This window comes from Rhododendron vialii, chromosome 8a, assembly GCF_030253575.1.
Source record: "Rhododendron vialii isolate Sample 1 chromosome 8a, ASM3025357v1".
Classification (NCBI taxonomy): Eukaryota; Viridiplantae; Streptophyta; class Magnoliopsida; order Ericales; family Ericaceae; genus Rhododendron; species Rhododendron vialii.
In genome coordinates, this window is record NC_080564.1 from 8,830,241 (window position 1) to 8,900,291 (window position 70,051).

General features: G+C 38.1%; 5 protein-coding genes and 1 long non-coding RNA gene across 13 annotated transcripts; 4 read left to right on the plus strand and 2 right to left on the minus strand.

Annotated features, from left to right (window-relative positions):
- Nucleotides 1-13,368: 13,368 nt before the first annotated feature.
- Nucleotides 13,369-20,771, plus strand: LOC131335636 (serine hydroxymethyltransferase, mitochondrial). Of its 2 annotated transcripts, none has more exons than XM_058371089.1 (16): nt 13,369-13,569; nt 13,687-13,737; nt 13,858-13,944; nt 14,785-14,906; nt 15,037-15,113; nt 15,568-15,692; nt 16,105-16,197; nt 16,301-16,393; nt 16,506-16,703; nt 16,851-16,955; nt 18,049-18,114; nt 18,262-18,339; nt 18,507-18,618; nt 18,703-18,813; nt 19,042-19,209; nt 20,565-20,771. In XM_058371089.1, the coding sequence occupies exons 1-15, from the start codon at nt 13,480-13,482 to the stop codon at nt 19,185-19,187; spliced, it is 1,554 nt and encodes a 517-aa protein (XP_058227072.1). In that variant the 5' UTR covers nt 13,369-13,479; the 3' UTR covers nt 19,188-19,209; nt 20,565-20,771. The 2 variants fall into 2 exon arrangements, with proteins under 2 accessions (XP_058227072.1, XP_058227071.1); XM_058371088.1 differs by having other exon boundaries at nt 13,374-13,569; nt 20,560-20,771.
- Nucleotides 20,772-22,879: 2,108 nt separating this feature from the next.
- LOC131335637 (organellar oligopeptidase A, chloroplastic/mitochondrial-like) lies at nt 22,880-36,624 on the plus strand. Its single transcript, XM_058371090.1, has 17 exons — nt 22,880-23,141; nt 23,223-23,390; nt 25,219-25,342; nt 25,938-26,014; nt 26,790-26,933; nt 27,038-27,268; nt 27,330-27,420; nt 27,595-27,716; nt 30,137-30,244; nt 30,338-30,583; nt 31,517-31,662; nt 32,536-32,653; nt 35,041-35,200; nt 35,342-35,373; nt 35,599-35,664; nt 35,975-36,046; nt 36,251-36,624. The coding sequence occupies exons 1-17, from the start codon at nt 23,028-23,030 to the stop codon at nt 36,335-36,337; spliced, it is 2,106 nt and encodes a 701-aa protein (XP_058227073.1). The 5' UTR covers nt 22,880-23,027; the 3' UTR covers nt 36,338-36,624.
- Nucleotides 32,937-33,679, minus strand: LOC131335641 (uncharacterized). The gene is made up of 2 exons (XR_009202571.1): nt 33,326-33,679; nt 32,937-33,279 (listed from the first exon to the last, which is right to left on the minus strand). It is a non-coding gene; the product is annotated as an uncharacterized LOC131335641 (long non-coding RNA).
- Nucleotides 36,625-39,139: 2,515 nt separating the features above from the next.
- LOC131335638 (dihydrolipoyllysine-residue acetyltransferase component 3 of pyruvate dehydrogenase complex, mitochondrial-like) lies at nt 39,140-49,931 on the plus strand. Its single transcript, XM_058371091.1, has 17 exons — nt 39,140-39,394; nt 41,030-41,118; nt 41,236-41,276; nt 43,351-43,406; nt 43,627-43,701; nt 43,808-43,900; nt 44,549-44,791; nt 44,899-44,971; nt 45,167-45,255; nt 45,398-45,483; nt 45,563-45,638; nt 46,100-46,167; nt 46,256-46,322; nt 47,748-47,843; nt 47,924-48,026; nt 49,375-49,470; nt 49,562-49,931. The coding sequence occupies exons 1-17, from the start codon at nt 39,194-39,196 to the stop codon at nt 49,630-49,632; spliced, it is 1,623 nt and encodes a 540-aa protein (XP_058227074.1). The 5' UTR covers nt 39,140-39,193; the 3' UTR covers nt 49,633-49,931.
- Nucleotides 49,932-51,914: 1,983 nt separating this feature from the next.
- Nucleotides 51,915-57,095, plus strand: LOC131335640 (protein BRICK 1). 7 transcript variants are annotated; one of them, XR_009202569.1, is made up of 4 exons: nt 51,926-52,133; nt 53,388-53,555; nt 56,621-56,752; nt 56,853-57,095. XR_009202569.1 is itself a non-coding variant. In XM_058371094.1 (3 exons), exons 1-2 carry the CDS (start codon nt 52,001-52,003, stop codon nt 53,510-53,512), a joined length of 258 nt encoding a protein of 85 aa, XP_058227077.1. In that variant the 5' UTR covers nt 51,926-52,000; the 3' UTR covers nt 53,513-53,555; nt 56,621-57,095. The 7 variants fall into 7 exon arrangements, 5 of the variants coding, with proteins under 5 accessions (XP_058227078.1, XP_058227077.1, XP_058227080.1 ...); XR_009202570.1 differs by having other exon boundaries at nt 56,659-56,752; XM_058371094.1 differs by having other exon boundaries at nt 56,621-57,095.
- Nucleotides 57,096-58,693: 1,598 nt separating this feature from the next.
- Nucleotides 58,694-61,134, minus strand: LOC131335639 (transcription factor GTE2-like). The gene is made up of 3 exons (XM_058371092.1): nt 59,598-61,134; nt 59,312-59,501; nt 58,694-59,210 (listed from the first exon to the last, which is right to left on the minus strand). Exons 1-3 carry the CDS (start codon nt 60,909-60,911, stop codon nt 59,116-59,118), a joined length of 1,599 nt encoding a protein of 532 aa, XP_058227075.1. The 5' UTR covers nt 60,912-61,134; the 3' UTR covers nt 58,694-59,115.
- Nucleotides 61,135-70,051: the final 8,917 nt, after the last annotated feature.

Below are 70,051 nucleotides of genomic sequence, written 5' to 3' on the forward strand. Positions count from 1 at the left end.
AAGCTGATATTTGGTACACTTGTTCTACTCGACGAGCTTTACGAAGTGAACATTTTCGATCATCAAACCGAGACCGGAGCGGCGGCGATTCACCCCGCACAGCACGCTGCGCAGCACGGTTCTCCGTCCCATAAAAATACAGGAGTGTAAGTGCAAATTCTCCTTCTTTCACTTCAAAGTATAGATTGTGTAATGCTTAAATTTGAAGTACAAAATGTGTATCTTCAAATCGGTGATAGTACGGGAGTGTAAATATAAAGTACCCCTTTTTAACTTTGATGTCTAATAAATGCAACTTTTGGCATTTGTAGTGGCAACAAGTTGTATTTTGACATCTATTTGAAACAAAAAAGTATAGTTTGAACTCACCAAGGATCTCCAATTTTCAGAAATGCTAAATGCCAGGGATACTGATTAAGTGTATAGAAATGCTACGTGTTCTATGGAACAGTGAAATTGAGCTTCCAAATTAATTTGTTCTAAGTACGAATAATTAGATCAACACACAATGTGCGAGAGTTATATTCGCTTTTTTATCTCTCAAACCACCCCGAATGTATTTATGTCGTCCTTAAAACTTTCAAACCAACCTACTTCATCCCTAGCGATTGATAAAATTGAAATCAAGTACGACAATCCAAATAGACGTTTCCACCACATGCGGATTTGTACTGTCAAAATGGAAAATGGTATGGCACAAGAAATGAGAAAGAAGAAGAACATAAGAAAAAAACAAACGAGAAAAAAGAAGAGAAACAGAGCAAAAGGCAAAATGGCTAGGAAAAAAAAGAAACACACCTACTAAACTATCGAAGAGAAGTCTTCAAATTGCTAAAAACCAATGCATTGTTCAGCTCATTAAGGCAATCCTTGCCGTTTCAAAAAAAGGTAAGGACTAAGTCCATAATGCACGCGCAGGTGCACGAGCGCGAGTGAAAAGCGCAATTCGAAAACATGTCAAATCACTGAAATTCACAATAGTGAGAATTGAAGGCGGTAGCACAGAACGAAGATTGAGAACAGGAATGAAGGGTTCTAGTAGAGGATTATGTGACGTAAAATAAGCATTTCATCCACGAGGAGTTTATTTTACCTCCAGACTAGATTTCAGAGCCAGATCTCGTCGTCTTGATTGCAACCTTTTCAATAGTTTAGCATTTAATTCTTTCAGATCCAAATTGAATTTAGGTGCAGAGCATAACAAGGCAAAATTCATAGCAGTATACATTGTTCCTGCAATCCCCAATCAACGCATTTTATAAAGTTGAAAATTAAAACAACGATCGATCTAAACTTTGGAAATTTTGAAATCAGTAGAGTACACATTTCTTAATCTGACTTCTCTCACTCTAATCACCTGGGGATTACACCGGCTGGTCAGTTCTTCCCTGTGGCACCCCTCATCGAAATTCTGGGAGTAGCTAACTGCATCGTACCGAAACGTCGGAGGAGGAGGCTTCGTAGATCCGTAGATGCTTTTACTCTCTCTCACTAGCTTCTTGATGATCTTCTGCCATCTCCGTCTCCGGGTGTCATGAGTACTGCCAATAGGCATAGGAGGAAGCTGATCGTGGATCCGGGTGTAGCACTCTTCCTGCACCGGAACACACGACGGCGACATGCAACCGGAGAAGTACGACGAGCGGCGGTGGCCGACGGCCGGATCGGTTCCGGCCATGTCACGGGAGATGTAGATGTGTTGACTTCAGTCCTCCACCTTTGTGAAGGAAATGATGCTGTTCACACTTCTGTTGCGCGGCCATTGGTTGGTTTATAACAAAGCGTGGAGGAATATGTTATCATTTTCTTTTGTGATAGCTCATATGTCCAGATTATTTTACGCGCACCTCCGTTATTATTTTGAGACTAATTTTATTGTTCACTATCAAGAGCTAGGGTCGTAAACGAGTCAAGCTCAAGAGCAAATGAGTTAAAAACTTGAGCTTGAGTTTGGCTCGAGCCTTAACGAGTCGAGCTTAGTAATTTACTAAACAAAACTTCAAAATGGGGCCGAGCCTTCCTAAACGAACCGAGATTTTTTCGAATGACTCGTTTACTAAACAAGTTAAAAATTCAAGCTCAGTTCATTTACTAAATGAGCCGAACCAAAAATTTTTCGAATGACACAATTTTTTCTCTAATAATACATCACTCTTTAAATTAGCCGAACGAGATCCTTAAAAGGGGACTATGGGAGTATTTTCTTATTAGTGCGGCGGGCCTGTGGCGCGGACTTGTGGGCCTGTATTTCATTGTATCATGATTGTTAAGGTTGCTGTCTTTTAGGTGAGGTCTTTGCACCTAAAAAGGAGTTATGTGCTTGATTAGTGTAATATGTTATAATTAATCCTCACAAGTCAAAAGTAAACCTGGTTTCAGAATAAAGTAGTACCTAATGTGGTTGGTTATATTCATGTATTATCTCCCAATCCTAGGAGGAATGTTTGAAAATAAGCTGTTTGGGTCGGTGGCTGAGTTGCTCAACTTATATACTAATAAGATAACTATCAAGCACTAACTAATTAAATAAGCAATCAAACTGCAAATGATTTTAGTTTATTTGATTTGGCTGTTTTATGTTTTGGCATTTTTCCCGAATGGATCCCAAGTACGTACCTGTGACGCGGTTGTAGAAGTCTTTTGTTGCTCCGCATGTGACAAGTTTAGAGACTAGAGTCATCTCTTTGTGTTTAGAGAGTGATTTTCGCATTTCCAACCCTTTTTTATAACTGCGTTTTCATTTTTGTCTTTATTCATGTGAGGTTACAACACTGTTCTTTAATAATTTTATTTTTTGGCACATTTATGGACAATATTATATTTTTACATAGTTAAAAGACAGAGAGGGAGTGCGAAAATCACTCTTTTGGCTCCGTTCAGTTGCCTGGAATATTGTACGGGAAAGTTATTCTCAGGAAAAGTCAAGTAAAGTGAAGTAAAGGAAAAAGAAAATTATTTTCCTGTGAGTGTTCATTTGACAAAAGAATTTTGCAAGAATAATTAAGGTTTAGTTGTTCATTTGTCAGGAAAAAGAAACTTTCGGGAAAATTTTGTGAGTGTTCACTCATTTTCCTTTTCCCGCGACGCAAAATCCTGTGTTTTTTGCAGTATCACTTTTGCAGGAAAGTAATTCCTGCAGGAAAACTTAAAATTATGTTTCCCACTACTTTCCTGCCAACTGAACACTACAAAAATCATGGGAAAGTTGATTTTTCCATCCTTTTTTGTACTTTCCTGGCAACTGAACGGAGCCCGGGACTATTTTGATAATCTTTTAAGATGTGAAATCAAGGGCAGCTGGAAAATCCTGCAATCTATGATGAAGAAAAACCTCGTCCAACTATATGTGTTTATGCATCCATGGTTTAATAAAAGAATAATTATGTAATATATATATATATATATATATATATATATATATATAAATCTTCAGGTAAGAACCTTAAAATGAGGACCTTATATGCGAACCTCCCTATTTCTCGCTTTTCCCAATCAGATTTTGATGATCCGAGCCGCTCAATGTGTTCAGAACGTAATTTTAAGGGTACCCACGAGAAATCGGCAAAAAAAATAACCGGGAAGGGCTTGATTTGAGCAGTTTTTATTTGAGCCGTTCGATAAAAAAACAAACAAAAACTGCTCGGATGAAGCCCTTCCCGGTCTTTTTTTTTTGCTGATTTCTTGCGGATACCTTTAAAATCACGTTCTGAACACATTGATCGGCTCGGATCATCGAAATTCGATCGGGAAAGGGAGGTCCGCATTTTATTAAAATAAGGAGGTCCTTATAAGAAGGGGACTCATATATATATATATATATATATATATATATATATATATATATATATATATATATATAAATCTTCAGGTAAGGACCTTAAAATGAGGACCTTATATGCGGACCTCTCATTTCTCGCCTTTTCCGATCGGATTTCGATGATCCGAGCCGCTCAATGTGTTCAGAACGTAATTTTAATGGAAATTGGGAGAAATCGACAAAAAAAAATGACCGGGAAGGGCTTGATTTGAGCAGTTGTTATTTGAACCGTTAGATAAAAAAACAAACAAAAACTGCTCAGATGAAGCCCTTTCCGGTCTTTTTTTTTGTTAATTTCTTTCAAGTATCCTTAAAATCACGTTCTGAACAAATTGAGCGGCTCGGATCATCGAAATTCGATCGGGAAAGGGAGGTCCGTATTTTATTAAAATAAGGTAGTCCTTATAAGAAGGGGATTTTATATATATATATATATATATATATATATATATATATATATATATATTGTTCTGAACATTTCGTAAATTTGTTATTTATTTATACTTAGCCTTTTATTTTTTCAAGCAATTAAAGCTATCACCATTGGAGCTTAAATTCACCATTTTCTCTCACTTTCTAATTGCACCGCCTACTCTCTCTCACTTTCTAATTGCACCACCTTCTCTTTCTCTCTCTCTCTCTCTCTCTCTCTCTCTCCACGGCATAAACTGGGTTTGGATACAGTGCTCCACCATTTCCTTTCGTCGATTCAAAATGGCATTGCAAACTGAGAAAAATAATCCAATGCCCTTAATACACCACCGCCCCAAACATCTCTCCATACATTTACGACCACCACGTAATCTCTAGCTTATTCTGCATGAAAAATTGATTCCGATTAAGTTGATTTTTCGCAAGGTCATTTAGTAAATTAAATCAAACACTTAAATTATTTTCGATTGAGCTGATTTTTCGCGCAAAGCTATTCAAAAAATTATTTTAAGATTAATGAATGGCAAAGATCATTCGTGTGGGATCCGTAAGTAGGTCCCGGGTCAATTTGTGTGCCATCGGTGCATTATTAGGGATGGCAATTTCGGTCGATCTGACCCAACCCGATCCGTTCCCCGCCCCAAATGGATAGGAGATTCGGGAATTATTTGGAGATCAGGTAGGGTATGGGGATAATTTTTTTAAAAAAAGTCGGAAACGAATATATCGGGGGTGGATATGAGTTAGTCCCCGCCCCGCCCCAATCCCTGATTCTCTATATAAATATACATAAGAATTAAGAAGTTAGGGTTTTATTTATTTACGGCGCTGCCACTGTCAAACCCTCATGTTTATTCCTTTTCTGTTTTTATTTTCCCTGTTGAAAAAGAGGAGTCAAAAAGCGTCTTGCCTAATCCTCCCGATTTGTTAACTCATTTTCTGAACTCATTTGCAGTTGAATTTTTAGAACTTTATCTTGTTCATACGTTTGTATATTTAAGAACTGGAATACGTTTGTATAATCTTGCCTAATCCTATTTTTTTATACTTAGTTTTTTTAAATGTTGGATAGATCTAGTCAGAATTGGAATAATGCATTTTGTTTCACCTTTTTTGTTTCCTTTTCTGTGTATTTTTGTTTCACCTTTTCTTAATGCGTTTTTTCATTTTGAACACAGTCTAGATCTAGTTAGCAACTGTGGTTATTTTCCTTGGCATTTGGTTTGTAATGGCAGTCTTGATTGTTTTTTTTTAATTTGGTTTCATGGTTTGTATTTTGTAATGGCAGCGACTTCTTTTTTTTTTTTTTTAAAGTTTTGGAATCTTTGGATCCCCGATCCCCCGTGGGGATCCCCGTTCCCCATTTGGGGCGGGGATGGAGGGTAAAAATAAATCACCGGTGGGGATTGGGGCGGGTATGGGGAGGGATTTGGGTTCGGGAATCGGGGACGGGGATAGTGGTATCCACCCCGACCCTCCCCATTGCCATCCCTATGCATTATACATCGGTACCCATAGAATTACGTGGAATTCATGGATCGGTTTGGGGTTTTGCGAGAGATTTTAACGTGTAATGAGTGGAGAGAGATAGAGAAAATTTATTAAGGATTGTGCGCAGGGGTTTTGAGTACCCCAAACGAATAAGCCCATGATGTCTGGTAGGATCAACACACCCAAACAGCCACAAGAAGCAGAACAATGCTTGATACTGTTGATTGTGTGCAATTTTGGCTTCAAATTTGAGGAATGTTGAAGGAATCAGAAAGAGAGGGAGAGCATGGTGCAATTAGAAAAGTGAAAGAGAGAGGGAGAGGGGAATTATAAATACGGTTTTCGAGCATCAAACACCAGAAGAGGTATATGTATAAAATTAGTTAAAGTAGAGAAGTAAAACCCAAAAACACTACTGCAGTAGATTAGCAAAACAGAAAATGTAAAATACATTTCCATGGATGGGTAGCTAAAAATAGCTACGCACTATTCACCAGGATCTGCTTTTTTATTATTTTCCGAACAACTTTGTCTCACCCTCTCTCTTCCCATTTTGTACTTTTAACTGTAATAAAGAAGAAGAAAAGAAAAATGGGAAATAAAAGTAATAATATTTTAATAAAGAATAGATAAAATAGATAGTATTTGTGTGGTGTTGAAAGAAATATGAGTAGATAAAATGAAAAAATTGCACTGTTCATTAACATTTTTACATGACAACTGGTAAACTTGCTCTTAGATTTGGATGAGCTAGCCATTAGAGGTAACTTGCCGATTATTCGTTGGTTGTACGCACAATCCATTCTATGCGGCCCCCCAAATTAGTGGAGTAAAATTTAAACTCTCATAATTGATATAGTTTGTTGCAAAGCTCAAAAGGTCATGGACTTTTGATGGATATTCTGTACCTCCTGAAATGATTACTAGGTTGTTGTATGAAATTAATTGATGGTAGCTGCTGAATAAAAAAGTGCGTGGCATGTATCTTTATTTTTGGTGCAAACCAATGATTCTTCTTTGCGATTGAGCAATTCAATAATGACATCTTTGCTAGGGGTGTTATTCGGTCGGTTCGGTTCAGTTCGGGGTGGATTTGCCGCACTCCGATCGGGTTCGGGATATATAATCCGGAGACCGATCCCGATCTGTATTAATTTCGATTCGGTTCGGTTCGGGGTGAGTTCGGTTCGGTCGGGGATTTCGGGGCGTTCGGTCCGCCCGAAATGGGCCTTAGTTGGGCCATTTGGGCCGTTTTTAAAAACTAACAATAGACTACGGGCTATGTTTGAACCATTTTTTCACCCGTATTTGGGTCATTTTCACATGTTTCTCACCCATATTTGGGCAATTTTCAACCTTAAGTCAATCACCCATGTTAGGGCGATTTTTTCACATTTGGGCCATCGTAATTTGTACCTTTTTTTTTTTTTCAAACACCAATTGAAAAAAAAAAAAAACATACAACAAGTATGCTCAAACAATTACAACTTTTACAAGTACTCTTCCACCAACTTTTACAAGTATGCTCAAAGATTCTTTGCGATTGAGTAATTCAAGTTGGTGCATTGAATACGATCATGATTGTAAGATAGAGTCGGTCTCGTTTGATTCGCGGATTAACTGTCTGGAACATGACTAACTATACCTAATTTTGATTTATCCCACATTTGGTTCCCCGTTCCTGAAATGATTGTCGGGATTATTTATCTCAGTATTAGTTTTATCCGTATATGAGGGATACTATATTATTCCAATTCCAGGGTGAGGTGGGATTACGTAGGATTAACAAAAAAGAGATTCTTTTCCAAAATATTTCGATGATATTGGGATTGATTTCAAAAAGTATTTTCAAAATTATTTTCTTTAATAATAATTTCAGAAAATGTGTTACAAAAAAATTTTAAAAAATATTATTTTCAAAACTTTCTTATTTTTCAAAAATGTTTTCGAAAAATATTTTTGTTAAAAAAATACAAAAATATGTTTTTTTAAACTTTCTTTTCTCAAAAAATAATTTCAAAAACTATTTTTTTTGAAAATTGTTTAAAAAAAATTCAACAACTAGTTTTTTTCCCCCAAATATCTGTTTTCAATTTTTTTTTAAGAAAATTGTTTTTCAAAAATTAGTTCTAAATTTTTTTCCCAAATTGTTTTCTAATAAGACTGTTTCCCACAATTTTTTTTAAAAAAACTGTTTCTTTTTCAAAACTTTCTTTTTTCAGAAACTTTTTCTAAAAATACAATTCCTTATCCCCATAAGTAATCCCACGCGAATCAAACATGGGATTGGATGAAATTAGAGATGAAATTAATCCTATCTTTTTCGGTCCGCCAACTCAAACGAATGAAAAAAATCCAGCCTTTCGAATTAGTGAAAGTTTTAGACCTTGGGGTTAGCTAGGTAGCCCCCAAACAAATTCTAGCACTGTCTTGCATTGCATGCATATATGCAACTACGTAATTAACCAAGTAAATATTTGTTTCTTCAAAATCAATTGCATTGCGCCACATCATCATGTTTTATTAATTGGGACCACTATTTTGACACGTGTCTTAATGCAATTGATTTGAAAAAAATAAATATTTACACCAATGATGTAAAAAATTTATTCTCATTAACAAGTTACCCAAATACACTCATTGCCGGAAAACTAGTACACTACTAAAAAAAGGGTGAAAATACACATACATGGATTTGCGTGAAATGTGCGGTGGGTTGCATTGGGGGATGGAAAATTCGAAGATAAGGAAAAAAAACTATTGATGAAAAAACAAGAGAAACAAAACAATAGAAAGAGAATCTGTACGAGCATAACATGCATGTGATTTTGGTACAACCAAAAACAAACCCCATTTGCCAGTCTTAACCCCACCAAAACTTGTGGGGAATGGGTTCTTGGCGCGGTCTGTAATAGCATGGCACACCTTTTTCTTGTTTTTACAAGAAGGCAAATTCTATTTCGACATTAGTCTCTGGGGGCGAGTCCCTGCAATAAGCAGATCTCGCTGCAACTTGCAGCCCCTAAAAAACGACATCGTTTGGGAATGCTGTCTCACTCTTCCCTTCTCTCTCTTTCTCTACAATATCTCTTTGGCGTTTTCTTTGTTTTCTTCTTCAACTTTTTTTCCTCCACCTCAGTCCTCGACCTTCAACTCCAAGAAGTACATTTTTTTTTCTATCTCCAAGAAGCGCATGAGCAGCGACATTACCCAAAGAGGAACCAGAACAATATAGTAAACCGGTGATAAAATATGAAAGAAGATATGAGCTTTGAAGAATTCTTAGCATGGGGCAATTCGCCCCAAAACAGAAAGGGTTTGATCTCTGTGCTGGACTCGATATTTGATTTGATTTTTATGGGTTCTTGTGATTCATTCTAGTTTGCTAATTGATTGAACAAATTAAAGGAGATTTGTCTGAATTCGATCAAGTATCCTGAAAAGGACCCATCGTTTTTTTATTCAGGTTCCTAATTCCTAAACTAGTTGATTTAAAAAGTTATTAAAGAGCAGGAGACATAGTATTGGTTCTCTCTCTTCTTTTAGATTTACAAGAATCGAATTGAGTACTCCATATCAGGAGATAAATTCTAGAATCGAACACAAGACTAAGAACTGATTTAAAAATGAATTTCCATGGTAAAATCCTTTTGCATGATGACAAACATAGATTAGAGATCATGGGAATGAATTTTGTTTTAATAATAAACTACTCCATCAGCGTTAGAAAACAAGAAAGATGAGAGAGAGTGTGTGTGTGAGAGTGGGGCTGGGTGCAATAGATACAGAGAAAAGGGAGAAGAAAACAAAGAAAACGCCAAAGGTGTTGGAGAGGGAGAGAGAGAGAGAGAGAGAAGGGAGGTGTGAGACAACATTTCCAATTTACCCCAAACGATATTGTTTTTTAGGGGTTGCAAGTTGCAACGAGATCTACTCATTGCACGGACTCGGCCTCCGGTCTATGGAGATATAGAACGGGGCTTATGAAATTTGAACCCTTACCTGGTGCAAAGATTTGGAAGTACCATAGGGTGCTTGTTAATTGGTTGTCACTCCATTTGCATGGTACACCTCACATGCATAAAAACAATTCGGGCACTAGGGTCCGGCCATCTTTGAGAAATTATTGAAGCTAGGCTTATATATATTTAATAATATATTCATGTGGCATTCTACGTTAATGACATCCTTGCTAAATGTTATGTAAAATGGGTCATATAATGATTTATATTTGTTAGGTTGTTGGAATACAATCGGTTAATTGCCTGTAGATGATGCGTTGTAATATTTTATTTATCAAGAGTAGTACGTAGACAAAGTTATATGGTCCTCCAGGATTGATGACCTGATAATCTTTCAGGATTCAGTGTCCCTATTCGATCTCTCTGTGGTTCATGCATTGAGGTATGCACCTCATTTTTTGTGTTGCATAGATGTCATCATTTTTGTTGCTAAGAACCAACTACGTACTCCATCTGTCTCAAAAGTTTGGCCTATCTTTTCTTTCTTGAATGTCTCATAGTCCTTGTCCATTTTGATTAATTAGTCACACAGAAAAAAAATAGAGCCATTGTCATTTTTACCCTTAAAATAATTCAAAAACTAAAGGGCAGGAAAAAAGACACTACTCTAAACGTAATCATTGTTTTTCAAAAAGGATGGTAATTTTGAAAATTAAGATGTTTCAAAGAGTAATGTTCGCGGTCCCTAAAAAAGTTGAAGTTTCAAAAAGTGAATAAGATTTTGGGATGAAGGTGGTAAAAAATAGGAAACTACAAGAAAAATAATAGAAAAATTAAAGATAGAGACACCTAATTCGTTTTTGAGTAAGCCAATGTAGGTGGAGTCCTAGTTGCTTAAAAGTTGGGCTAGTAGTCAGTCACTCAGTTGCCTCTAGATATAACTCCCTCCATCCAATTTGTTTGTTTCTCTATCTATTTTACTTTGTCTACGATAGAATTTCTTTCTTGACCGTTATCTTTGGACTTAAAACTCAACAGTAACAATTTCTAAAAGTTGGAAGGGGAAACTTTTGAAAAGTTCAAGGATTACAATTGTAATGGATTGTGTTGTAACTCCTATTAAAAAAACGCATTCTCAAAATTGGACGAATAAATTGAGAAATACTATAGAGTAGTTAATCAATGTCATGAAGTCTTGTAAGCGCGTGATTACTATGATTGATTGTGTTAATCTACTTTATTAACCAAATCCGATCTGTTTAGTTTCTTGTAAATCTTCATAATACACCTTAGCAACACGAGCCCATATCCAAACGAGCCCATTTTGTATCCAGACTAACCCAGTTGAAAGCTGAAAAGCTAGGCCCAGGCTCTAAGCCCACCGTTTCACAAATAGAAGCTGGAACCCGGAACTAGCTGGAGCAATTAACGAAAATTCGGCTTACTTTTGTCTTTAATTTAATTTTGAGTTTGGATCAAAATTTTATACTATTTTTCCGATTCATTCCGTCGAGATGAATCAATAATCCAAAAAAAAAAAGACTCGAAACTGACAAATGCAAAAAGTTTGAATAAAGGCCAAAAAAAATTAGCCAAATGGCTTATTAAGCCAAACTACCCCTAAAAGTACTACTTGCGTCTCAAAATATAAATATTTGTCCAATACGCAAAATAAAAACTAAAAAATAATATAAAATTTCATAGAAATTTTACAATTTACTAGATATCAGTGAGTTTTTTTTTTAAAAAATTTATGGAAAATTTCAATTTCAACAATTTAGAGATTAATGAGTTCTTTTAATTCATGAAAAAGTTTGAATTTTTACTCAAAAAATGAATTATTTTTAAGTCCTCGTTTTCGCTGATCTGACAAAATTTTTGAAACGGAGGGAATAGTTTGAAATGTAAAGCATAAAGAGTAGTGTTGAAAACTTGAAGTCTATATTAAATATCTATTTGAATTCTATGCACCGGACAAATAATACGAGACGGAGGAAGTGCATGCTACAAATATGTTACGAGGTGGAGAACTTGTACTAATATCAGCCACAAGTCACGGTCCTATGAAGCGTGCATCGTGGATAGACAAACAAGTCACTTTGTGGCTAAGAAATGTGGGAGTTTGGATAGGGCTTTCGTGGTTGGTAATGGGTCTGTGGATAATGAAATGCAAGTGATGTCAAACGCTAATTTGTTACGAGAAAATAAAACTTCAAATAGTGGGTTTTGAAAATCGAGCTAGATGGGTTGATGGCAATCAAGGGGTCGGTGTTGTGCTCTAACTTACATAATGCGTATGCGCTAGCAGTCAAGATATGTATTGTGCTCTAATAAGTCACACAAAAACATCTTTTAAAAGCATTTTAAATTATTAAAGTGAGAGCAATGACCAAAAGATCATGAGCAAGTGCAAACGAAGATTCTACTGAAAGATTATGAGACTAAGGTTGTGCTTTAGGGTATCCATACTGTGATATTATTATTGGCTCATGTGCGGTCTAGTTATTTGATCAATGGAAAATTCTAAAACCACAAAGTGGTTCAAACTTCAAACAAATGCACAACAGACTCACACATATGTGTAGGTTCCACACACTGCACAATTAGTGTGTGCGGAGCTCACACACCTATGAAAGTATTTGTGTAATATGTTTGTGGCTGTAGAATAATTCTTTGATCAATATCGTCAATGGTGGTATATGCTCATCAAGTAATGTATTTGTAAAAATGAGACTTATCGACATTAATAACCATATGATCTGTACACATTTATCCTACAATCTATTTTTAAAATCATTCTAGTTGCTTTTTATTTAAAGATAATTATATTCTCATAATTTAATCATCAACGCTTGATCAACCTGAATTTTTGTTACAAATGATCCGCTCGACTAGTTTTACAAAATAAACGATTTAGATTGCATCCCAATATGCGTGATGCGGCCAACACATTAATGTCTGAACATGATGTGCCTAAGACAAGCTTGTTTTTAAGGTTTTCTTTCTCGTGAATTTCCCAATTCAGTCGTGGATAGTTTGCCTATAACCGGATTAGAGAGGTACCTGTAAGCTAACCCGAATACTATGACTGTCATACAAAGAAATTTAAAAATAAAACTAAATATTCAAACAGTAATGCTACACACACAGCAAAAATCACAAGTTTTGTGCACAGATTTGTTGTAGGGCCTATTACGGGTTCTACACAAACAATTCAAGCCGTTTATTAAATATAAAATATTTTTCAAGGGCTCCCGCGAAAAATTAGTTCAATCCGATGCTTATAGGTGCTCGATTTAATCATCTAACATTTCATTCGGATTTCAGGATAATGAAAAATTAGATGATTGAATTGAGTACCTATAATTTTTTGTGTGGGTCCTTGAAAGAATATTTTACATTTAATGAATAATTTGAATTATTTTTGTGGGGCCCATTATAGAATAGAATGGATTCCATACACGGATCTATGCCCGATCTATGTGGGAAAAGGTTGTGTGAACAGACTTTCTGATATTCAAATCAAATGGTGTACTATTTTAGACGCTCTTGAGATTGGTAGATGATGTTTACAGCTGATTGCCGCTCCCCCTATCTCCAACGATTGTGGTGGGCCATGGTGGATTGGGACTTCATTTTAACGACAAAACCAGAAAATACAGAACAAACTAGTAAAATGAAAATAAATCTCCAGCCAACCAAAGCTCAGCCAAAACGAACGAAACGGAGCGCAAAAGAGAGACAGTCATAGGAAGATAACAGAGAGAGAGAGAGAAGATGGCAATGGCAATGGCACTTCGTCGACTCTCCTCTTCGGTTGACAAGCCACTCCAGCGCCTCGTCAATGGCGGATCCGTCTATTACATGGTCTTCTTCTTTTCCTTCACTTTTTTTCGTATTTTGAAACTTCAGTTTCTACCTGTTTTTATTTGTGAACGATTTGTGTTTATGTAGCTTTGGTTTTGGTTTTGTTTTGTTGTGTAGGCGTCATTGCCGAATGAAGCTGTGTACGAGAAGGAGAAAACTCGTGTCTCAGTTAAGCCCATTAACTGTTCGATTTTAATGTTTCGCCTCCTTTTGATGTAATTTTTATTCGTTTTGATTGGTTGTTAATATCTGTTTGTTCGCCCTTTGAATTGAAACTCGTGTATACAGTGGCCAAAGCAATTGAATGATCCACTTGAAGTTGTCGATCCTGAGATTGCCAACATCATCGAGCTCGAAAAAGCAAGACAATGGAAGGTATAACTTAAAAGGCGGTTTTATGTATATAAAACGTCAGGCACGGAAACAGGATTTCACATTTGAATAACAACATTTTCAAGTTCAACAGTCAAGATTCTATTCACTCTTATCAAAACATAAGCAATAGAAGATACAAAAGTGTTTCTTGAGACATCAATTGAGCAGTGCATCACTTTGAAATTCGACATACTTCTTAATCTCAAAAATTATGTTTGATAGGGTTTGTATTAAATTTCCCAGTAAGTCCTTGAGCAAAGAGTCGTCCGTGGCAAAAAAATTTCACATGGAATTGTCAAACAATTTTTTTTTGAAACGGCAAAAGGTTTATTAAGAAACTTGACAAGGAATTGTCAAACCCATAGTAACTCAATATGTGTATATGAATTCTTTTTTGCGAAGTAAAAATATATGAATTTGCTAATTGATATGTGGTGTAGGGGCCATGGCCACTCATTGACAACTTTCAAGTCCATTCTCATATAGAGTATCTATTGTTTTCGGTTTTTTATACCATAGATCAGAGAATATTCTGCTGTGTTTATTTCTTTTTAATGAGTTTGATAGGTAGGAAAACTGAGAATGTAGAAAATTTTCAATCCTACTGTTTCATGTTGTCTTGATTAATTCCGTAAAAGATGAAGAAGTCATCCCAACTAAGTGAAATGACTTTGCTACGCTTCGTTGAATTGAGTTTTTGTTTTCTTGGTACCAAGTGAAAGAAGAAAAGTTCAGGGTTCAATTCTTTTGTTACATTTAGGATATCCTTGAATGGAGTTGTAAGATGCAGTATTGGTTTGAATTTGATCGCTCAATGAAGTTCAACTTATGTTTGTGAAGGGACTGGAACTTATACCCTCAGAGAATTTCACCTCTGCATCTGTGATGCAAGCAGTGGGGTCTGTAATGACCAACAAATACAGTGAAGGATATCCGGGCGCTAGATACTATGGTGGAAATGAGTATGAGGATCACTCCCTTTTATTTTTTTCCTTCTTTTGGTACTTGTGAATATGCATACGTGATACGATCATTGCTTAGTTGTGAACTGCATGGTTAAGAATTCTGAAAGTGTGAGATTTTGGTCCACAGGTACATTGATATGGCCGAGTCCTTGTGCCAGAAGCGTGCCCTGGAAGCATTTCGGTTAGATCCGGCTAAGTGGGGAGGTAGCGTAATCATTTGCTTTTTATTTACTTTGAAATTTTACAAACTCACTGTAATTGCATTTCTGTTTGCAAATAGAACATAAAGAACGAAAAATATGCATTTCAATAATGGTAGAGCTTGCCCAACATTGGTTAAGTCTCACCTCCGAAACTTGTGTATGAGCCTGGATGGCCTCTCCACTCATTGTCGAGTGGTTTTGATTGGACGCTTTAATAAATATAAATAACTCCATAGTGTATTTGAGGAAGAAAATGTCATGAACCAATGAATGGATGCAAGAGCATTACGCAATAAGCAGTTATTACTTTTAAGATTCTTGGTGGTCCAAGCCTGGTTGTCTTATTTTTTTGGAAAAAAAGCAGCAATAGAATGCTAAGCCCCTCTCCACACATAAAGAGGGAAAAATTTGAAGCATGAACTAAAGTTAGTTCCAAATAACCTGTTTTGATGCAGTGAATGTGCAATCTCTGTCTGGATCTCCATCTAATTTTCAAGTTTACACTGCCTTATTGAAACCTCATGAAAGAATCATGGCTCTTGATCTTCCTCATGGTGGGCATCTTTCACATGGCTATCAGGTGATTATGCATTATGTTTCCTTTTTCCTGTTACATAACAGGTTATCGAAGTTAATGTTATGAATTTGAACACAAGTCTGCATTAACCTTTTTCCCTTGGAAGATTGCAGTTGGGTGCTTCTCTCTTTTGTTTTGTGGAATTACATGGTTATTGGTGCATGAAGTTATTGATTCATCTACACTTCGTGAAAAGTGTTTTGTCCATCATCTTCTTTGAAGTGAATAATGGAAATTATACTCATTCTTGAGCACTGAATTTATTCAGAACCCTTACAGATATGAATGACCATGATTGGGTGCTATGCAAATAGTGGAAAATTGAAGGAGAAGAAATATCTTGCGCAATTTTTTTCGAACGAGAAGAAATATTTTCACTGCTAATTCATCTGTTTTGATTCATCCTAATGAGCAGACTGACACAAAGAAGATATCTGCCGTTTCTATATTTTTTGAGACAATGCCATATAGATTGAATGAGAGCACGGGCTATATCGACTACGATCAGGTAGCCTTCTGTTTTCTTGTCGCCGGTTCTTTCCTTGTTCTATTTTAACCCCTTACATTTCATAGGATCTGACATAACCCACTTTGGAATTGTTGAATGGCAGCTGGAAAGAAGTGCCACACTCTTCAGGCCAAAGCTAATAGTTGCTGGTGCTAGTGCTTATGCACGCCTCTATGATTATGCACGCATTCGCAAGGTGAAGCCACTTAGTTCATTTAGGTTTAGTTTACAATATACAACACCAGAGTACTTATTTCTTTTCAATGCTTTAAACACTTCAATTTTACATTTGCATTTGTATTCAACAGGTCTGTGACAAGCAGAAAGCTATCTTGTTGGCAGATATGGCACACATCAGTGGGTTGGTTGCAGCTGGAGTCATCCCATCACCATTTGATTATGCTGATGTGGTGACGACGACAACCCACAAGTCCCTTCGTGGGCCACGCGGTGCCATGATTTTTTTCAGGAAGGGAGTGAAGGAGATTAATAAACAAGGACAAGAGGCAAGTTATTTAAAGCCAAATATTTTATCCATTTTCGATTGTGTGGTGTCGCCCTTAGTTGTAATTGTTCAACTACTTAATGAAATTGCGTTAGTTAAGTTTGAAGTTATATGTATGTCCTATTTATGCTGTGATCTCTTCTTGAAGGTGTTGTATGACTATGAAGACAAAATCAATCAGGCTGTCTTCCCAGGACTTCAAGGGGGTCCACACAACCACACAATCACTGGCTTAGCAGTTGCTCTGAAACAGGTTGGAAAACTGACAGTAAAAACCTGTGACACGTTCTCGATCTTATATCCAGTCTGGTGTGCTTATAACATGTTGCTTGCAGGCTTGAAGCTCATTAATTGTAATTTAAAACGAGAAAGTACAATTTGATAGTTATTAAATGTGATAAGCACACCTAGGTGCCAAAGGGTCGAAAAAACTTCACCCAAAAGTGCCTTTACTTTACTAGGGCTGGTCACCGTTGGCTAAGTTGGGTCCTAGGTGCGAGGCGTAAGGAAAGGTGTGCCCCTTATTGAAGCGAGGTGCACCAAATAGAGAAAAGATACTAAAAAACATAACCAAAGTTTGATATAAGCAAGAACAAGGCAAATTGACACAAATATTTCTCACAATCATTGACAAAAAAAAAAAATAGGAAGCAAGTATGTCATGTAAGGTCACTTAGGACTTTTGATGAGGACCTGGTGCATAATTTCAACTACATGAGCAAAAAAACACAACCCATCACCAATACAAATAAAAACCACATGAATAAAACACGAAACAGGTTCATCCAATAATTAAAATTAAAAATAAATGAGGAGGAGGGGTACGAGACTAAGCTTGACCAACAAGAATACTCAGCTTAGATTGGCAATCAGTTGTGAGTACCTGAGACTGCGATCGGGTTTGTCGTGTGTGGAGTGGAGTCCGTGGACAAAGACTTTGATTGATTGTGGAAGAAGGGTTTGTTCCTCTTGTGCTTTCAGGGTTATATTGTAACTTCTTTCCTATGTTTCAAGGCGACCTCCGCTTGCTTGACCTTAATGAGAGGCATGCGCCTCAGCAACCTGAGAGCCTGAGAGCCTGAGACTAGTTGGGCCTCAAGCCTAGGCACACGCCTAGGTGCACGTTTAACTACTGTGTATAAATATTATGTTCTGACTGAGCATTTGCAAAATCTTCAATACTTATTGGCTGCCAAATAAATTTGTTATTGGTCCATAAGGATTACTTTTGGAAAGTTTCCAATTATCAAGCACACCATGCTAATTTATTTTGGGACTTGTAGTCTTGGTCAGACTTGAGGATCACATTTTCAAATCTCTGCATTTGTGTTTTTTAATTCTTGCAGGCTACGACTCCGGAGTTCAAAGCCTATCAAGAGCAAGTTCTCAGTAATTGCTCAAAATTTGCACAGGTATGGACCAATGACATTTCAAGGCTTGTTACAGCCACGTTCTTATTGATATTGCTTTTTTCTCCTTCTCGTACTTCTGAAGTTTTCACCAAAGCTCTGCTCCCTCGTCAGTTTATGTAATGGCTAACTGATCTTCACATACTGCAGACCTTAAATGAGCATGGCTATGAGCTTGTTTCTGGCGGGACTGAGAACCACTTAGTTTTGGTGAACTTGAAAAATAAGGTAAGGTGAAATGGATCCATTCTTTTGAACAGAAGCAATTTGGAATTCAGATCCAATATAAAGCAATTTGGATGTCCTTATAAAATGCACAAGAGAGATATCCATTTGCAAAGTTCGATCATGAAATATAGGAAATGTTGCATTTTCATCTGATTTCCTTCCAACAGGGTATTGATGGTTCCAGAGTTGAGAAGGTGTTGGAAGCTGTTCATATTGCAGCAAACAAGAACACTGTTCCTGGAGATGTGTCTGCCATGGTTCCTGGCGGCATCAGGATGGGTAGAGACGTTTTCCTTGACTAGCTTATACCTCAGTAATCTATTTTAACTTACGAGATTGAAGATAACTCTCATACTTTTTCAGGAACTCCTGCTCTCACTTCCAGGGGATTCATCGAGGAGGATTTTGCCAAAGTTGCCGACTTCTTTGATACTGCTGTAAAGTTGGCTGTGAAGACAAAGGCTGCAACTAAAGGTTAGTAAAGTGATTGTATATTATTGCCTAACATCATCCATTTGCATGCAGAAATAAATTGCTTTCCCTACATCACCATTTTCATCTATCTGCTCGTTGGGCTCAATTCTGAATGATCACCAGTTTGATATTTTTTTTTCATTTTGTGGTTAGTTACCTTTACACACCCTGTGTTAGACCTTCCTAACAAGGGGACATTCTGCATTTTCTCTTATTTTTGTGATCCAGGGACAAAGTTAAAAGACTTTGTGGCAACAATGCAGTCCAGTGCAATCCAATCGGAGATTGGAAAGCTCCGACATGATGTTGAGGAGTATGCAAAACAATTCCCAACGATCGGATTTGAGAAAGAAACCATGAAATACAAAAACTGAAAGCAGAATCCTGCTGCGCCAGGTAAATGGCTTCCTTGGGATCATTGGTCAGATGTTATTTCAGCAATGTCTCAATTTTTTTAGCGTGAAGGCCATCATGCTTGATTATTTTGTGCTAAACTTCAGGAAGCTTTACCTGCAAAGAGCATTCCCATGAACCATCTAAGACACATTAATTAAACAGATGTCTGTTTCAGATAGGCCACTGGAAATTTGTGTTTCACTTTTTACGTAAGACAACACAGTTTAGCACCAAGACATCATAGGAAGTGATACAAGGGAAGAAAAACACAATAACCCTGAAGGGGCATGTTATTGAGCCTAACCAGACATGAGCGAAGACTAGAAATTGGAAAATTGTACACTGAGTGCTTTGTTGATGTTGGGATAAACTTGATCCCACCTGCAACGGAAGCATAACAAAAATAAACAGTCACAAAAAGACACAATATTTACGTGGTTCGGCCCCAATGCCTACTCCATGAGAGAGAGAGAGAGAGAGAGAGAGAGAGAGAGAGAGAGAGAGAGAGAGAGAGAGAGAGAGATATTCCACTATATGAAAAATATAAGATTACAATGTGAGATGAAAAGAAAAACCCTCCCCGAGCTCCTAACACCATGGCTCACAATGTTTTCACCCACATCTCTATTGTTCCCTCGCATCTTCTCTCCTCTCACCTCACGTCCGGTGTACCTGGCAATCCCCAAAGGGACTGCCTCCTCACACTTTTTTCTTTTAACTTCACACGGCACTAGCTTCACAAACCCACTGCAACATACATAGAAGAGTTGCCACAGCTTGGACTCTTGGAATGCCTCCAAAGAAGATTCTGGAGAGCAATAAAAATGCTCAAGGACTTTGTGAATACACAAGCCAAAGCCATTTATCTTCACCAAACCATTCACATTTCCAGCAAACTAATTCCATTAAATTCTCTTTTCCTTTTTCAAGAGCATTATCACATTGGGCAAAACCCAACAGTTGACTTGGAGAGTGTAATACAAACCAAGTTGCTAGAGCTCAGCTTATGTTTGGCTTGTTTAAATCTTGTTCTAGATAGGTTAGTTATTAAATAGCCAAGTTTGTACACATTACGAAGCTTGATAGTCTTCTGACTCAGGCTCGATTAAAATTTGTTTGATGTCAGCTTGGATGGTAAACAAGCAAACTTAGAACAGATACTGTCAATTTCTAAGGCTTTCAAGCTTATAAACAAACTACTTGGCTCTCCTTGGCTGGTTTAGAACACACTTTTTGGGTTTACAATTTTGTTCGTGTAGCACATGTTGGTTTTGCAGGTCTTCCATTTGGATTCTTGATTCACCAATTTCTGCCTGTGTGGTTACATTTAGTTCATTTATGATCTTGAAGTGCAGGCATCAAGCCAGACAATACATCGTTTTACAAGTTGATGGAGGGGCATTGAGTTCCATTTGGGTAACATGTTGAGGATGTGGCTGTAGAGCTTTTGTCAGTTATATCCAAAGTGATCTTGTGTTACATCTCCATGTAAGTATATATGTATACTAACTGAGGCCCTTTTAAGGGAATAAACTTATCGTAATTACGAAAGAGCTTCTTCATTTTCTCCTCTGCTGTGATTGAGATGGTTGGCGACACATTGTGGAAACCTTCGGAAGGTTGTGTTTTGGACAATGACTTTGCAGATAGATATGAAGAGGGATGTAGCTTTGCATGAAATGAAAGTCTTGCGCATAGTTACAAAGTGAAAGGTTTATGCGTGGTTATACGGGAATTCTGATCTCTAAATATGCTTGTTTGGTGGATGTCGATTTATTCATGTTAGATACCTGTTAAATACTTTGACCAGATACAATATGTTTAGTTTGGAAATTTTAGTTCTAGACTTCCAGGATTATACTTCTTGTTTCTTGTCAAGGGAGTATATGATACAGCAAAATATGGATGCGCTAATGACTAGTACAAAACATGTATCCTACTATCCTTGTCATCGTCCGGCTTCATGGGGACCAATAGTGGAGGTTGGCTAGAAGAAAATTATCGGGGTCCATGTTGAAGTGAGATGGAGAAAGTTGAGCATTCCTTGCATAATCTTAACCACCCAATTCCTCTCCCCGTGATTCAATCAAGCCCTAAGTGCCATAGAAAGGGATTTGAGGGGTTCGTGATATCGATCACTTCTACCCATAGCAACTGCTTCTTTGGTTGTGGAATGGAGGTGAAGGAAGGGTATCAATTGAGACCCGATTGGAACTATGCAGTTTCACTTGTTCAAACTGAAATTACCGGATTTAATTTGGAAGATTGGCAAAACTCTGGGGTTTAATGTACAATTTTCCCTTAAGAAAACTATAAAAAGTCTTGTGAAAATATTTCAAAATTGCTCTTTAATTCTCAAATTAGCAAAACGGGAATGGAAAAGCTAAGCTCAAATTACGCATGAATTTCGTACTGTTATGTTTTTCTTTTTTTTCTCGGCGGTCACGGATGTTTGGACCAACTCAATTAATTTCTTCTCCAGTCGCGCCAAAAGTAGGTTATTCATGCTGGGACTAAAGAATTTGCAAAAACTTTTTCTCAAGAATCGAACACCGGTCAATTATGTAGAGAGCATATACATCAACCAACCAGACTAACTCATATTATCGTGTTGCTTGCTTCTTCTTTTTTTATCATCGTCGTGTTGCTTGCTTGGCCCGCTATCCTTCAATCATCCCATCCATCTTTCTCCGGATAAGCTCCTCTCCATAACCCATTTCCTTCATACTCCTTCGTACTTTTAATTTTCACACACACCTCAGACTTGCAGCCATAATCCGAATCGTTCACCTCATGGAAAGCGCAATAAACTACATGCACTCAATAAACTAATATGATTGAATATCAATGGACACGTAAACACGACGTAAATTTATAGGGAAAATGAATGGTAAAACAATTCTAAAGTCTACTATCGCGGAAAAAAGTGTAACTTATTAACATATATCTCTCAATACTCTATCATACTCATTTTTTTGCAAACTTGTAGTAGTAGTTAATTGCCTATTCTGGGTAGATTTGGCCTTAAAAAGTCAAATAGTGACTTATTTTTTTGTTTTTATTTAAAAAAGATTCGTATTTATTAGTTTTGCGTCAAACTTTTTGTAACTTATTGATTCATCTCGGCGAGAGGAATAGGAAAAATATAAAATTTTGATCGAAACTCATAATTTTTTTTTAAAAAGACAAAAATAAGTGAAATAAGTAGTCTTTTTTTACTTATTTTTGTCTTTATTAAAAAAATTACGAGTTTCGATCATACTTTTCTACTTTCCTGATTCTTCTCGACAAGACGAATCAATAAATCACAAAAATTTAACACAAAACAAACAAATGTAAAAAAAAATGAATAAAAACAAAAAAGAATGGAAAAGAATATTGGCACTTGAAAAATTGATGCTGACACTCCAAAATCAGTGTAATTCCAAAGCACTTTCTTTTTTTGGAGTACTTGCATCAATTTTTGAAGTGCTAATATCATTTTTTAAAAGAATAAATCACTTGACTTTTTAATTCAAACATACCCTATCTGTGCAGAAGTAAACGGTTTGGATCGTAGCAGTAGGCCCAAAAGCAAGGAGAGATACAGAGGAATGAGTCAGGAGGCCCAGCCCACCTCACATAGTGGCCCGCATTTTTACAGGAAATTTCCCTTTTTTTAACATATCCACAAGTCACGTCCCCGTCCCCGTCCCCGTCCCCGTCCCCGTCCCCTCTGGTCATCTTCCTTCTCCCACACTCTTGACTCTCCTCCTCCAAACCCTCCGCAAGTCAACAACCTCTCCTCCTCCGACCTCCGCCTCTTTCATCCTCCGACTATGTCAACGGCCGCCGCAGACAGTCCTCTCTTAAACGACTTCTATTTCCCGCCCTTCGACGCGATCCAAGCCGATCACGTTCGCCCCGGTATCCGTGCCTTGCTGAAGAATCTCGTAAGTTTCTGTTAAATTTATGCGTGTTTGGATACGTAGGTATGTTTCGGTCGATTGGTATTGAACTTTGATTTTTGTTAGGAGAGGGAACTAGTTGAGTTGGAGAGGACGGTGGAGCCTACTTGGCCGAAGCTGGTTGAACCGTTGGAGAAGATCACTGATCGGTTGGCGGTTGTCTGGGGGGCTGTTAATCATCTTAAGGCTGTTAAAGATACTCCTGAACTCCGTTCCGCCATTGAGGAAGTTCAGGTAACCATAAAATAATTGTTGCTTTTGATTATAAATGTAGTTATATATACGCGCTTTTTTGTTCGAAGTTACTATCTTTATGGTTGGCTGATTTATAGTCTTTTATGGTTTGATTTTTTGTGGTATTGGAAGACCACTTGAATAAGATGAGTAGACTCAGGAAGTAAGAGCTCCGTCTCAATCCAACCAAATGCGTGTTCGGTGCTACCTCCGGGAAGCTGTTAGGTTTCATTGTTAGCCAGCCGGGAATGCTAGACCAATATATGAGTCAATGGGAAATTAAGCTCTTGGAAAGCCGGTCAATTTACTGCCTCTTTAGGCTCCCCCTTGACTTAGATTTTTATGGTACTAGTAAGAGGTGGGCAAGGGGAGGTGGATACAAGGGGTTGCCGGGGTGCCTTGGATCCAACTCAACACTAAATATTCTCACTCATTATACTAATTGTTTAAGTTAATTTGGAAAAGTTTTATGGCATTGGTCCTAGCAAGGGGTTAAGCTCCCCTCTATAGCCTTATCCTCCATGACCCACCAAACTCAATTTTGGCTCCATCCCGGGCCCACAAAAAAGATCCAAACCATTTATCTTGTAGGTCTCGCATTCATGAACATGTGTAAAAAATCAGCTTGACTGGAAATCAGTAGTTGTAAGAAAAATCATTTACAGCAAGCTTAAGTCGTTGACTTTAAATGATTTGTTCATAATGATATCAGTTTTCAATCCCGATGATTTTTAAGCACACATAATCTAGAATGCAAGAGCTACAAAATGAACGGTTTGGATTTTTTTTTTAGTCCGAGATGGAGCCATAATAGTTGAGTTTGGTGGGATATGGAGGATAAGGGTATGGACTATGGAGGGGAGCTTAACCCCCTTGGATAATAAAAAATTCTTAAGATTTTTGCACATGTCTGGAAACCCCCCCTTAAAATTTCAAGTTTTCAATGATGTTTTGGTTGCGTGCATAAATTTAAATGGAAGCTGCTTGTATACACACAATCTATTTGTTCCTCAGTCCTAGCAAGTGGCAATATATACGTATGGATTGTGCTTTTTGTTGTTGATGTAGAAATACATGTGGTTAAGGCTTCTGCTATGGACGAACCCTGTGTCTACCACTGGTACTGGTTACGTATTAGGCTAGCTATGAATGAGTGATCATTTTGTTAAGTTACCGAAATATTAGTGTAAGTCACAAATTATTTTGCTTAAGTGCAAAATATTAGTTAAAGCATGTACCATAGACTTTCTTCTATAGAATATATATTTATGTGGGTGGGTGGGTGGGTGTATGTGTGTGTGTACGCACACACATACATGCATCCATCCATCCATACATATGAGGCATCAAGATTTCTTGCCGTAATTGCACGGTCTTAGACTGGAAATTCATACAAGAGTGCCACTATTTTGTTTTTCCTCCATCAACACTTAATTCAACAGTTATGAAACTGATTCTCCTGTTTAAGGATAAGTTTAGGGCAAATAGACTGAGGTCACAATTGAGACTAGTAGATGCAACAACAAAGAAAATCTATAAGGACTGGTTTTCATGGAATCCGAGGCGGAGGGGAAGATTGTTATACAAAAGGATATGAATTTGTTACATAGCCCTTGACTGGCAAAAAGGAAAAAAGAAATTCATCTAGCTGACTCGAAGTTATTGGGATAAGGGTGAGCTGGCTGTTATTTTATGACTTGCTTCTTAGGTGAGTGTGGCTGTTGGATGAGAATGCATTTCTTCTGGACTTAAGTTTAGAGTGTGCTTACTGTTGAATTCTTCTTGTACTTGTTCTAATAAATAGTTTTCTGAAATAAAATATTTGCAGCCGGAGAAAGTTGAGTTTGAGCTTAAATTGGGGCAAAGTAAACCCCTCTACAATGCGTTTAAAGATATCAAAGAGTCTTCCAACTGGGATGCACTGAGTGAAGCTCAGAAACGTATAGTTGAATGTGAGTATGTTGTACTCATCTAAAATAAAATTATTGAGATAGTCTTAAAACTTGTTTTCGTGCAGTGAAGCTGCAGTTGTTTTGGCAGGAACTTCTTTTTGGTGAAGTTTATTGATTGATTGTATAGGCCTGGTGTATAGATTTGACACCTTGTTTGGGGTTTTTTGTATACGATTGCTTCACTTGTCAACGGAAGTATAAGTGTCGAAGTTGAGAGGGGTCCTAATGCCCAACCAGAAAAGGGCAAGGCTGTACCTTATGGTTTTCTGGTTGTTGCTTGTTGCATATGCTTTTATTGTAGCCTTTCTTTCGTGCTAGAAACTTCTGCATATGCGGTAGAAATGGCTTTTTACTCTTATACATTATCTGGAATGCTGGCGTCTCTCTTTGCTCTCCTATCTTTGCTTTAGATGTTCTTGTCAAAATATCTTAAGCTACTTCGTCAAGCAAGAAATTTACCACTTGCAACATAAATCCTGTGCATTGTGTTAATGTATGGAATACTTGAGTAGTGAATTTATGGCCCACATAGTTGTGCTTAAAATCTTCAGTGAATATGTGAGTTAACATCTCATGGATCTGTGTACATGCGCAGCACAAATAAAACAGGCGATCCTTAATGGCGTCTCTCTTGAAGATGATAAAAGAGATCAATTTAACAAAATTGAACAGGTATGGTTTCATGTTTATCAATATGAATGAGAAAACATTTGCATCATTTCATGTGCTATTTTGAGAGTTCTCTGTGTCCATCGTACTTTGAGACTAGTTTTCCCTTGTTCATGTGATGCTCTGGTTTTCCCCTCAAAGGTAGTATACGACATACTGACACAACTGAACTGCTTGCGTCATCCATCAAAGATCATATTTGGAAGTGTGGGGAGTGTTTTCTTTGGATTGAGAAAGGAATGGTCCGTCCGACCCAGCAAAGAAATCCTCATTTCTCCTACCTTCTTGATGACTGTGCTGCACTAATAAATACGTGTCTATCCCAACTTGTCATATTTCAAAGAAAGTTGTCAGTCTTAGAGGCCTTGGATGAACTCCGTGCAAATTATGTGATGTTAATGTCATGAGTGGAAACTGGAAAGCCTCTTAAGATAAGGGAGGTCCTATGAGTTTTGTTAGATTATACCAAATTTATAAGAAACCTCAACATTGCTCATTGAGGAACAATGAATTCTAATCAGAAGCAAATCATTATTGATTTGCAATTCTAATCAGAAGCAAACACTGGGGATATGGATATCTCTCCCTTTTTTCTTTGCTTCTTCCAAGGGAAATGAAAATCTCTTTTATCTTGGGGTAAAGTTCTAGAGATGGATATTATTGGAATTGAAATAATTCCTTGGACCAATTAAAAATTGTTGACTATGGGAATTTGTTTCTTCCTCTGCTTTGTTTTTGTTTGCCCATTGCTTGCCTTTCACTATGAACTGATTTGTAGGAGTTGGCGAGACTATCTCAAAAATTTGAGGAGAATGTTTTGGATGCTACAAAGAAATTTGAAAAATTAATTGTAGATAAGCAAGAGGTTGAAGGACTGCCAGCGACTGCTCTAGGAATGGCTGCACAAACAGCTTTATCGAAGGTATTTGGAATTGATACCTAAGATACGTATTTTCTTCTTACTGCTCTGCTTCATTTGGCTGCATTTCTGTCCATAATATCTTCATGTGTCTATCCGTTATGCAGGGCCATGAAAATGCTACAGCTGAAAATGGGCCGTGGTTGATTACATTGGATGCTCCAAGTTTCATGGCTGTGATGCAACATGCTCGAAACCGAGCTCTGCGTGAGGAAGTCTATCGTGCTTATGTAAGCCGTGCTTCTAGTGGAGATCTAGACAATACCTCAATTATTGACCAAATTTTGAAGCTTAGGTTGGAAAAGGCTAAGCTTCTTGGCTACGAGAATTATGCTGAGGTATGACTTATGATTTTGATAGGCATGCGTCTTTGTCGTAGACTGACAGCAGTATTATCAGGTAAGCATGGCTACGAAAATGGCAACCGTTGACAAAGCTGAAGAGCTCCTAGAAAAGCTTCGAAGTGCTTCTTGGAATGCTGCAGTCCAAGGTATATTTTCTGGAGTATTTCATGACGATACTCCTTTTACATTTTACATGACATAATTAAAATCCTTGAAGGGTTAAATTGAATTTCCTAGGAGAGTTTCGTTTGCTCCAACGACAAATATTCATTTGTTGGGTAGAAAGTTTTGGAACCTGATCTTATCTTAATCATTCTTAGATATGGAGGACATAAAACAATTTTGCCAAACTCAAGCTGCCCCAGAAGCAAATGATTTGAACCATTGGGACATCAACTTCTGGAGTGAGAGGCTTCGTGAGTCAAGATATGATATAAATGAGGTATGGGTCCGTCCTCTCTCTCTCTCAAATGCCCAAAGTATTTTGTTGTTGTTGTCACTGTTTTATTGTCACTGCTATTATTCTCATTGTCACTGTTGTGTTTGCTTGATTTTGCTTTGAATTCAATTCAAGCACATGTAATATGTTATGGAATCAAGGATCTGAGTGAGAACTTGAGTGAAACCCTTACTCTCTCATATTCTTTTGGAATATACGACCTTGTTCTTTGAATTTAGTGAATTTCTAGTGAGGAAGATATGAAATACTATACTGCGTTCATAGGGACGCTGACATTTGTCATGCTCAATTTGTATCTAGATGACTATTATATAGAGATTCTTAAATTAGGTAGCAGAAGGAATCGTTGTCGTAGAGAAGAACCATGGGTGGTTTTGGTCACTCACCGAGCTCCTTTCTTCTATTACCATTGTAGGAATTGTTGACTGACCCTAGGTTGCATAATTACTTTTTGTGACAACAATTGGAAAACTATTTTTGAAGGGAAAGGGAAAAGGTACAAGAGATTTGGACGACAAGAAAAGTCCACCATAAGAAGTGCAAAAGAGAACATGCAGTCACGCAATGCATCATGGTCCTGGGTAAAGTAGAATGATCATATATTCCTATATGTCAGACTCTTATTTAGCAAAACTTATGTAGCACTATTTATTCTTGAATCCCAGTAGAGGTGCAATTAATATGATTTCCTGCATGACACTTGAAATGGGCAATTGTTCCTACCCAGGTACATGCTAGTGCGTATTGGAGTGTCCTCACCATTATATAAACTCCCAGATTTTCATGTGATACAACCACTGCCACTGCCACTGCCACCAACACACTATTCCTGTCAAATATTGTCAAAAGGATAATAATTTGTTTGTGAGAATGACAAGCCAAGAATCCGACTATGGGAGCCAATATAGATCAGCCACAAGAGAAGAAAGTTTCCGCCCATATCTGAGAAATAGAATTAACGAATTTAAGCAAAAATCGTTTTGAGGTCTTTTCTTCAAGCCAAAGTTGTGTTTTGAATGCATGATCTGAAAACTAGGGTTCAGGAAGTAACTTTAAAAGTGCTTGTGTTTAGGAAATGTCAAATATGCTTCTAAGTGGGGATGAAAAATTTAACCGGACAACCGACCTGACCGCTCGTCTTTTAGTAAATTCGGTCGGTTTTAACAGAGCATTGCTTCGGTTCAGTTTCAGATTTAAAAATAAATAAATTAAACTTTGGTTCAGTTTCGGTTTGTTGAGGAGAATCACCGAATGGGACCGAACCAAACCAATGTTAGCACTTTCACGTGTTATACTCGGATTAGATCTCAACCGTTTTTTCTATATGAAATCCATCCTTAGTAAAATCAAAGCATAAAAACCCTATTTCCTTTGCACCTCCCCGACCTTCGTTCTCTCTGTCAACGGAAAACCCATCTCTCATCTTCTCATTCACCTGCCTTCTCTCTCTCTCTCTCTCTCACACACACACACACAAACACAAATATACATCCAACACAGCACCTAGATACAAAGTCCGCCTGCAATATGTGAAACCCAGAACCTCCGCTCTGGGAAAAAAAAAACGCAGTTTGTGGTTTCTATGGCGATGGTCAGTGCTGTGGTGTGCGTTGTGACTGGTATTGGTTTTATTGCACTCTTTCATCTTGTTAAGATCCCATCCCATCTCATACGATTACTCTAGAACTGTGAAAGAGCTCATCCACACCGACGTAACTGACCGAACCAAACCGATGAGTTTCTACACCGAAGCACACGGTTTTTGCTACCTGTCGGTCGGTAGCGGTTCCTGAATTTCTTAAACCGACTGGTTCGGTTCATTTTAAAAAACGGCAAAAAATTGACTAAACCAATATCATCCCTACTTCTAACTGTGTGTAGGTAAACAACTGTCTCGTCAAACTAGCTGCTTGAAGTTTTCCAGTCAAGGCAATAGTTCATTAGTAACTTAAGGATTTTTTTTTTCTGTATTCCAAGTTTGTAATGTTGGGCATTTTGAAGTTGTCACTGGATATATGCTTTGACTTTGACATGTGCCATTGGACCAGCATATGCCAACAGTGTTACTTTTCTGTGCATGGCCTTTGTTCCTTATGAGTTTTGAAGCTGCTGTTTCTCTTCTAATATATCTTGCTAGCTGTTTACTTTGGATCTTAACTGTGTGTACAGTTGTCACTTTGAATCTTACTTGTGTGAGCAACTCTTGTTTATCAGTTTTAGCATGTAACTCTTTGGAGTGATTGACGTGTTGGACAACTGCTAGTGGATGGCCTTGGCTATAATGTGTTACTAGCGTTTAAGTTTTTAGCTTTATTTGCTTAAATATCAGGCATGCACAGTACTGCTTTTCATCCTTGAATATAAGAGCTCTTAATGTTACTGCTGATTTTCTGGTTATGTAGGAAGAATTACGCCCGTATTTCTCATTGCCTAAAGTTATGGATGGCCTTTTCAGCCTAGCAAAGATGCTTTTTGGGATTGTTGTTGAACCAGCAGATGGTTTAGCTTCGGTAATATGTTTCACTTTCTTTCTTTATTTTGGTTGCTGGTTTGTGATATAGATGTTAGTCCATGTTCTGATTTTATGATAGTCCACTTTTTAGGTTTGGAACAAGGATGTGAAATTCTACAGCGTGAAAGATTCTTCCGGCAGTCCAATTGCATACTTCTACTTTGATCCATTTTCCCGTCCCTCTGAAAAACGTGGTGGTGCATGGATGGATGAGGTTGTTGCTCGTAGTCGTGTATTTTCACGAGATGGTGCCTCTCCTAGGTTGCCCATTGCTCACATGGTGTGCAATCAAATGCCTCCAGTGGGGGACAAACCAAGCCTGATGACATTCCGTGAGGTACACCTATCTTTTAGCTCCAGTTGCTGATATTTTCTAAAATAGCTAGATGCTGAAATGACCTGTTCCACCTGGACTAGCAGCGAGCAATAGCTCAAGCTGTTTAGAACAAGTCTTGTCAAAGGTCCCAATCAGGGGTTCTTTGACTAGTAGTGGTCAAACTATAGCAACCAATTCAGGTGCCACTTCAAGCTGATCTTCTACCTCCTGATTGTCTTCAAATCTTGAATTTTGCTCTAGGTGATGTGGATCATATACAGTTTTATGCTGCATGTGCTGAATATTAGTTTGAATGTAGACACTGTTTATTTGATTAGCAATTGTAGTTTGTTGGTTGCAGCAAGCTAGAAGTGGTATATTGAAAATTGTCCCCATAAAATTGAAGGAAACGGGTCTTGGGCAGCCCTATTTGATAAATGGAATGGATCCGGATCCTATGTGAATACTGGATCCTGGAAATTGCCTTCCATTAATTGCATGCCTTCAGCCAGTATTCTTTTTTTTTTTTTTTTCTTTTGTGAACAGCCAGTATTCATTACCTTGCTATGTCAGCCTGCATAAAATCAAATCCATTTGGATTCCAATCTCTACACGGCGCTAACATTTAAATACATTTTACTAGTCATTTTATCTTTGCTTATCCATTTTCACAATGTCTATATCGATATATGATTACATAAATGACAAGTAAAATGCACTTGCTGGAGTCAAATGATGAAGCTCCTTTTAGAATGATTCACAACTTATTTGAAGGGGTCGGATAAGATATTTGATATGTTGAATGAAACAAGTTAAACAACTATCTTTCTGATCGGCTTATTAAAACATCTCCATCTTTTTAATCCGACTAGGATCTTAAAAACTTTATGCCTTGTACTGTAGTGAGCCATTACTTTATTTTTTGTAATGATCAATTGCTGATGTTATTTGCAGGTAGAGACAGTTTTCCACGAGTTTGGTCATGCACTGCAGCATATGCTGACAAAGCAGGATGAGGGTCTTGTTGCTGGTATACGAGGCATAGAGTGGGATGCTGTTGAATTACCCTCTCAATTCATGGAAAATTGGTGTTATCATAGGTAATGTTGCTTCACTACATTCTCATCTTAAAATATTGGTGCTGTCATTTGGCTGGAGGATGTATTATCAAGGTCTTAGCACAAAAAAAAATACCGTGCAACATACAGAAAGATGTTACCTCCCTAGATGTCATGTCTTATCTTACTCCGGTCTTAAACAGACTATCTCAAAATGTGGGCTATAGTATCAGGCCTGGCCGCCTAAGGACCTCAATTTTGGGCTCAAAATTAGGGCCCCACTTAAATGAAAAAGTTGTTATATATTTCTTATGTCAATTCATTTTCAATGTCGTGCTCTGGTTCAGTTGATTAATTGTGTGCCTTTTCCTGCGAGTGGTTCAAGTTCGATACATCTTAAAGCTATTTTTTTTCTTAATAGTGCTAAAATATTTGTGGCTGCTAGGTTTCAAGCTTTAGCAAAATGGAAAATGTTGTGCAAGTACCTTATCGGCTTAGCCACTATGACAATTTTTTAATTGTCTGATTAACAAGCAAAACACACACACATACATTCATATCTATCTATATCTATCTATCTACCCATAACCCCAATGATTGGGGACTAGATGGGTTATGTTATGTTATGTTTTATCTATCTATATCAAAAATCTTATATAAAAACACATCCACACTTTGTTAAATTTATTTTCTCACCGTTGTAGCTTAGATTGTATTTTGAATTTTTTCAGACACTTGATTAGCTTAAAAATATGTACTTTTTTTCAAATGACTTATAATGATATTTTTTAATTTCTATATGGAAAACATAAAAGGGCCCCATATTTCAAATTTGCCTAGGGCCCCAAAACGTATAGGGCCAGCCCTGTTTTGTATGAATCCTTTTTTTCTAAATTTTCTTACCAATTGCTGTAGGGATACTTTGATGAGCATAGCAAAGCACTATGAAACTGGAGAGACTCTCCCTGAAGACGTATATAGGAAGCTCCTTGCAGCTCGAACATTTCGTGCTGGGTCGCTAAGTCTTCGTCAGGTAACATGTTGCTTCTTCTTTTTATTTTTATCTTTTTTCTGCATTGTGTTTCTGGTGTAGCATTCTTCGTTCATATTATCAGTGTTGAGTTTGAATTTTGTTAAGCATATGTTGGTTTTACAAGTTTTATCTACCTGTCTCTATGGGATGATGGTATACAACCTACAAATTCATCATAGAAACAAGTTACACAAGGTAAAAATTAGGAGCTACTGTGCTAAATCAAGTTTAATCTTCTGCTTTCTCTTTTGTTCTAGTGCAGTACTTCTAATTGTGTTGCATCTTTTTCCTTTTTGGATAAGAAGAATTTATTCCATTCTCCTGAAGTAAACTGTCATTAGTGCATAATACTTTGCTGGGATAGATATTATGAAGGGTAAATTATAATTAACCCCCTCAAACTATGTCTTGCAGACACTTTACCCCCTTTAACTATTTTTTGGACATTTAACCCCCTCTGACTTATAGAAATGCTTCTTTCGTTTCCATTCTGTTACAATTTGGATGGAAAAGGTCACATGACCTCTAAATCTGGAAATTTGAGACCTTATTACCCTTTGCACCAGATATATACATATACAACATCATCGTTATCTTCTACCAGCTCTCTCTCTCTCTCTCTCTCTCTCTCTCTCTCTCTCTCTCTCTCTCTCTCTCTCTCTCTCTCTCTACGTCTTTTGCTGTCACAGAGATCTCCTTCTTCAAGATCCTGCCCCGCTCCACCTCCGGCGGCTACAAGTGCGGCAAGTGCTCCACTCCGACAAGATCTGGACTGCCCGCTTCCGCGACCGCTGCGAGATCCGCCTCGAGGACCATACTGCAGCCACCTCCGGCGAGAACCTCTTCGCCGCCTGCTTCGTCTACCCCGGCCAGCGCGAGGCCCCCGTCAAGCCCGTGACGACGTCATCCGCCATGGGTTCAGAATGTCTTCAGAACGACGTCGTCTGCTATGGGTTCTGTCCGTCATCAACTTGCTGCAGTTCGGTGCCGGAGAATCGGAGATGCATGTGTATACATCTATATATGTAGAGAAAGAGAGAGAAACGAAAGGGGGGGGTGGGGGGGGGGGAGCGATAGAGATTTTGGGTTCCTCTGTGAGACTGGGTGTGAAGTTGGATTTTGAGTGTGTATTATTAAATGGCTGTGATTTGGGGGATGTTGGTCTTCGAGACATTCATTTTAATTTTTCTCTGTTTTCCTTGATTTTAGTGTGGCTGTTTTGCTGTGCTAAATAAGGGCTAAATGGTAACTCACATCCTCTCTGTTACGGAAGTTAGCCAATTCTACATTTCTATAAGTTAGAGGGGGTTAAGTGTAAAAAAAAATAGTTAAAGGGGGTAAAGTGTTCACGAGCCATAGTTGAGGGGGTTAATTATAATTTATCCTATTATGAACTCATGTCTCAGCACTTCAGTCTGAGAACTCTTTACTAGCTATTACTGTCATACCAATATCTTGACTACGGTGTGCTGATTTCAATTGGAAATTCATAGTGTGGTGTTGATGGTAACATCAGCATGCAGTAGTGAACTGGATTGCTCGGGGAAGATAATTATGCAAGATTGCAGTTTTAATGTTTGGAAATTTTTTATCACTGCTGGATGTACCATTCTAAACTTCTCCAATAACTCGAGATCTTAAATTTTCAAAGGCCTTGGAATCCACTACAGACTACTTTTTGTATTTTTTTAATATCTGCAGCAAGAGATGTCATTAGCAAGAAAGAAGAAGTACAAAGGAGGGCAAGAAATCCACCAAAAAAGTAAGAAAAGATGGGAAACTAAATCATAATTACCTCTCACACCCCGCCCGCCAATTAGTAGTAACGAGGAACTATGGATATACCCTTGAAGGAAGGTGGCAGTAATAAATTATATCTTGTAAATCCTCTATCCTACTGTCGTATCTTCTAAATTCCCACCTTCCTATCCTACAAAATTACCTATCAAACCGCAATTTGTACATTCTCAAAGAACTGGAGTGCTTCTAGTGTGAACAGATTTGGCACTAGACGTTATTCGTTACTCACATAAAATCGTGATTTGCAAATATGTTTGGAGTTTGAGATATCTTTGTATACAACTATGGCTTAGGTTCTAACTTCATTCTTTAGTTGTTAATTATGCTTTCTGTTCTCATTTTTACTGTGGGGTAGGCTTATTAATTGTTCAGTAAAATTACTTATCAATGCATCAGTTGGTGGATCCAGAAATTGACCCTGGGTTCTGTTGTAGTCTCGTAAATTAGTATCCTTTTTTAAGATGCATTGCTTTGTTTGGAAGATGCTTTCAAAATCAACAGTCCTTGGATATGTGGCTGGAATTATTATTTCTTGTCATCTAGAATTTACAGCAAAGGGATTCATAAAACTTTGTTGGGTTTTGTAGTTGAGATTTGCATGTGTTGATTTGGAGTTGCATAGCAAGTATGTTCCTTGTGGATCAGAATCAATCTATGATGTTGATCAGAGAGTTAGTAAACGAACGCAATTGATCCCTCCACTGCAAGAGGACAGATTTCTTTGCAGTTTTAGCCATATATTTGCAGGTTTGCTCTTCCTAGGAATTTCATTTTGTTCTGTTAGCTATACATCTTATTTTTCCTCCAAGCTGCTTATGTTGTTTCCTTATTCATTTGATCTTTCATAACGTACTGTTCCTCTCCGTTGTTTGCTGTTTCTATTGTCAGGTGGATATGCTGCTGGGTACTACAGTTACAAGGTACATGTCTCTCTCTCTCTCTCGTTAAACTATCTTTCATTAGTCTCATTTTTTACTTTTCTCATTGATTTGTTGTTTGCTGTGGTTTTTTCTCTTTTCTTTTCCTTTTTTCCTTGCTTACTGAGGTTGACATGTTATACCTGATGACCTCCCTTTGGTTGATATATGCATCGAGTTGAGGCTTTTATCTTTTTTATATGTTTTTACCATTTATGCACATTGCAGTGGGCAGAGGTGTTGTCTGCTGATGCTTTCTCAGCATTTGAGGATGCTGGATTAAATGACGAGAAGGTACGATGGTTGTTCATAATTGCCTTTATTTATCATGTTATTGCAAACAAAATCCTGTTCATTTATATGCAACTTATAACTGTTAAAGAGAGGGTTTTACTGACTCTAGTTTCCTGACAGTTTTTCTTTGTTCGGAACTTGTGTAATGAAAAAGCCATATTGACAATAAATTCTGCCAGGACTGATTGTTGTAGTCATAAGAATCTTCTGTAAAATCCAATTCATTTGTTTCTTGATGACTGGATTTCTGTGGAATGGAAGTATATTTCATGAATGATGTGTAAAGAGCAAGTTCTCATACTTTGTATAGGCTGTCAGAGAAACCGGGCACAGATTCCGGGAAACTATTCTTGCTCTTGGAGGTGGAAAAGCACCATTGGAGGTTAGACACGATGATTTTGCATTTTGGTCCTTTTATATTTCCTCAATAGTGGGATAAATGCTGCATGGCACAAGTAGAAGAAAAAAAAGTCTCGAGTAACAACCAAATGAAAACAATGGGTAAATGTTTTGAGAAAACAGTTTTCTGGAAAACTCATTCGGAAACAATCACCATATAGTTAACTTTGTTGTGTGATTTGTCCAGGTTTTTGTGAAATTCCGAGGGCGTGAACCATCTCCAGAGGCATTGCTGAGGCACAATGGGCTTCTGCCGGTCTCCACCTCTGCTTGAGACACGAATGATGAATGGCGAGGAAGTTGTTGTGAAAGGATCTGAAAGGAAATCGAAACGACTTACATCCATTCTTATGGTTGTCTTGGCAATTAGAGCACAAAATAAAGCTAGTGAACACATCACAAGTGTACTAATTTTATGTGGTTTTTCCTTTTCCAATTCATAATTTGCCATGCTCGGATAGTTTGCATACTGTAATGTTTCAGCAGCATTGTATCTCTTCATTCTAGATTTTTTGTTGTGTTTGTTTGAATTAATAAGGGGCATTTCTGGGATGGTGCACACACCCTAGGTTTGCATTGCAGTTCGTAGTCCGAAAAAAAAAATGAAAGAAAAAGGACACCAATGACGAAAGTTATGAGCTTAACTTGAGCGTAAAGCATGCCTTTTTCTACTATACTAGAGTATCCAAGATTTTGAAGGGTGAAAAGGGATATCTTCCAATTTTCTTCTTAGTGGCGCTGCAAGGGATGCCTAATAAAACAATTTGCTGCAAACTGCAGACAATATAACCGTTGCTTGACACATGCACCCAACCTAGATCTGTTGTGCGCATCACGGACCTACAGCTGGCCGCACGTGTGGCTACTCTGGTGGCCTGACAGTGACCGGAAAGAGTGCACGGGGATTGTCTTTGACATAGGAACCCAGTTTGGTGCTCGGATTTTTTCTTCGAGTAGTTCTGGGTATCTGTAAATGAATCAGTGCTTCGGAAGTTCCAAGGCAGCTTGGGCCGATCCAACATTGCTGACGGGGGGTTGGCCGGAGTTCTTTCCTGTGGCGTCGTGATCGTCGGAGGGAGTAGTACAACGTATTAGTCATTCTTATACTAAGATTCCCGTGTCGGTTATCTCTGATCAGAAATTGCGGAATTGAGGGGCAGTTTTCTGATTGGGCACCACCCAGTTGCAGTATCCGACGACTCTATATCTCTCGACCCTCATCAGTCGGTTGAACCTGCTTTGTGATGGGATATGGGATGTTATGTTGAATGAGGAAGTAGTGAGATTGGTTTGACGTGAGCTAAGCCGTCACGATGATCCAAATCAGTGTCCCATAGAACTTGTCAATGAAGCAATGCGACTTAATACAAGTGACCACCTCACTGCCATTGTACGCAGTGTCCTTCACTTCTCCTGTTTGTGGCGAGTCTTCTACTCAAAAGCCTAGGTTGAGATGCTGCAGCCTTTCTGTGGAGGCTAGGAATAGGTTGAGGAGCTTGCTAGAAGGCAAGTGAAATGTAATTGCAAAGCCATTTCCTGATCTTACACGAAATGGATTGGAGTGGAGTCGGTTTTCTTATTTTGGCAAGAAATTCATAAACCATCTATGTTAGAAAGTGTAGTTCTAGTCCCGATCTTACGCAAAATGATCCAACTATCCAATACCATATCAACCTTTTAATGAGGTGCTCAGCCTCTGGACAACAAGGCTAGGTTCTTAACTCTTAGGAGAGAGAAAAAATTGATTTCTCCATTGTAGAAATAGAGTTATCTAACCATAGGAGATTCCAAAAACATTGTTTGTCTAAAATATTGTAGTTAGGTGTGTAGAGAAATTCGATGAAGAAGAAAAACCAACCTAATGCGCGGAGGTGTCTCTTTGTTCTATAATTAGACGCTCAACCTTCACCCCCACAGGGATTTCTACCATTGAAGGCAAAGTCACTAAGGCATCGGAAAAGTTTATATTTTCCCTTGGTAAGAAGTGAAAGTCAATCTTCTTACGGGACTAAGGTCTCAAGACAAGCGTGGTACGGGAGTCACTTTTCATCCCTAGTCTTCTACTTCCCTTGGATTTGGGATCTATCAAAGCCGAATCGCCATCAAGAAAAAGAGCAGCAACATATGTAGAGCCATAGCTAGCAGCACCAAGAGCAGCATACCCAACTTACCCACCATCATAATGGTAGTTACCAATCAATTAATCCCAATGCAGAGATGTTATTGAAGACTGACACATGCTTACAATCACTCTAACGTAAATATCATGCCTCAGATATGGGTAATAGAAGCATATTACAAATTATCGAGGTCGACAATTTATGTAACATCATAACTCTCTGGATGATAAAGAGATCATTGACTATTATTTCTTCATTATAAGGAGTCTTTCTTCTCCATATGGAGTTATTTCTTTGATTCTTGTTTATAGGATTTGATTTTAGCATAGTCGACTCCCACATAGTTAATACGACGCCCCGTTTGTTTTGGAAACTCTTATGCTATATGTGAACCTAGTTCCAATGTTTGACCAACAAAAAACAAAGGGATTGTTATGGAAAAGAAAGAAAAAGAAGAAAAAAGCAAAATAATGTTTTAAACCCGGAAAGCTTTCCCCTTACATTTTCCCCACACTATTCTCACATTTTATTGTCAAATTATTTAATAGTTCGGGAGCACCGCCAAGTGATACTCTGGACCACTCCACAACCTCACATTTTTGTTTATAGACCTCACATAAATATGTGCTTCAAGCGTGGTTCGGAGACCTACTGAATTATTACTCCATTCCGGACGACTGAATAATTACTCCATTTTCTTTAACAATTTTCTCTTCTCTACCCTTCTCTGTTCTTTTTTTTTCTTTTTTTTTTTTGTAGTTCGGAAATGTACTTCTCTGCCCTTCATTTTTCCACACGTTCCAAGGAGACCGAAAATGGCATAAACATGTGTATTACTATTGCGAGATAAGATATGGGAGGTAAGTACAATTCCATAAAAATCGACACCGGTCAATGCAATCGTAAACAATCTCAGGGGGCTGTCACTGTGATTAACGCTAAGTTCGGTAGACGTAAAAATTTGACAACTGTGTCTTCCTTTAGAGAAGTCGAAACCACAAGGGCAGAAAATGGCGATGGCGGCCTTGGCGCGACGGAAGGCGTCTTCTTTGCTTCTATCGAAGAACCTCTGCAGTTCGCCCGATGCTTTCAAGTACTCTCTCTCTCTTTCCTCCTTCTCCAGGGGCTTCGCCTCTGGATCCGGCGACAACAACGCCGCCGCCGCCGCCATTAAGAAGCGTGGTACTCTCGTCGGTTGCATCCCTTCCAAGGTAGATTATGCGTGTATCTAATTGTATATCTCAGATGTGTGCGGCCCCATGTGCGTCCAACAGTTCCGATCACAGTTGTGTTTTAAAGTTGTGCCCGTCATTGCTCGAGGAATTATGGGATCCAGAACGGATTTATATTCCTCGTTCCCCTCGAGATTTATGTCATCCGAGACTTAATCTTAGGGAAGGATTGAAGGGAACGCATCTAGTGATAGCCCCCATGATAGCAACTGTAGGTGGATTTTACATGGTTGAGATGTGGAGGTTAGAAGTTCTCTTAGTTGAGACTTGAGATGTGTATGTTAGAAGTTTGCTTTGAGTTTTTCCATTTAATTTCTCAGTGGTGTATGTTTTGGTAAAATGTTTTTTTAGGTCAATTTCATCAAAGATAACTCTTCAAACAGAAGTGAAGTCGTTGATCTTTAATAAAAAAATAAAATATCCTTGATGTTTATTTCTCCTTTCCCCTTGTGAATAACCCTACTGTAGTTTCAGACTACGAATGCATTTTTGTTCCTTTTGTATTTATGGGTTTTGAGGAACTTTTGTGCGGCTCTCAATCTGCCTCCCTCTCACAATCCCCAACTTTGCCGTCCTCTTAAGCTATGCTTTCATTTTTTTTTTTGAGTCTCTGCTGCTGTTTATATTATGGTTGGGTCCATTTGATTATAGATATAAGATAGAAGCAGTTAGTATGCCACTATGCCTTTATTGTTACATCTTGGCGAGGGGTGAGAATTTTCGGCATGACACATTAACACGACACAAAGTTAGAGAGTTAGGTTTGGCCTTTTTCTGACGGGAGTGTGGAACCACACGATAACACTAATGATAAATGGGTTGGGTTGGGGACCTGGGGTTGAACCCGAGAAACCCGAAATACAAAAATTTAACCCAGTTAGTAAAAATGTAGCTATGGATTTTAACGATATTTCAAATAAGGGTTGTAGGGACATACGTGAAGTGACGTCACTTCTTTCAGGAAAATTAAAATTAATGTAACATTGAATATTTGGGTTGATATAGCCTCTTGTTTTATATTTGAGGTCAATTTGAAATGAATGTTGGGATTCTGTAATATAATTTATTTAATCCCTGGAATTTTATTGTTCTCTTTTAATCCAATTTGTATATTTTCCATACTCCCGGCTAATAGTCAATGTCTTTATACATACTCCGGTAGTTACAGAGCCAGCCGTGAAGCCCATGATTTACTTCCAAGTAATATTTTGATGCTTCACAGTTGTCATAAATGTATTTTAAATTAATTCATGAACTTGCTGCACTTCGGTTTTGGAAGCTTCTATTGAGAGTGTTTGTGTTATTGCTCTGTCTCTTACCATGAACTGCTATTATGTACGTGCTTTCTGTTAATCCAATTTGTATATTTTCCATACTACCGGCTAATTGTGTTAATGCTCTGTCATAAAGCAAGAAAACCTGCCATCTTCAAGGTCTTTTGATCTCTCTCTCTCTCTCTCTCTCTCTCTCTCTCTCTCTCTCTCTCTCTCTCTCCCCTTCCTAATCATTGTTTTCGTTCTTGAGATGGGCTCTTATTTTACAATGCAATTTATTTTGGAGACACTCACCTATTGAGAATTAGTCATCAATGGCTCTCTTTCTCCATTTATTTAGGCATTATCACCGGGAATATCTGGAGGAAATGCTTTAAGGACAACAATGAAAACGGAGACTCTAATACCCAGTTTGGTGTTCAACAAAGGGTACAATCAATGCTAGTATTTTTAGAAAACATCTTTTTGTACTGTATGCATTCGCCACTTGCTTATTATCCGAAATTCTACGAACAGAACTCCTGATTTTTTATGTTGTGCTGGCAGTTCACTGGTGCACCCCAGGAGAGGCTATTCGACTGATTCAGGTATGTTCCATCAAACATTTTTTCCTCGTACAAACAATTAACAAGTGTTATAAAGATTGGTGACTTTGGGAGATTCCTTGTAAGTGGTGACAGAAATAGCATGCCATGAATACAGCTATATCCGATCATTAGTGCAGTTATTCTTTTGTAATTATTGTTAATCTTGTCAAAGCTACTCGATTATCAGTAAGCTGTTATTTTCTCCTTCGATGGGGTGCTTATGAAAAAAAAATGTCTGGCTTTATTGGTATTCTAAAATTTGTCTTTATGCATGCTTTTGTGATTTCCTTGCTGCTTGCCTGGAAAAATGTAATTTTATCTACAGGGCATTTCAACTAAATATAATGAAAATAAAGAAAGTATACTTGATTAAAAAGAAATTTTTGATGCATTGAGGTCTGGTGAGTGCTCAATCGAGGTTGTCCATGGGCCTATGAGGCCATAAATCAATTAAAACATGTACGCATGAAGTCTCTCATCATATATTGGGCTTGCAGGTTATAAGTGCTCTCTCTCTCTCTCTCTCTCTCTCTCTCTCTCTCTCTCTCTCTCTCTCTCCGTACTTTGAGTTCTCAAATTGAATAACCAACTTGGCAACATAAATCTAATTAGGACCCCAATGCACCATTTAAAGGCTTTAGTTTTTGTGTGTAATTAGTCAAACAGATTTTTATTTAAGCTTTCCTAGCCTCCTAGGTCTGTAATTACCATGCAATTTACATTTCAAAGGAATAAGAGGAAAATAATATTAGACGAAGGATGGTGGAAAGAGTTTAAGAGGAGATTGGCAGCATGAGAAAAGGTTATCCTTGAAGGGTAAGCTTATTTGACAAAAAGACCTCTGCAAGCAAACGACATGAACAAATTACCGACACTTCCTTATCTCAACCACAGGTTCTTACGCGTGTTACTTCCCCATCCACCCCTGGAAACACCACTTTCCATCTGCTTATTTCTCTCAATTTTTGCCCTTGTTACATCTGTGGCACTTAGATTGGATAAGCCTAAGAGAAATATCATTGGCTTTGTGGGAAAGAGTGCTAGGAAACGAGAAAGAGGGAATCATGAACTTACTCTGTGATTTTCCCTTTCCCACTGGATATATTTACTTGTGACATCAGATATATTTAGCAGGTTTTAGTTTGAACTTTGGATGTCCAATGTATGATATATGTTGTACTAAGAGCAAAAGAATAAAACCTGGGATCTTTTAGCTTTAGCCTTGTCATTCATATTCAATATTGAGGGTTAGATGGGCCTACAAAAGCTGCTTGCGATATCTTTTAGTGCACTTATAATGTGTGGGATAATTTTTCTGGCAACATCCTTGTGAACATAGCAAACTAAGCATTATTGCAATCCTATGTAGCACGGATATACGGATACGGATACGGATACGGATATGGACACGGACGCGGATACGGGGAACGACTATTCTCAAAAAATGGTGACAGACGTTTCAAGGGGACATGACATTCTTTTTAAATAAGTCTTTTAAAATTGGCAGGGGTGTGTACTGACCTCCGTTTGGAGGGGAAGTGCAGGGGTCAGGTGCTTATTTTTATGATGTCTAAGGAACTTCTTCTGTATTGGTATTTTTTTTTTTTTAATATTGGCAAACTACTGTATTGGTAGTTGGTACGAAAACACAACTTCACATGCGGATAAAAGTTGCTCAAGTGATGTGTTAACTTTTTTCTGCAAGTTTTTTTTTTTTTTTGGAGAGGTAATATATGTATTGAAGTTGACAAAAGGGGCTTAACCTCTCTGGACATCAATTTAAAGAGAATGGATCTGTACGGTTTTTTAGGGCAAGGACTTATATATCCACAAGCAGTTCCAACGAATAATATACTATGGTGTTCTTTCACCTTCACCGTCCCTTTTCCTCTCTTAGGGCAGTGATTTGTGAATCCAGTAACTGTTAGCCTATAATTGGGTAGTCTTTGTGAAGTATTTTGACTGTTTTAAAGAAATATTGATGCATTCTGTCCTTTTTCTGTTCTGAAAATTATCTTTCCATGCTTTGGACATGTAATTCAGAATCATATTGTTTTGCCACGTCATGTTGCAGGCGTTCCTGCACACCAAGAGATTGGGATGCCTTCTCTTTCACCGACAATGACTGAGGTATGTAATTTATTTAAGTAAAAAGAAGCACGCACTTCTAGATCTACTATTTCCTTCTAAGTGAACATGTGGTAGGCTGCTGTACCTCCACATTGTTTGTGGTGATAATAAATTTCTTGACACAAATCCAAGCCACAATGCTAGATGTGGCTAGCACTTGTTGCCCCGCCATCTGCGATTTCCTTCTGAAGGATTTCTTTTTTCTTCCCATGCAACGCAGGGTAATATTGCGAGGTGGTTGAAAAAGGAAGGTGATAAAGTTTCTCCGGGTGAAGTACTTTGTGAAGTTGAAACAGTGGGTCCCTGCCTTTTCTATTGGATCTAGTTGGCAAAGTTGTTGTAATAGTGACAAGATGATCACGTAAATTAACATTGCATAATAATCCCATTTGATATTGAAGGATAAGGCAACAGTTGAGATGGAATGCATGGAGGAAGGGTATCTTGCTAAGATAGTACGTGGAGATGGAGCAAAAGAAATAAAAGTTGGTGAGGTACTACTTCTGTGTGGTATTCCCAATTTGATCTTTTTTGGTTGTTCTGTCCACTCTTTTTTCTTTTCTTTTTTCCTTAATCCAAATTGAAATAAATTAGATGGAGCATCTGTCTCATGACTGCAATTAGGTGGTTCTCACTGCTAAGGAAAGTTATTGTGCACATAATGTCCTTCCTGGAGAATGTGCTTAGAATACCTGAAGTACCCCACTCCTTTATTAGCTTATTTTTAGTACATTGTTCAATGTAGATTATTTAAGTCGGATCCTATTGGACAAGTGGATGTCACTTTGAGGATCAACTTCCCTAAAACTTGTTGGTAAGACAATTTTTAAGTATTTTTACTAGATTGCGGAAACAAAACTGATTTTTGCAAATCAAGAAGTTTTTTGAGCTTGAAATCCATCTAAACGGTAACCATATTGTGGATCTTAAAGTCCTTTTGATTTCAGTCGCTTAACGTGCCATGAGCCTGCTTTTGACATCATAGATTTTGTCAAGCCTGGTGATTTGAAATAGTTATGGAAATAATCTGAAGTCAATTAGCTGAGTTGGTATGTGCAAAAAAATAAAATTAGCTGAGTTTGAAGTTTTGAAAGAGATGGTATTCTTTTTTAGCATTGAGATTTTTCTTATATTCTCCATAGGTAATTGCAATAACTGTGGAAGATGAAGAGGATATTGCAAAATTCAAAGACTATGAACCTTCAAAATCAGGTGATGCTCCTGCGGCTAAAGGGCCCTCTGATTCGGCTCCACCCAAAGAAGAAAAAGTAAAGGAACCTCCTATCCCACCAGAGCCAAAGGCTACTAAGGCCACTGCAGCTTCGGCCGCGGAAGATCGCCTTTTTGCTAGTCCTCTTGCAAGAAAGTTGGCAGAAGATCACAAGGTATTATATAGATTTGTTCCCCACTGTTCTGCGAACAATCCCCTGAATAGGAGGCCAACAATAGCTGAATTCTTGTTTTGATATTTTGCATACATCCTTTACTGTAGGTTCCACTCTCAAGCATCAAAGGAACTGGTCCAGATGGACGTATTGTTAAGGCTGATATTGAAGATTACTTGGGTACTCTAACAATAACTTTATGTTTCAAGGATTTTGGTGCTTTTCTCATTTAGAGCCTATTTCCCTTAGTTTAAAGGCTAGATGCTGTTGTATGATGTTATCACTTGTAATGTTTTGCTTCTTTTACTTGCAATTTCCTGCAATTTTTTCGCTCAGTTTAATGTATGACAAACTTTTTGGTTCTCTCTCGTGTAGCTTCTGGAGAGAAGGCAGCACCCAAAGTTGACACAGCAGCAGCTGCTTCCTTAGATTACACAGATATACCTCATTCTCAGATAAGAAAGGTATCACATATGAGTCATATGACCAGTTTTGTTGCCAGCATCATAACCTAACTTTCTTTTGTCAATTTCAGTTCACAGACTCTTTCTAGCAGCACTCCCATGCCTTAATTTCTGATTCATATCCTCTGTACAATTTCCACAGGTCACAGCTTCACGGTTGTTATTATCGAAGCAAACCATTCCGCATTATTATTTGACTGTAGATACACGTGTTGACAAGCTAATGGAGTGAGTAGTTGTCAACTTTGTTTGGAAAGGTTCAACCTTTAGAACGAGGTTATGGAAACTGAATTGCTACGTCCTGCAGATTACGGAGCCAACTCAACTCATTACAGGAAGCTTCAGGGGGAAAGAAAATCTCGATCAATGATCTTGTAATTAAGGTATGTATGATTCTCTTGGAATAGTTAACTTTTTGGTTGTCTGTCTTTTTTATTGGGAATCCCAAGCTTGACGAATACGCGTAGGAGAGTGGGCTTTATTGCCACCTGAACTGATAGTGCATTGCTTAGCTATGTTTCGAAAGAAGTGGGTTTATACCAGTATCTTTTAGCGTGTGTAACGATATATGCTGGAGTTTATAGAAGCACTGTAGCATTGTTTGAAAGATTGAACTCCTGGTAGAAGAAAGTGGCTTTGCGTAAAAGTAAGTTGCTTAAATAGCAGAAGCTCAAGTACCAGCACAATGTTTAACAATTTGTAGTCTGTACTATAGTGCAGCATGTACATGAGCATATGAACATGAGATCTTTTTACACCACCCTTACCGGTGGTTTGGGCATATATTCTGATTGTCTAGGAAATTTTATTAAACTAACCAACTGACGTAGAACTACTCATGCAGGCTGCTGCTTTGGCTCTTCGAAAAGTTCCTCAGTGCAATAGTTCATGGACAAATGATTATATTAGACAGTAAGTTTTCATGCGGGAAGCCTTGTTACTTCATTTCTTTGGGTCATTTGTTGTGATGCGTTTTGTTTTTTTGGTTTAAAATAATCAGGTATAACAATGTGAATATCAATGTCGCGGTGCAGACAGACAATGGATTGTTTGTTCCTGTAATCAAGGTGAGTCATGACAATTCACAACTTCGTGCTAAGAATGATACAGTTGCCTTCAGGCCTGCTTACTTTTAGCATCACTGAACACGCTCGCATGCGCGCACACTAGGGCTGTTACGAACCCGACCGGACCGAAAAAGACCGAAAAAACCGACCGATCGGTTTGGTCTTCGGTCGGTCCAAGGGAGTTTTTTTTCGGTTCGGGGTGGACCGAACCGAACCGAACCTAGGTCGGTTCGGTCTCGGTTTTCTGGAAATCTATACCGACCGAACCGAACCGAACCGAATGTGGACCGAACCGACCGAACTATATATTTTATATATTTATATAAATTGTTTTAATTTTCTGGCTCTTATTGTTTTAAATTGTTAACTTCCACCAAAATTTTGAACGGTTAACTTTTGGCTCTTACTTTTTTTTTTGGAATTTCATTGCTTGATTTATTTACTTTGTTACTCTCATTGGTCAGATCAAGCATAGTTTTTAAGACTTGACTTGAAAGAGAGGGCCTAGGGGTGATATTACTTACCAATCCAATTTCTTCTGCCTGGATTGGGAATGCTGTTCCACACATTGGCTCAATTCTACACCTTAAATAACCGTGGCTTTTTCTTTTCCTTTTGAATAAAGCGGAGTTGGGCGAAGATGGGGACGTTTTTGCAAAATTTTCCAATCGATTGCTCTCTCTGTTCTAAATTACTTTAACTCCTCCAAGTTATATATGGTAGTGTAGAAGATATTTCCAATCGATTGAAAAAAAAAAAAAGGTGGAAGAGTACTTGTGAAAGTTGTAATTGTTTGAGCATACTTGTTGTATGTTAATTTTTTTTTCAATTGGTGTTTGAAAAAAAAGAAAGAAGGTACAACCCATACAATGGCCCAAATATGGGTGAAAAAATGGCCCAAACATGGGTGATTGACTTAAGGTTGAAAATTGCCTAAATATGGGTGAGAAACATGTGAAAATGACCCAAATATGGGTGAAAAAATGGCCCAAACATAGCCCGTAGTCTATTGTTAGTTTTTAGAATGGCCCAACTAAGGCCCATTTCGGGCGGACCGAACGCCCCGAACTCCCCGACCGAACCGAACCCACCCCGAACCGAACCGAACCGAAATTAATACCGGTCGGGATCGGTCTCCGGACTATGTACCCCGAACCCGATCGGGGTGCGGCAAATCCACCCCGAACCGAACCGAACCGACCGAAGAACACCCCTAGCGCGCACACACACACCACAGACATACTTACACCCACACACACCCTTTTTCTTCCTTCCCTAGACTTCAGTATGTTTGCACTAATCCCAAAGTTTTTGTTATGCACAATACTTGTTGGCATTTACTATAATGCCTCTGTTATCTGAGTACTTTCGTATTCCTTCATTGCCATCGTTTGTTCTCATAGACACCCTGCGTTGGGATTGTAGGATGCCGACAAGAAAGGTTTATCGAAGATTTCTGATGATGTCAAACTGTTGGCCCAAAAGGCGAGGGAGAACAGTTTGAAGCCAGAAGACTATGAGGTTAAAAAGTGCTTCATGTTTTTAAATATCAGCCGCCTTGGCATATTGTACGTGGTATTTGAGTATGTTTCCTTTTGCAGGGAGGCACATTTACGGTATCGAATTTGGGAGGGCCCTTTGGCATCAAACAATTTTGCGCCATCATTAACCCTCCTCAAGCAGGCATTCTAGCCATTGGTTCTGGTAAGATGGCTGCCTAGTGCATTTATTCGGTTTATTTTTGCACATTGGCGGTCAAGTGACCACCGCCTCAACAAGGAAGACTAAATTCAGGAAAATAAATATGTAAACCTATAAAAAGGTTTGCCAGAGTTTTCCGTGGACTGCGCTGGATAGCATAATGGACGCCCTGATGATGTCTTTTTAACAAGAAATTAAAGTAGTTGATTAGCAGATCTTTTTTGGGGGCTAATTGGTTTTCCATTGAAAGCAACACCAAAAGAGAGGCAAGGGGATTGCCTAGAACCCCAACACTACAGCAATAGCAATTAGCAAAACAACACAAGCTACTTAAAGTAGCAAAACACAACCAGAAACAAAACCAAACAACTAGCCATGGTAGGAAAATAAAACAACTTCACACACCAACTACAAAGCACTGCAAGAGAAATTTATATTCCAGACTATACCTATTATATGCCATTCCAGACTTGCTATTCAAGTCAGTGTTCTAAATGGCCGCCTAGGCGCTTGGAGGTACCCTGCCGCCACGCCAATAGCCCTTAGCATTTGATTTGGCGCCCAAGGAGGTTTGGCGGCGTTTGGCGGCCGCCAAGACGGCCTTGGCGGCGTCATCGGCGTCTTTGGAGGCCTTTGGCAGCATAAAAAAAATTATATATAAAAAATAATACGAGGGAGGTGAGCGAAGCCCTACTACTTATTGTCTTATTCAACTTATTTGCTAATTGCTACTATGTAATTTCATTTGGGTTTGTACTTTGAATTTTGAACTTGCATTATGGATACATGAAATATAGTTTGATTGGATAATGGTTTGTTAAAAAAAATAAAAAAATCCGCCGAATTGCTTGGCGCTTGGAGGTGGGTCTCCGCCCGACTACCGCCAAGCGCCATTTAGAACATTGATTCAAGTTAATAGATTTAAATCAATCCAAATTGTTACATAGTTTATCTTATAGCCCTACGGCCCCTACCCACCATATAGTAATTATTTCATCGCACAGCGACTGTTTGGTTATGTACATCGAGGAAAATGTAGGAGTATTTGATAGCAGGCGTTGATAATGGGGCTGTTATGCTGCAATTTCAATGTATATGATTTCGTCAAGGACACTAATAATATTTCATGCATTCGCGTATTTCTCAAAACATTGATATCAATATGTAATTAACCTATCTTTTGTTCTAATAGAAGTTGGCGAATTTAATCTTGATAAAATTCTGGGACAACCGCTGTAATTTTTCATTCATTTCTTTTCTTTTTTTTTCATTTTCGTCTTATTTACTTTTGTTCTTTCTCTTCTTTTCATTTATTTTAAGACCGTCCTCATCTCTAAAATTTCTTGAGCAGCTGAGAAGAGGGTCATACCTGGCTCGGGCTCGGAGCAATACCAGTTTGCTTCTTTCTTGTCTGCAACATTGAGCTGTGATCATCGTGTTATTGATGGTAAGTTGCTTCTGAAGTTACAGCTAGCCTAGTCTATTCGTTTGGGTTAATAACCCTACTACTACATTCATTTGATTTTGCTTGTGTGTAGGTGCAATTGGTGCAGAATGGCTGAAAGCGTTTAAAGGCTACATTGAGAATCCAGAGTCAATGTTGCTCTGAGGCGATTAACGTTCTCTTTTTTCGTTTAAATTTCTCCATGGTCAACCCAGATGAGGGACTTCCCAGGCTGGATATAGTTTGTTTTGATTGCAGCATTCATATGTGTTTCCTCGTAATAGGAGCAGGGTTAGATGGTTTATGGGAATAAAATTTTGGGGGCACGAGGCTTGTACCTTACACTTAAATTTTGCTCATGTAGAGTAGAAAAGCCCCTTCATTGTCGAAAATATGTCGCAATCGATGCTTGATTGAAGGATTTGTTTTTATTGAGGAAAGTCGAGTTGTTGAGGCAAAATAAATCTGAAGGGAATAAACTTTGAATTTTTCGAGGGAAATCCCTGCAAATCCCAGAGCAAGGAGCAACCCGCAGCAAGGAAATTTGGTTTTGTACAAGTTTGTGAAAAAAGGCTATGATGAAAATGCCTCTCAAAAAGCAAGTAATTCTGGTACAACTACTTGCTTAAATTCATGTTCATAGTGCTTTTTGTTGGTGCCTATGAAGTACCCTGGATACAACAAACCCAAATGAATATCGAAATGTTTGGATCAATTTTATGCTCACTCTCACTTTTTAGGTGTTTAGGACGAAAACTTGTGCAATTTTGGGATCACACAAAATAAAGAACTTTCAAGTATGTTTTTTTTCTTTTTCTTTTTTCTTTTTTTTTTTTAATTTCTTTCCAAGATCTCAATTAATTCTTAATAATGAGAGCTTGCCTTTTTTGTGTCTGGGGAAGAGAGCTTGCCTTCGAAGATTAGGATGTCACCAACCTGTCGATGACAGAAGGAAAAACAAAAAAGGTGAGCAAATGTCGGAGTGCGTAATAGGTACTCCATTAAATGCATGCATAAGGTCCCGTTTTAGAACACATTTTTAAAAAATAAATATTTATTTCATATTTTTAAATTTAAAAATAATGTAAATAAAAAATAATTTTTTAATTTTTTTTTGCACAATATAAAAGATCTCAATGAAATCTATCAAACAATATTTATTTTGATAGAAAAATTGTTTGAGTAAGTACATAATTTTTGAGTTTAAAATTACCTTCTAAAAAATACAGTAAGTATTTATTTTCTTTTCGAGAATGGGGCCTAATTAGAATTCAAAGTAAGATCATGCATAAAACTGGGGTGAGCATGGGCTGGATTCAGATGCGACCCCACATGCGGAGGAGTGGGGTAGGCTGACGCCACGGAGAAAGGAGTTACTCGTACTATGTTACTAGAATTTTCTGATTGCTTGATACTTGACACCATTTCGAAAACGTATGACCCCAATCCATGAGGAAACACCACCTAATCATTTTTCCACTGGAACGCATTTCACAACTGGTAATCCGCACCTTTGTGTCATCTCTCAGTGTCTCTGAAACCCAACTGCCCGAACATTTCCCTCTCTCAACTATGGCAAGAAGTAATTTTAAACAGGTATTGCTTTAGGATTGCATTTGGTAAGAATCAAGTGTCAATGTTTCTAATTTGTGAGAAAACATGATTTTGGGCAATATTCTCCAAGGATTGCATTCACTAAAATTCAAGGGTTTATGGTGTCCAAGTTGTGAAATACATAATTTGGAAACTATATGCTACCAAGTGAATTGATGACAAAATACATGAACCTTGTGAGTTGTTTACTATTCCATTTTAACGGTTGGTTAGAGTATCTCCACCTCTTATTTAAATTTAAGTAAAAGTTTTCATTTGGTATTATGTGCTCCAATGGGTAAAATCAAACCCAAGCACAAATATGTACAAATTTGAGTAAAAAACTTCATTAATGGCAAAGTTGTAAATTTAAAGGTGTGAAATTTGCCTTTAAAACTTGATTAAGGGTTTGAATCTAACCAAACTTGAGTACTCAAATTTAGTATAGGTTTTGGTAAGAAGTGAAGAAGAGTTTTGAGTGATTTTTACTCAAATTTGAGTTTGAGTCAATATTTGAGTAAACAGTGGAGATGCTCTTAGGTGCTAGGATATATAACAAGTGAAATTTGTGTTTGCAAATGACCCCATCAATACGAATTTCTTGAGTTGCTACTTACCGAATTTATCAAATTTTATAATAAACCAATAACAAAACCCCTGCATACAGCCATACAGATCATGAATTTCAAGAGGCAACGAACCGAAACATTTCACTGTTCTTTTTTTTCGAACTGTGGTGTTCACTATTTGGTCAAATCAAATTTGTCTTGAAAAAAATAAACCGTTAGAACCAAAAAAAAAAAAAAAAAAAAAACTGAAAAAATCTACTACTATTAATTCGTTTAGTTGCATTTTTTTTTTCCGTTCGTGTTTAGTTGCATTCTCTCTCTCTATCTCTCTCTCTCTCTCTCTCTGGACTCACTGGTCTAGCGGTAGAGAAATGGCTCGAGCGGGAGGAATAACGAACGCAGTGAACGTAGGGATAGCAGTTCAAGCAGATTGGGAGAATCGAGAGTTCATTTCTAACATCTCCCTCAACGTCCGCCGCCTCTTCGATTTCCTCGTCCAATTCGGTAATTTCCGAAAAATGAAACTCATCTAAAATTTCGGTCCTTCTCAGATCTCATTTTTTTTCCAAAATAATTCTTTTTATTTGTTTCTTGGAATTTTATGTGAGTTGTACTGTCGAAACAGGATTTATGTTGCTTTTAGTATGTGTTTACTCCGGCCATATTTCTTTGTCTTGTACTGTAGATTCAACTTTTTAACGATAAATTTTTGATTAGGTTTCTATAAAGACTACAACTTTGATCATTCATAAGTGTTAATTTGTGAAAATTCGCACTTTTACTTTGATTTTTTTAACAAAGACGAGCATTTTGGGGCATCCAAAATAGAATACTTGACGAGCATTATGGGACTGATTGACTGAAGGAGTAGTTAATTACATGGAATTAACATTAGACAAAAATTTCAAGCCTTCAACCGTATATACCATGGTCTAGTAACGAAAATTACGGTGTCATGTGTTGTGTGTTGCATCATGGTTCATAGGGGTATTGGAAAAGTATTTAGGGCATGCGAATTAGTGGATGTTTTAGAACATAAGATTTGTGTAGTGACTAGAGATACCTTGCGATTTTACCTCTAGATGTGTCGAATAGTGAATGGTAAGATTTTGACGATTTCAATCAGAAGTCATATTTTTTGGCTGAAACATGCTTCATAAATCTGTTCATTTTCTCTTTGGATACGTATTCACTGAAGACTTGAAGGTGTCTTTGGATCTCCTCTTAAAATCAAGTGGGAATGATCATGAATTCTTGAAGTTGTTTAGCATTTTCCATGTGGGCGGAGCTATATGAATTGTGTGGGTTCAGTCGAACCCACTTGAGGTGATCTGATCATCCTAGGTTGTGAGGTTTCTAAATTTCTTGCTACTCTGTTGGGAACATCTTCTGGTATTGTCGTGCATTTTATCAAGCGGTACTCATCCTGAAGATATAAACACGATATTAGAAAATTGTGACCATGTAGATAATCTGTATTTAAGGTGTTCCTCGTCTAGCATTTACAACTTTATTTTTATAAACATGAAATTAGAAAATTGGCAACAGGCAGATATATTTTGCATGAATATGACTGCCTTCTAGGTTTGTGCCTTAAAATGGTATGCTGCTGCAGAGTCTTTGGCATTGCTTTGATTCAACATTTGTATCTACGGTTGCCGTCAACTTTACTAGTTAAGAGTTACAGTATATTGGGTACAGCTTGGTTCGAATTGAAATAATACAACTTCTGCTTACTGTATCATACGTCATTTTCAGAGGCTACAACGAAGAGCAAATTGGCATCACTAAATGAGAAGCTTGATACCCTAGAGCGCCGTCTAGAACTGCTTGAAGTTCAAGTGGGTACTGCTGCAGCCAACCCTTCAATATTTAACACGTGATGTTCACTAGATCATGGGATGTTTGAAAGAAACTAGCATGCCTGTAAGCAACTCTTAGCTGGAATTTGGACAGAGTGTTTTGCTTTGATTCGTTTTTGTAGTCAAATACTGCTATGCTGTCACATATCCAGTTCTTTTGATTGTGAAAATATATCATGTATTATCAGCTACAAAAGATTAGTTTTTCATGGAGTATATTATATATCGTCTTATTGTAGCTGCTTTTCAGGTATGATAAAATTGAAGGGTTATTCTATGTTTTGGTCTTCTACCACAGTATGCCGTTGTCCGTAGTTATGTCCAGTGATTTAAAAAGTGCGCGAAGCGCGAGGCGCAGCGCAGCGCAAGGATTGCGCTTCGGAACTATGGGCTATAGCGTAGAACACAAAGGCGCAAGAAAGGCGCTGAAGCGCGCGCTATAGCTCAAGGCGCTGAGGCGCGGGCTTTTTGCTGTGAGGTAAAAATCAGTCTTACGTTCGCGATGCACTGAATAATTTCTTCCTTTAAATCGATGGGAGCCCTATTCGATCGACAAACCAAATCGAGCAACAACCTCTTCGACGATTTAGAGTCTCGGACGATCGGACCCAGCTTCTTCTTCTTTGGTCTCCCTCTCCCTCTCTGATTGTCGACTCCAAGTAACAACTTCTTCTTCCTCCTCCTCCTCCTCTTCCTCCTCCTCTCACCATCTCACGTTTGCTTCCTCCTCCTCCTCCTCCTCTCACCTTCTTCTTCCTCATTTTCTTTCTATTTTCACCGATTGTCCAAGACCCCCCCTTTTCTTTTCTTTTCTTTTTTTTTCCAGTAGTAGGACCCCCCTTTGCTTTTTTTTTTTTCTTTTTTTTCACCTGTTTTTTTTTTTTTTTTTGTTTCCAGCTCTGTTTAAAGTATTTGTTTAGTTTGATGTATTTATTTGTACTTTTTATTTGTAGATGACATCTAAAAATTCTAGTAATGCCTATGCATGCCTCTAGATTTTATTGTCTTTAATCCTTTTGTTATGTCTCTAAGGCTAAACATTATTATGTTTGCTTTTCATGGATGATATGTTATGTTTAGTGTTTGGTACTTTCGTTTAACCGTTGACATGTTATGTTTTATGACATTTGAAAGTTTTACAAGTGTTTATTTGTGTTGAAAACTTGTTCTAATAAAATTTGCCTTGCGTAGATTTTTTTTTTTTTTTTTTTGCGCTTCGCGTCAATAAAGCGCGCGCCTTGCCTTGCCCCAAGGGATCGTTGCGCCTTTCGCCATTTAAAACACTGGTTATGTCTAAGCATGTGACGTGATAAGATTTAAATGAAATGTTGGTGCTTGTGGATATGTCTACTCCATTAGGATATGTTCCAAAACTCTCTGCTGTTTCATACTGATTCATCAGATTTATTCATACGGATACTTCATAGTTGGAATCTTCTTCACATGCTTTCATTAAACTTGAATGTCATGACTGTTCAAGAAGAACCCACAAAAACAAGAATAATAGAACAGTCAACAGTGAATGCAATCACCGCTGCGTAACCCAGAATGAAGTTGGGACCACTGTGTTATCTAAGACCACAAATGAGTTGGTTGAAAGAAGAGAGACAGAGAGAACAATTAGGAAGGACCACTTAGTTTAAGGCAAACTACACTATTCCCGTATAGACGAAGAAAGGGGAGGTAAGTAATCAGAACAGCTATGGTGTATGAAGAGGCTCAGTACGCATTATGGAAAGTCTCACGGACAAAGATGAAGTGACCTTGGATAAAATTCAGAATGGCTGTCATTTGAAGAAGAGAAGAAGAGGCAAACAGTGAAGATAAGAAACCTAGGCAATTGGTAATTCCTTGGAGTTATTTTATTTTGTTTTCATGAACATGGTGGCCATCATGGATCCCATGATGGTGAGAAACATCAGTCTAGACTAGAGGGGAAAAGCTTGGGTGTACGGTGGATGTTTTTGTGGCGCATGAGGATCCATATCTCTGAGGAAAACGAGTTCACAAATTTCGGACCGAGGTGTTTGTGATACGTCCGGGCCTGGTTGGAGCAACATTGTTGTGGGTCCGGTAGTGTTCTTCGTTGACAGTGTAGTCACTGAAGTTAGGTGTTGGGTGTCTTTGACCATTGTCTTGGAGTCAGGTGATGAACTGCACAAGCCACAAAACCATAAGTTCAAATTAGAGGGAGCACATTAAGTCAGTGATTGGGTCCTACAATCAGTGGCGTAGCTGCTTAAACACCAAGAGGGCCTCATGCCCCTTCTTTTGTTTACATGCCCCTTCTTATGTTTGTAAGCTTTTATTATAACCAGTTTTCCAAACTTTTCTCCTTTGAAGTTTCACGTATAGCCTGTTAAATTACAGTACAGTTTTTCTTTTTCATCCGTTTAAAGTTTCAATAATACCCTTGACTTTCTTATGATGCCTCGTTTCTTTTATAGTCCTAACAATGTCCCAGGAATTTGGCCCTTTTACTGTTCAGCTGCAATTTTATCCCTTGTTTTTCTGGTTTTTTTTTTCCCAATATCTTTTCTTTTTGGTGATTCAGCTGTTATTTGCCTCCTTAGATGCCTAACTCATTGGAAAATCCTTTTATATAATATTTCTCCTTTAGAAATACTCCGTTGTTTAAAGTGTATTTTGGGTTCTTTGAAATTGGTGGGGTTCATCTATTTTCTACTTTATCACCTTTGAAGTTTTAGGTGGCTTCACTGTATCAATCACTTCATCGATGCAACGGCCCTTGGCATGATCCATTTTGGAGAGAGAGAGAGAGAGAGAGGTTGGTTATGTCTCTGTGCAGTATCCAAACTTGTGTGGGATGTGTAGAGGAGGAATTAAAAGGGTGGCTGGCTTAATTAGCATCAAATTATCCGTTTTGAGTTGTTTCAATCGAATAGAGTAAGAGAGAATTGTTGTTTTCTTCATCATCTATTTTCAACTAAGTATTGTGTTTTCTGTACATTGTCTATTTGGATGCTTCTTGTTCATGCAAATGATATATTGCTTTTGTTATTTGGGAATTTGCTGGTTATGATTGTGTTCGGCTTAAGAAACATATGTTTTGTTGGTAATTAATCTTTCTGCTAGACAAGAAGTCAATGTTAACTGTATGGCTTCTAGTATGTAGATGATGATCAGCTTGTGCTGCTTTGCATCAGTTGTTTGTAAGATACTCTGAAGGTTCTAAATGGTTACGGCTGTAAATCCTGATTAGCAAGAAAAGGGAAATAAAAGGCGATCGAGATTGCTAACGTAAGTATATTGTGGTCTTACCTTGTTATTTGACCTAGTCTTGTAAAATATACTTTAGATGTTTAAATGGTTATGGCTGCAAACCCTTATTTGGCTATAGGGAAGAATAAGAATTTGTGATTTGGAACATACTTACAGCTAGAACTTCTATGAACGGATGATGAGGTACCGCTAGAACTTCTATGAAAGTTCTATCAGAAATGATTTTGGCATTGATTTTGGATATTATCATTGTAACTCTTTAAGAAAGCACCCATCATCGTGCCACACATTGCATAAAAGTATTGCGTCATTCTGTATGAAATACTTCATAATAGAATATTACTCGAATGCTTTATATTTCAATGTTTTCTTTAGCTGCGTTTTTTGTTGGTACTTTCCCGTTTGCATATAAGAAACAGCATTTGCTTCTTTGTTACAAAACTGCATATTCACTTGAGTTCACAAAGTTATCCTGGAAAACTTCCCCGTTGCCTGCATACCCGCATGGAGGTCGCAGCAAGTTGTTTCCTTAACTCTTTTCTTCCGATTGGTTGAGCTTTTGATCAGTAAACATTCACAGTGGTGTTTATAATTCGTATGGAGGGGTAAAGTTGTTGGTACACTTCGAAATTAGGGCAGTTCACTGCAGACATTGATGGGAAGTTATGAGATTTATGTTAGTGATAAGTCACATATTCTTGAGAAGCTTATACTGACCAGGACCTAATATTCGGCAAAGTTTCCTTAAGCCTGAACAGTGAACACTAGCTTTTGTTTGGTACTTACGTTATAGTTCGAATCCTGTTACCTTTTTTGTGGATCATCCTGTGGTGGGTCACGATCACGAACATCTGAATCAGCCTCTCTATCACACTATTCCCAGAATTTGGATTCGCAAAGGCTTTCATGAATCCATCCAATGGTCTATTCCTATTCAAACTAAAATGTTTATGATTGGTTAAACGTTTTTAGGAAAATGGTACTAACAATTTTAAAAATTGTCAAAAGTATTGAAATCATTATAAAGGTGGTTTTGGATTTTCCTTTTCTTCCCAAACCAAGTATTCATTCTTCCTGCTCCAAACCCTCCAGCGACTTCTACCTAGCTCCGCCATTGTTGCAAGTATGGGATCTAGCAGTGAATGGTAATTTGTCAGCACACCCGAAGTCGGAGATTATCTCACCAGCCAAATAGAATTGCCGTCCAAGAAAATATAAACCAAGCAAATCTTCCAATTCAAACCATAACTGTTAATTCCACAGTCGCCCCTCATTTTGCCAATAATAGTTTTTGGTTGATTAGAATCGCTAACGCCCCAAAGACGTTCTATAAAACAGGACTGAACCTCCTTCAAAAGATAAGCCATGGATTAAGGAACTTAATTTGTTCCTAATCATTCTCTCTACATCCACGTTCTCTCTCTCCAGATTTAGCTTCAATTACGAAAATACTTGACTCGCAGGGTAGCACCACACAAGTGACCCTATGAAAATACCAGTCCATTTGCCAAATCCTATTGTCCAGCCCAGCTTTCACCATTTTTTTGTCACTTTCGGAAGTTGCTATAACGAAGAATTTATATGCCAAATATCAATATAATTATACTGCAAAAACGAATCACACTTGTTCAAAAGAAAAAATAATAAGTGTGCGCTCCATAGTGCAGAATCCATTTTTCACTTAAAAGTTCATTTTTTTTCTCGCATAGGAGTGATATGTTCATGTCCGATCAAACTAAATTTCATCCATCTTTTCTCTTGCATCATTTTGTTCTTGTACAAGAGTGATATGTTCATGAAATTATTCATGTCCGATCAAACTAATTTTAGTAGTTTGCAAGATAATCGAGATGACTGGCTTAGATTATGAGAGCAATTGAAGGGAACCGGATAATTGACGCCTGCACTGGAGCCCAACGCAAGAAAAGGCACTATAGTTCAAAGAGCAGAAAAGGGTAATGAGAAAAGGACCATTTGCTAGTATCATCATTATCCATCACTGGGGGGCAAAAGAGTCCCAGGATTTCAATTAGAGTTTCTGATGACTTGAGCTGTACACAAAATTCCTGAATTGCTTCTCAACCACTTCAAACAAAAAAACCATGTGGTGTTGTCTCTGTATCACTTCATACACAAAACAAAACCCCTTCATTTTCTTCTTCCATCAGGGGCCCCAAACTACTCTAGTCTAGTCCTCTAACTTACATCACTACTATGTCCCTTCATCAGTCCTAATCTAAACTGCTAACCAAGTAAATTCCTAACTTCCATCAGTCTCCTAATTAATCCCCAAATCTGCACCATCCAAAGAACAAAAGAACCAAACAGATTTTGTTAATCGAATCACCCCACCAAAAAACAGATCTTCAACCAGGGTTTTGTTAGGTCAGAGCCTCGACTCCTTTCGATTCGACAAACGGAGACTGTACACTATCTTCCTCCGAGTCACTCCCCGAAGAACTCCCCGAATCCGAACCTACAACAACAAACCCAATTCACGATAATGAATTCTCAATTCACCTTTCAATCAAAATAACCCCAAATTTTTTCAAAGAGAGCCAGTGTGGGTTGTTATACCACTAGAAGACGACGAATCACTGCTTGAACTCGAGCTGCTGCTACCATCATCCTTTTCGATCTCCACCGGAGGGAAAACGTTGACCGGAATATCTTCCCCGATATCAACGTCCTCCTCCCCTGCATCACACCCCTTCTTGGCCTTCTGAATTGCCCCCGCCTCCGGCATCTGCTCTATCAACGGTTCCAACTGCATTTCAATTCAAAACAACATTATTAGCACAAAACAGTCATCAACATTACCAATTAATCGACTCAAAGCATAAAAAAATTTCCCTCAATTTACCTTGGAATTCGCAACCCCTTGTCGCTTCATCGTCTTGTTCTTGTGATTACACACAAACCTATCCAACTCCCACAACGTCTCCACATCCAGCGCCTCGATGTCGAGCTCGATCTCGTCCCCATCGGGCGTCATCTGAGAGTTCCTCCTCCTTATAATATCCAGCATCGCACCCATCTTCTCCGGCGGAAGCTCCTGCAACCCTAACCCTAACCTCTCCTTCTCCTCAAAACTCATCCCCCGCTTAGTCGGATCCCTCGCCTTCGGCTTCGCCAATTTCCTCGGCGTCCCAACAACCTGTTGAACCGACGTCGTATTCCCCAAATCCTCCCGACTCCGCATTGCCTCAGATTCCTTCGAATTCAACAACATTGGGCCGGCCAGAAGCCGGTGCTGGTCCTCGAACTTGGCATAAGCCGGCCCGAACAACTTGTCAAACAGAGCAACCAAAGTCTCCGCCATTACATACACGTCCGAGCCCTTGGGGTTGTACATCCGGGCGTTGTCGAACGTCAGCCTGACGTCGCCGGCAAAGTCCAGCGGGGTCTTGTACTCCTTTTTATCCAGCCTGGACTTCACCGTCCCGAGATCCATCGGGTCCGTTATGACCCTGTGGTAGTCGTGGAGCCCTAAGGCGACCGCGTCGACGGGCGTGTTGAACACCCAGCCGGACTTGTGCTTCATCAACTTAACCAATATCTGGCTGCACCTCTTCATCGTCGTCGTTAACAGCTTGCCGAATTGCGACGTGTCCGAAACAGCGGTGTTTTGCCGTTTCCTGCCTCTGCCGGAACCAAACGGAATCCCGCGCTTTTTCCCTGTGGGCTTTGGTGTAACAAGCCTTTCCTTTGGTTCCGATAGGATATCAACCTGAAGCGGAGGCGGCCGGGGAGAAGGAGCAGCCGTGTCTCCGCCGTACGCGGCGGCGGATCTGTTCTCGATCTGAGCCCTAAGGTTCCGGACCTGCTCCAGCTCCGACCTCAAGCGTCCCTCCAGCTCTCTCAGCTCGGCCCTCGTGTACGCCGCCAGGTTGAACGTCAGGTACTCCCTGCGGAGGCCATTCTCCGCTGGAGACGGCCTTGACGCCGGCTCGTCGTGCTTCTTCCAATGATAAGGCGTAGTGCCGTTCTCGTGGATCTGTCTAGATAGGGCGGGATTTGAGGTCGGGTATCTGTTAGGGTTAGGGCTAGGGTTTAGGATAGAGTTTGTTTGGTTGAAATTATTGAAATGAGGTTTGTTTGTATGGTATTTCCTCATATAAACCTTGCGTTCTCCCCAATAGGATTCATTTCTGCTGGGCAAAACTGCCGATGCCATGTACGGGGCAAAAAAATAGGGTTTCTACGAGAGGGGATGGGTTTTCCGGCGGCTAGTCTCCGGGGAGGGGGAGGAAATGGCGGGAGCTCATGGCTATATCTCGCCGGTAAATCCAACCACCACCGCCGCCGCCGTCGGCCGGAGAAGAAATCGAAGGAGGGGGAGGGGAGGAAATAAATGGGGGAACCCTCCTCAGGTTAATTTTGTGGTGAAAAGAAACGATGGGCAAACTCGTCTTCTTAAAGGGAAACCAGATCTGCCCGGTGACTCCTCGGGCAGAATCTCGACCGCTGACGCAACGAGCGGATGTGATCGCACGGCACAGATGTCGTTAGAACCTGCCCGGCTAAGTGACCGGGACAGCTGGAACGGACGGCTTGGATCTGGGACTGGGTACACGTGGCGAGAGGACGAGGCGTGAGATGGGAGTTTAGCGTCTTTTAGGTGGGGAGTTTAAATTTTTTGGGGGAGGGCACGAATTTTGCCGGATACGAAAATTGAATTCAATCTGCTTTTGGGATTTGGTGGGGCCGGGGCTGGGTTGGTGACGTGGAATGTGGGGTCCACGCCCGGGGGAAGGACATGGACGGCGAAAAATATGTATCTTTTGTTTGGGGGAATCTTGTACATGTGTATATCACGGGAGGACTGTTGCCAGGTCAGACGGGAATGGGCCAGCGATGTTGTGCCACGTTTTTGGTTCTGCCGTCACTGTAGGGCCCCCAAAGAGCGAGCTCTGCTCCGTTATCCTCGCACGGCCGCACCCTATTGCTTCCTGATTGTCTAAGACTGTGTTCCAGAAACAAGTTAATAACTTATTTTTTGTTGAATAAGAAGAGTTGTTCTGGAAAATAAGAAGGGTGGTAATTATTTTGGAAGAATTTATATAGGTACCAATGGGTGCCGGGAGGGAAATCGTACCGGCGGCCGTGCCGGGCCGTCTCCGGCCACCGAACGGCCGATCCACATATATACACGGAAAAGGGGTGCTCGGATCAAGCACCCTACACACCTCGGATGCCGTTGATTCTCGCGTGAGCCCCCTTGGTTTTTTTTTTTAGAATTTTTGGACGGCTCGGATCGGCCGTTCGGTGACCGAAGACGGCCCGGCACGGCTGCCAGTACGATTTCCCTCCCGGCGCCCATTATCATAGCAACAGTTTTATTTTTTGTATAAGGCAACTTCAAGCTCAAAAATCATGTGTTTACGCAAATAATTTTTCTATCACTACAGATCTTGTTTGATAGATCTCATTGAGATCTTTAATACGGTGCAAAAAAAATTAATTTTTTTTTTCATTTATATTATTTTTGAGTTTAAAAATGTGAAAGGAACTTTTTATTTGAATTTTGTGGAATGACCCTTCTTATTTTTTGAATAAGAAATGGCAAAATAAGTACTTATTTTTTAGGAAAATTTCCGGAACGGAGCCTAAATTTGCTTACAATTACATCAAGGAAATTACGGAGCCTAAATTTGCTTACAATTACATCAAGGAAATTTATAGGAGTACTACTTTCTAATCGAAAACATCTCTCTTTTTTTTCGTCTAAAAAAGTAGTACACCATTCACGTCATTTAAAAATTTATCTATATTTTGCAACACTTTTTAATATGGGTGATTTCGGTTCGGTTTGGGGTAAAATTTCGGAAGGCCAATTTGGTTCGGTCCAAATATTTCAAGGACCGATCCCGACCGGAGTTGAGTTCGCTTCGGGGTGGGGTCTGTCCGGTTGGGAATTTAGGTCCACCTAAAATATAAAATTTTCATTTAATTTAAAGTGTATATATATAAAATATAGAGTCGTTCGGTTCGGTCCAAAGAAAATTTCAGGAAATCAAGATCGAACTGATTTCGGTTCGATCTGGTCCGAAAAAATTCCGCCATCACCCCGACCGAAAACCAAACCAATCAGTTCATTTTTTCGGCCCGTCGGTTTTTGTAACACCTCTACTTTTTATTACCAAAAAGATTTTACAAACTTTGTTTAATACTACATATAAAAACTTTAGAACTTCAAACACATTGATTATTTCATATTTTCATGAGACGTGTGAATATTAGTTTTCGACATTGTTAGTAGGATTGAGAGAGTGGGAAATAGGGATGGAATTTGCACAACACTGTGCTATGCACCATTCAAACCGTTCGCTCAGCAATTCAACCATTCAAATGTCATCTCCACCGTGTATCATTCGAGCCGTTCATTGTCGAGATGAAATTTGAGCCACTGGACCGCCTAACAGACGGCTCGGATGATGCACAACACCCATCCCATTTACAGAGAGAGTAGTATGGTTGGATTCATAATTAAATGAAGAGCTCATTACCTCCTTTACTAATTAAGCTACGAGGAAATTAATTGGGGCTAACTTAATTGGTCATGACACTTGCATCTCATTATGAAATTAAGAGGTCGAATCTCCTCACCTACATGTGGTGTTCTTGCCTAAAGAGAGACTCCTCATTTCTTTATTTGTTTCTTCCCTGCTTGTTTCTTGTATTGCTTTAGTTGTTGAGCTTAGTTATCTTGTAAACTATCACAATTGATGTATTGCCCTGTGGTGTGTACTTTGTTAGCTACCACGCATCTTCAATCGAAAACGTTTGTGTTATTGGAGTAGAATCTGATAAAACTTCTGGTCTAAAAATCAATCTAGATGATCGATTTTTCGGCATTTAGGCACTAGACGGGGGTCCGACGCGGAGATAAAAATCGGCCTATGATACTTTTAATAAATATGAACCATTAACGTTAGAGATGAACGACTCAAATTGTGAAGTATAACCCATGTAGTGCATTTGTGCACCACAGGTCCGAGTCCATAATTCTACAATATCTTCTGCATTATACTATTGGGTATTTGAAAACTGTACCATCTTCTCAATATCCATTTGCAATGGTTACAACTTACAACTACACTTAGGCCAATTTTGGTTAAATAAGAAAAATGGCTCTTTTTTTTATTTATTTATAAAAAATTCGCAACTGCTAATTTTGCATCGAATTTTTGTGAATTATTGTGCTGTCATGATGAGAGGATTATAAAAAGTAAAAAATTAAAATTGAGAACCCAATTTTTTTAATAAAGACGAAAAAAATGTGGGTTTCGATTGTAATTTTTTATTTTTTAAATTCTTCTTGTCATGACATCCACGAATATCGACGCAAAACTAACAAATACAAATATTTTTTAAGTAAAGACAAAAAATAATCTAAATAAATTATTTAGCCAAAATGCCCTTAAACCTTTTGGTTTATGGATGCTTGGCTTGAGCGTCACAATACAATCAAAGAAAAAGTATTTCGGTTACTGAATTGCACATGCCCTGTCCCTCTTTTGGATTTATTATTTGTAACGTGTTGTGTTGTGTTGCAAGAATTTATTTTGTGTCCTCAATATGCTTCATGTTACGTGTTTGAGTCAAAATATCAAAGTCTGGCAAAGAAAATCTTAGGGGCATTTCCGCTGACCAATAAGTTATGGATAATTTTTTATTGTTTAAAAATGTCAAGTTGTTTCCACTAACTTATAAGTTACAGACTTACAGATGGTATATGGGTGGGCGAAAGAAAAAAAAAATGAAGAAAAAGAAGTTGTGGGTTAGTGTGAATAACATGACAAAATGCAATAACTTGTAGTCCAAAATTTTTAGTGAAAATGCATTTTCATTCATGTCACCATTACAAACTACAAAGAGCTTGAGAAGAAGGATAATAATTTTGGCACTCTACTTTCTTATAAATGTACTCCAAAAAATGGTCTTTTAGTTCTTAAAATTACACATAATACAAGCAATAAAAGACAAATTATGGAGTGCATTTTTATAAGAAAGTGGATGTTAAAATCATTTTTCTTGAAAAGAACTCAAGTGGTGAAATTCAATATATTTTTTCCGGCTATTTTTCATTTGGGGAAATGATTTTCACGCTCTCTCTTCTTTTTTCTTTTTCTTTTTATCCATTTGCAATTCTTTTTTATTTTTATCAATGTGTAATTATCAAATTGTCCTTCATGTTTATCATTTGGGAAAAATTATTTTCACATTATTTTTTATCCGTTTGCACTTCTTTTTTGTTTTTATTCATGTGCACTTATCAAATTGTCCTTCATGTTTAGTAATTTTATGTGGATAATGAATTGTGTCGGGTTCTGGTTGATTAGTTGGGGCTATGTTGATCATCTAGTTCGAGCTCATGCATGTATCGTCCTCTCTACTCTCAGGTGTTTCTGCACAAGTGACACCCACCATTAGTGCTCGCACCGGTTGAAGTCAATGGGAAGGCATTCCGATAGTTAAGTAAGTCTCTATTTAAGAGGTGAAAGCAAATTGAAAATGAGAGCATGATTGATAAGCATCCAATAATATATATTCTTAGTGCTTAAGTCCTTAGTTTTATTATATTTATGTTTATAAAGTTAGTGTTTTATGCGATATTGCACGTAAGATAGTTTTTGTGTGTTTCAGGTAATTCATACTCCCTCCGTCCCCTTTTAAATGTCCTACTTCGTAACTCCAACTTATTAAAAAAACATCATCATTATATCTTTCACATCAAATTTTTCCTTCACTTTCCCTACTTACCCATCATCATTACACTTTTTACTCACTAACTTTTCAAAATGGAATCTACTTTTAGGAACAAAATAGACAATGTACCAACTTTTACCTACTAACTTTACCAAATGGACACTTATTAAGGAACAACCCAAAATGGAATACTGGACTATAATAAGGGGACGGAGGGAGTATAAATAATGTGCGTTTGAACGCCAAGAGATGCTTCAGATGCAACCAAGTGCCCAAGGCCACACGTGCCACCCCGTTGTAGTGCTCGAAAAGATGGTTTGGAGGTTGCTCGGGATGCCCAGGGGTCAGGGAAGTAAGGAATATGTGAGGATTTTATCAAAGCAATTCATTTTCCGACTAGCTGAGGGTAAAATCGTCATATCTTTTGATGTACGAATTATCTTGAATCCAAACCATGCACTTGGGTTAGAAAGTAGACTCAACAAGCTTTCCAACGGTCCAAAGAACACCTAAAAAATTAGGGAGTGTCCGGAGCGAGTCCGCGAAATTGCCCAAAAATCTGTCATGCATAGCTGGTACTGGTACTGGGTATTTGCTAGTATCGGTACTGGCAACAGAGAGTAGAAAATCCAGCCTGTTGAAGCCTGGTACCGGTACTAAGGAATTTCCAGTACCGGTACTGCTTGGGAAAATTCTGCTGATTTTTATTAATTTTTCCCACTTTCCATTTATAGAAAATTTCTACTTTTGGCAAGTTTTTGGGATATTTTTTTGGGGCCTTTTGGTCCTTTGTAACCCATATTTTAGGCCATATATATATATATATGGGTGTATGCCATTTATGGAAAGGCTAGTCATATAGCATAACTTTAAGCCTAAGTCTTTCTTTTGCTTTCTAGGAACTCCATTGTTGTTCAAGTTTTAGTCCAAGTTTAATTCCTTAAGAAACTCAAGTAAGTATTGTTAATTTGTTAATTTCTCAAGTATTAAAGTTGTTCGTACAGACTAGATTCTCCTTAATCTTAAGTTTATTTACGTTTCTATCGGTTAATCATGTTGGTTGATTTTAGCCTTGTGTTCAATCCTTTAAGCATGGTTGAGTAGTCATCTAGGCTTGATCATGGGGTGATCTCTCTCCCATGACTTAGTTGTTTTAGTGGTTTTTCTATGACTTGATTATGGTTTTAGTAAGGAAAGGGCTTAAACTCTAATTTTCTGCCAAACCAAAGGGCTAATACCATATTTGACCGTGTGTTGCCCGGAGTTTTAACCTTCGTTTTATACACGGGGCCTGGGGCTTTTAATGCTCCCGGCGTTTGAGTTAAATATCTTCTAAATGAGATTAAGTCATTTCCAAGCTAATACAATGATCATGCTTGGCTTTTAACGCTGAGTGCTTCGGGTTAAGATTGTCTACGTCTTGGCTTGGAGTTGTTAGAAAGAAACGGTTTAAACGGCTAAGTCATCGGGTGATTTGAGCCTCTAGACCTTGCCGCTTGTTTTAACTAAGTTCAAACCTCATTTCTAGTTTTTTTACCATAGTTTTTCACTTTCTAAAGCAAAACCGACAGTCGGCTGTCTTAAATGCCAAAAACCTTACATAAAGCTTACAATCTGAACAAACTATATTCGAGCTCCCTATGGATCGATCTTGATCTTACCGAGTTATTCTGCAAACGACTAGAAACCCTACACTTCGGGCTATTACATTAGGAGTGCATCTTTCTGCCGTAAGCAATGATGATAAAAGGGGAGTCCGAAAATGATTTTCCTTTTCATTAGACCGTGTAATACACGGGTTTCATTTAGTAGTTACTATTAATAAGTACTCTCGAGTAGTCTTCCAAACTTAAAAATAGTAAGCTTACGAAAATAATTTTTCAATTTTTTTTACAGGGTTTGATAGATCTCATCGAAATCTATCAAATAAGATACGTATTGCGTATTTTTTGATTTTACTAAGCCTATTATTTTTAAGCTTAAAAATTATAAATAAGTACTTATTTTTTAAAGAGAGAAAAAGGAGCACACCGTAATTACTCATTAATTATTAATTAATCACATAAAAGGACGTAGACTGACTTTTTGTCCAATTGCCAAAATATTAATCAGTCATGGGAACATGCATATAAGACACCACCAAGAGAGTTTTTGAAAAGCAACTTTATTAGCTCTGTAAAGATAAACGATTTGTTCGAATGGATTCAAATGGGGTGTTTCTGGTAGTGAATTTGTAAATTTTTATTTATAGTGAAAAATTGTTAGGTATTTTCGGTAGTGAATAAGTTATTGAGAAATGTCAAATTATTTTCGGTAATGAATAAGTTGTTGATATGTTTGTGAGTAGAGGTACTATAGGAAAAAATAATTTTTGTTGATAACTTTTTTATTAGTAGAAACAATATGGTAAAATACGTTAAGTTTTGTGTATTTTTTGCTAGTGAAAATGGGGCCTAATGACTAGAAAAAAATAGTATTCCCTCCGTCCCTTTTTAAGTGTCTTACTTCGTAACTCCAACTTATTAAAAAGATATAATCATTATACCTTTAACATCAACTTTTTCCTCCATTTTCCCTACTTACCCATTATCATTACACTTTTACTCACTAACTTTTCAAAATGGAATATACTTTTAGGGACAAAATAGATAATGCACCAACTTTACAAAATGAACACTTATTAAGGGACAATCCAAAATGAAATATTCGACTCTAAATAAGGGACATAGGGAGTTGTTATATTTGTAAATAGCAAACTTCTGTCCATGTATGCAATTATAGAACCATGACCATTCATCAGTTTGGTCATCAATCCCTCTCAGAACCCAAAAAGGTACGATGGTTGGTCATCTATCAAGACAAGGATCCTAATATTAAATAAGTTTAACAAAAATCACATCGCAATGATTTGAACCGCAAGACATTTTATAGATTTGTTGAATAATACTTGGACTTAGATTTTCATTAATAGGGCATTGATACAACAATCATCGATTTTTTTTTTTATTGAACATGTTGTCATATCAAATAGCTAATGGTATTGAATCTATTGATCATCAAATTATTATTTTTTCATGGATGATATAGTTAGTGAGACTCCATAAATAAACTCAACGTTATGAATTACAGTAACGGGAGGGTAAAAAAATATGAAAGAGAATTACATAAATGAAATATCGATGAGGTATTTTGTACTGCATTTAGCGCGCTGTAGAGACCCTTTGTTTCTTAAGAAAACATTGGACCATCCCGCAACAAAGAAAAATGGTTCATGTCAATCACCCTTTCAAGTCAAGTAATAGTGATTTTGGTGCATTGTCAAGTGGTGTTTCAACATTGTTTTTCATGTTTATGTTGCGAAAAATGATGTTGGAATACCATGTGGATGAAATACTAATTTTTCTTTTCAAGTCGAGCAACCTTATAAGCAGAGTTGAAGGAAACCCGATAGAATACATGAAAGATGTCCATGAAAGCGTCTATAAATAGCAAATGGACCAGTTGAAGGCTGGGTACTGTTTGGACTGGACTACCGTTTTCGAGAAAATTTCTATGTAAACGGAGTGGACCTAGTTGGGACTCGTGGCCCATTTTGACTACACGTGACTGACCAATACTGCAGAGCCCATTCATCCATGAATTGCTTCGATAATCGGGAGACTGTAATTATTATGGAGTCAATTATTATTATTATTTTTTACTAATTGATGTTCAACTAGAAAAATCCTTATTTGTTCGTTTGGGGTAAATTAGTAATAGATTCTCATTATCTTTGTTTGTTTGGGGTACTCAAAACTTCTGCGCATCGTCTCCAATAAATTTTCTCTATCTCTCTCTCCACTCATTACACTTTAAAACCTCACTCAAAATCCAAATTGAGCAAACATTCTTCTTTTTATACATATGATTATATATTTAGATTGTAAATTATGAAAATATTTTTTTAGTAAAAACAAATTATTTTTACATAAGTTTTTTCAATTTATTTGAATTAAATTAATGATCTCAGTTATATTAAGTTAAATTGTTGTAAACAAATTTTAACAAATATGTGAAAAATTATTTTATTTGAAAATTATGGATCCTTCCACATTTTATACGAAGAGGAAAGGGATGAGATCAGATCCTCCTTAGTCCAAATTTTGGAATGGAGGAAAAAGTCCAACTATGGAGTATGGACTACGTATTGAGAAAATTAATGATATGGATTCGCTCAGAGAATTTTTGCATGGAGAATCTACCATTTCCGTTAAAAGTCTTTGAGTAACTTCAAACTATTTTTGCGTGGAGACCGTGCCCAAAAGTTTTGAGACCCCCAAACAAACACGATGCAATAGTTCGTTCTAGATGGCTCAGCTTTTATCTATTCCTAAACTTGCTTAGCTATTTGTTTTATTTTTTTGGATCAGAACTTGCTTAGAGCATCTCCAATCCATCCAAAATAGAGGATGGATGTAACACATTGAGGGGAGATTTTGTAATTTATTTCATTTTTTTTTCACTTTTTGTACTTTTTGGGAGAATATTTGAGGGACCCATCGTCCTTTTTAGAGTTTTGGAGGAATTTTGTACTCCAAATTTACTTTTGATCCTCTATTTTTAGAG

Bases quoted from the DNA above. Each gene is read 5' to 3' on its own strand.
- LOC131335636 (XM_058371089.1), top strand. From the start codon at position 13,480: ATGGCAATGGCAATGGCACTTCGTCGACTCTCCTCTTCGGTTGACAAG. The intron at 16,704-16,850 runs GCAAGTTATTTA...CTCTTCTTGAAG, and splicing joins TTAATAAACAAGGACAAGAG to GTGTTGTATGACTATGAAGA. The intron at 18,115-18,261 runs GTATGGACCAAT...CACATACTGCAG, and splicing joins ATTGCTCAAAATTTGCACAG to ACCTTAAATGAGCATGGCTA.
- LOC131335637 (XM_058371090.1), top strand. From the start codon at position 23,028: ATGTCAACGGCCGCCGCAGACAGTCCTCTCTTAAACGACTTCTATTTC. The intron at 26,015-26,789 runs GTATGGTTTCAT...ACTGATTTGTAG, and splicing joins AATTTAACAAAATTGAACAG to GAGTTGGCGAGACTATCTCA. The intron at 35,665-35,974 runs GTACGATGGTTG...TACTTTGTATAG, and splicing joins CTGGATTAAATGACGAGAAG to GCTGTCAGAGAAACCGGGCA.
- LOC131335638 (XM_058371091.1), top strand. From the start codon at position 39,194: ATGGCGATGGCGGCCTTGGCGCGACGGAAGGCGTCTTCTTTGCTTCTA. The intron at 43,702-43,807 runs GTGGGTCCCTGC...TTGATATTGAAG, and splicing joins TACTTTGTGAAGTTGAAACA to GATAAGGCAACAGTTGAGAT. The intron at 44,972-45,166 runs GTACTCTAACAA...TCTCTCGTGTAG, and splicing joins TGATATTGAAGATTACTTGG to CTTCTGGAGAGAAGGCAGCA.
- LOC131335640 (XM_058371095.1), top strand. From the start codon at position 52,001: ATGGCTCGAGCGGGAGGAATAACGAACGCAGTGAACGTAGGGATAGCA. The intron at 52,134-53,387 runs GTAATTTCCGAA...CGTCATTTTCAG, and splicing joins CGATTTCCTCGTCCAATTCG to AGGCTACAACGAAGAGCAAA.
- LOC131335639 (XM_058371092.1), bottom strand. From the start codon at position 60,911: ATGGCATCGGCAGTTTTGCCCAGCAGAAATGAATCCTATTGGGGAGAA. The intron at 59,502-59,597 runs GTAAATTGAGGG...ATTGAAATGCAG, and splicing joins AAGGGGTTGCGAATTCCAAG to TTGGAACCGTTGATAGAGCA. The intron at 59,211-59,311 runs GTATAACAACCC...TTGTTGTTGTAG, and splicing joins TGATTCGTCGTCTTCTAGTG to GTTCGGATTCGGGGAGTTCT.